The following is a 55,692-nucleotide window of genomic DNA, read 5'->3' on the forward strand; positions in this document are numbered from 1 at the left end:
GGAGGACGGTCCCACATGGCGTGCAGACCTCTCCTGCCGCCCGCTGCTCCCCTCAGCAGTGTACTTCGGTCCTTCTGCCTGCTCTGCTCCCCGCTCTGGCTCTGGTGAATTCTCTCACCCTCCCGCGCTTCTGACTGTACCCAGTGCATGTATAAACAAAACAAACAAAAACAAACCAGCAAACAAATAAATAAAGCATGCCTCTATAAAAAAAAAAAAAGTCCTTCAATGGCTTCACATTCTTCATAGAATAAAGTTAAAAACTTTACTTAAAATGCCCCATGTGATCTGGTCCATGTCTACCTCCCTAGACTTTTCTACTATTGTGCCTCTCTCCTCCCTCTCTGGATTCTAACCAGCTGGTGTTCTTTTGACTCCTCGCCACTATAAAGTTTGTACACACACTGTCTGGAGTTACACCAGCACTTCCTCACCGGCCTTCACTCTTCCTCCAGCTCTCAGCTTAAACTGCATTCTCAGAGAGGTCTTCGGGCATCAATTCCAGATCATTTCCGATCCTGTATTGTGTGTTGTTCATAACCATAGAGCAAATGTGATGAATCTTCACAGCTCAGTGCTGGATCCTGAGAAGTGGTGAACCTTTCCAAGAAAGCAAAGCTCAGGACAAAGCAGCCATTGACTTCTGGAACCTTCTTGCCTACCACAGTCATGGCTGAGAGGAAACACAGAAGACATGATGAGAGCTGACCCTAACTCTTTCTTGAATAGACAACTTTGAGAATATAATAAAATCTATGGGACTTCTCCCCAGAAAAAAGCACATAAGCAAAACTTTTGGTATTGTGTCCAAGGTTTCACAATTGTCCTAAAAATCTACTCACCTCAGGTTAAGAACTCAACTGACGGCCTACTGAGAGTCTCATCCACACAGTGTGCTGTTTCCCTGGCTTTGTGTTATCGGCCACTTCTCATTGAATAGCTGTAGGTATAATTTATAACAGCGCCTTGTAAATGAAATTTGACTTATGGTTTGCAAGAAAAGAAATATTTTCAAATAATTGTCTGATTTATTCTTCACAAAAACCCTATGTGGTAGCAAGCAATGCTCTGTCCATTTTATCGGAAACATAAGCACCCAGAGAACATAAGTGATTTGGCTAAGGCCACCCAACTTAAAAAGACTAGAAACCCAGGGGTTTTATTTTATTTAATTTATGCAACCTTTTAACCCTAGACCTTTCCCTCCATACTGATATCAACTCCAGGGGTTGGGGGGGGGAGCTAGGACTTGTGCCTATTGATGTAGCTGCTGCAGAACACCAGCTCATCCTGAGGATCACCCCAAGACCCCCCTTTCCAGTGATGTAACTGCAAATTGGGGTCCTGGCAGCAGGATTCCTCACATGTTTGGGGACATAGAACTCCCATCCCCTGGAGGGACACCCAGAGGACATTACAATGAATATCCCTGGGCTCTTAATATACGTGAGGCACCGGTCTAGGCTCTCTAGAAGTTAATTCATTAAATCCTCAAAACAGCCTCATAAAGTAGATACTACTGGTATCTCCATTTGTGGACAACTAGGGGAAGGCCAACAACTTGCCCAACGTTACACAAGTCATCATTTTGAGAGCCAAGATTTGAAGTCTACAGCCTGTGTTTAACTTCTGGGGGTCCTATAAGTGCAAAAGAATGTTAATTAAAACTCTGAGCCGTCTCCTAGGAATTTTACATAATAATTCGGAGACTTCAGGAGCCCCTAAGGTCCCATCATCTGCCCAACTCATGCACGCAGGAAAAAATTACTCAGAGGCCAAGTCGCTGGGCGCCAGCACCACAGGGCTTTGCAAGGGCGGGCGGAGAGCGGGTGGCGCCCGCGCCCGGGACGCCGCCTTCTCAGGAACCGCGAGCTCCGGGCGGAGGCGCCTGAGACGCGGCGGGTCGCTGCGCCTTCAGCGCGCGGTGGCCAGTGAGACGCGCACGGCCCAGCGGCTGGCCGGGAATCCTGCGTCCCTCCGCATTCTGGAGTCGGGGGGTTGTGGGGGGCCCGGGGTGCTGAGCCGCGGGGGCGCAGAGCTCGGGTCGCTGGCCCAGGTGCTGAACCGCGGGGCGCTGCCTGCGGGCCGGGGCGCGGGAGCTGTCCAGTGCTGAACCCGGGCGCCCGGCCCGCGGGCTCCGCACCCGCCCGCCGCGCCCAGGGGAGCCGGGACGGCTGACGCAGAGCGCAGGAGAGCAAGGAGCAGCGGCCTCCACGCTGGGCATGGACCTGCAGAGACTCGACTCCTATCAGGGGGGAGCTGGCCCCGACTTCTATGAGCACGTCCTGCACAAGGTAAGACTCTCCTCCTGTCCCTGCCCGGCCTCAAAGCAGCAAGAGGCGCCATTGCCAGGAGTTCTCTCCATCCCCCGACTTTGCTTTGGACTTAAAGAGAAACTAGCCGGATTCTGTGCGTCTGTGTGACCCTGTTTCCTGCTCAAAGCGGACCCGTGATGGGGGAGGGGCCGCCCACAGAGCCCCGGGGGTCCGGAGCCGCTCCTTCACTTAATCACCTGTGTCCTTTCCTCAGCCTCCCTCCTCCTGCGCCTTTGAACCCGAGCTCGCTGCGTCTCCATAGCCCTCCATCCTTGCTCACAAACTCCAGCCCTGTGAGGTTTGGTAATTGTAGTCAAAGTCCTGAATTCCTGCCAACTTGGCTGGAATCAGGCATAGAAATTATCTGCAGGAGAAATAAACGGTTGTTTTCAAACCAGACTCCCCCCTGGTGCCAGAAAGCTGGTCTCCAGCAGCGCCCTGCCCACAGCCTCTGGAAAGTGTTTGCTTATTCCAAAGATCTAACTCGGCCATTGCTTCCCTCATTCAAGTTTCTTATGCAACTCAAAATCTCAGAAATGTAGGTCTCCTCTTGAAATCGCCATTCAGAAAAAGTAGCAGCCTCTGTTTCTTGGCAATACTTTTCAAATCCAAAACCCCATCGCTTTGAAAGAATTAAAGCCTTGTAGTGGGCATTAAGAAGTCAGTGTTGTTCTTCATCCCTTTCTCTGCCCTCCTCAGTGAGTCCTTATATTTCCTGCTTTGCTAGTGTGGCTTTATCTGTTAGAACTCTGAAAGACTGCATAGGGTCCTTTACTTGGGGATTATTTAAATCAAAATACCACCCTGGAAATTCCATGAAGGCAAGCTTTGAAACCAGCTGATCTAAGAGACAGAGCTAGCACTCAAAGACAGAAATTATTATTCCAAATTAATATTCTCTTCTCTATGCAAATGTGATCCTTAGACCTCAGCATGGATGTTGCCTGGAAGCTTGTAGGAACTTGAAGTCTAAGTCCCCACCCAGACCAACTGAAACTGAATTTGTATTTTAGCAAGATCTCTTGGAAATAAATATTCACATTAAAATTTCAGATGTATGATTCTCTGCCATGCTATGTCTGACATAAAGGAAGGAAAATCGAATTCTGGAGGAAGTAGATCTATAAATTTGAATAGCCCATGGGATGTCTCCTTCCAGGTCCCTCAACCCCTAGAGTCTAGAGAAGAAAAATTTATAATTACCTCAGTCAGGAAGTTTTAAAAACCATTACAGTTTGAAGTTAACTATGATAAGGCCCGTGTTATCTGAGGCTGTGACTCTAACCGGAGCAGAAAGTGCAGGCAAACTAAGGCACATACTTGCACATCAATTGCAAAGTACCCTGCGATGACATGGATGGATCGCTCCAGGTCTAAATCATCAAATACAGATATAAATATTCATTTTGAAAGCTTTAAGATTTGGAAGTGAATGTTTATAAATTATTCATCGAGTATGGTGCTTCCCACCTCAATTACCTACACATGAAAGGTAGGATGTGGCCCGTGAGAACTTCTGCTTCCTTTGGGTTTATTGATCATCCAGCTGGAAGACAGCCTGTTCCTACAACTTCTGACCTATCTGAACACAAGCATCTGCTTACTATTAAGGCTCAGTCTCTTTGGCTGGGTTGTGAGCATCTTGAGAGCAGAAGCTCTGGGGGGTGAGGTGTACCCAGGGAGTGGCTCATGAGTGTTGAAAGTTCTTTCACATTGTGTCCATCACCCTTCCCTGATAGGATTTTATTATTGTGCATGACCTTTTATATATGATTCACGTAAAAATATTTTTGTAAAGGGCCAGAGTACCAACATAGCTGTATCACTTAAAAGACTGCTATGCAGGGCCTCCCCGGTGGCGCAGCGGTTGAGCGCTGGGTTGCGAAGCTGCCCGCGGCCTCTGCGGCGCCCGTTCGATCGCCGGCTGCTCCCCGGCCACTGGAGGAGGGTCCCACATGGCGCGCAGACCTCTCCTGCCGCCCGCTGCTCCCCTCAGCAGTGTACTTCGGTCCTTCTGCCTGCTCTGCTCCCCGCTCTGGCTCTGGTGAATTCTCTCACCCTCCCGTGCTTCTGACTGTACCCAGTGCTTGTATAAATAAATAAAAATAAATCTTAAAAAAAAAAAAAGACTGCTATGCAGCAGAGTCCAAGCTCACTAGCTTGTTGATTTGCTAGAATACATTGGCCACAGGAGGCAGAACTCCCCTCTCACATTAATTAATTAATTAATTCAACTTTATGTTGAATTATAATAAACAGAAAAAATCTTGACTCTTATGTGTACACCTGGATGCATTATCACTGAGCAAGGGCCCCTCCACCACTGCTACTAAGAGGAACAAACAGAACCTTGCTAGTGTCCCAGACACCCCTCCCCCTTCCCCTCCCCTCCTCCTGACAGAGGCACCTTTATAGAGGGTGCAGTTGGCTTTTGTGGCTTGACAGGGCTGCCAGATTTCAGGCAGTGTAGACCCAGAAATTAGTCAGAGCAGAGAAGTTGCTGTGTGGCGGAAGGAGCCCCAAGCTTGGAATCAGACAGACCATAATGCGATTTTAAACATTTGTGAACCTCACTTTTCTTATCTGTAAAGCACAAGTAATAATATGTGGCTTGTTTTGTTCTTGGGTTTTGGGTGGTTTTTTTTATTTTTTTAAATGAAGGTATTAGATAGTGTAATGTAAAATATTTATATATTCTCTGGCATTTAAGAAGAGTGTGCGTGTGTGTGTGTGTGTGTGTGTGTGTTCTGCCATATACGAAGCATTCCGTAAATGGTTGTAATGAGGACACATAACTTGAGAAAGAGCAACTTCAAATAGTTGTCACATCTGTTCTCTACTGAAACAATGAAGCTTTCTGGGAAGAGCAGCAACTCCCTGCATGGAAACACATACTTATTTCACAGGCACAATCCCATAAGGCTAACCTCACACAACCCACACACACAAAAGTCATGACTTTGTGTGAACACCCCAGCTCTGACTTGCTAAGTGGAATATCTTCTTTCTCGGGAGGTGAGGGTGGGGTGCAATGAAACCTCTTATGAAATTCACTGTTGTGAAAGTCATATGCCAGTTATCACAGCCTCAGATGCCCTTGTGCTAGAGCTGGCCATAGGAGTTGGAGGCTGACCTACATGAGCCAGAGGAACTCTTAGAATATTCCTGGAGTGTGGGCTGGGGGCTGGGAAGTGCTTGGAGGCATTTTTTTCATTCATCACACACTTGGAGTTTTGAAATAGAGTTGCTGTTGTTCTCACAAATCTGAATATTTGATGCAACAGACAACTGAAAACATGTGAACAGCCTCTCTGCTCTTTTGCTCAGAGAACCCCCAGCCCCTCTCACCGCCAGTTCAGTCTGGAGAACCCCACGGGCAAGGGTGTGCTTAGGGGCTCAGCACAAGGCCAGGCTTAGGGTCGTGCTGTGCCAGGACCTGACCATGGGCTCAGGGAAGTGAAGCCCAGAGCAGGGCAACTCCTGCCAGGACGCCAGGAAACCAGGACATGGGGCCTCAGTGCAGAGCCTATTCCTTATTCAGCATCACCACGCACTGGCACCGCCACGTGCCAGGCTTGCTCGCTGGGGTGGGGGGAGCGTAAAGGCGCCCGCTAAGGCAGAGCCAGTTCCTCTGTAGCATCTCAGACAGACCCGTGAGCAGCAGACAGACAGACACGACTGTCCATTCGTTCCCGTAGGGCTTGATCCTCTCTGGGGCAAATGAAAGTGTTGGAGGTTTCAGGGAGGTGCCGGCAGAAGATCCTTGTCACACAGGGATCTCCACTCCCTCTGCCTCTGCCCCACCTCCTCTTCCAGGTGAGAGGCCAGGGGGTGCTCTGCCCCCCTCCTCTTCTTCCCTGGCCTTGACTTCCCTCTTCTCTGCTCACCTTGTGATTCTGTTATAGAAGCAGCCCCAATAACTGTAACTGTAACAGGGTGGTTCCCAGGAAAGGGGGAGGTACCCTGCCCCACCCAAATGGAGGGTGGAGTGAGCTAAGAGAGAGAAGCTGCAGAAGAGACTGAGGAAGGAAGGAAGCAGGATGGAGCCAGGAGACCTGGAGGAGGCGCATGGAGCCTAGAAACACGTGAAGAAACTGTGCTTGTCTTTTGGTCGTGGACTGGGTGACACAGATGTGGGTGAGACTCATGGGGAGGTGACAATGGCAGCTTTTATCTTGATGTTGATTTTGCTCTTTTCCTTCCAGGCTTGTCTGGTTGTTTCTGACCCTTTTCTGTGGGTCCCCCCTGGAAGATGCTTTAGACTTGTGGCAGGCTTTGGGGCCTTGTTCTGGGCCGATCCCATATGGATGGAGTTTTACCCACGAGGGGGCGGGTCACTTTGGGTGCTTGATTTAGAAACTAGATTCTTTGCCTTTCCTGTATTGTTTCCTAATTGTATTAAAGTTCCTTCCCATTAAAGTCTCATGTTTTGTGTTGATGCGGCAGATGGCAGAACCTTACATAGAATAGGCAGTTTTGCGGGGTTTGGGCTTCCCCTCTCCCTGTCCTATAACAGATTTGGCGCCCCACGTTGGGCGCCAAGCTGTTATATAGCAGCCCCGATATTGAACGGTTTTCTGCCTGTGGGTCCTCACCCGTGCGCTTAAAAGGGACTTATGAATACTCCAATACAGACACACACAAAAGGTTAATAAAAGGTTTATTTAGAAGGGAAAATGAAATAAGGAAAATGTACAACTCAGGGAGAAAATAGGGAAATAAAGTCTTTAATGCGTCCTACCCGATCCAAAGACCTGGAAACCCAAAGTCACTCTCAGAGCTGGCCGGATGCTGCAGGCTGGCGGAGAGCCAAAATGGGGATCCCCAAAGCCCACGTGTCTGCCTTTTATATCCACCTGGCTGCTTAACCCCACCCTCAGGTCCCAGCCACCTTCCCTTTGGTGGTGATGGGATTTGGAGTTCCCACTGTCTTTGGCTTTGACCTGGGGTGGGGGTGGAGTCCACAAAGCCTATATGGAATTAGCTTTGGGACATCCTTTTCCCCCTAACAATTCCACAGCCTTAAAAAGGTATCTCAGCTAGTTATTCAACAAACACATCTGGGACATTTCCAAAGTGAAAGAAACTACACGGAGCATCACAGACACACACACAATTGTCCCCACCTTCGATAAGCCGCGTCCCGCACATGCACACAAGTCACCATGATGCTGTGTAGTCTCAGAGATGGCCTCAGACGAGAGCAGGAAGACACGGGTGCAACTAGAGGGGAGACCGTCACTTCTGACCTCAAGGACAGATTTTCTCTCACTTATGGCTTCTAATTTAAAGATAATATGTGAGAGACAGAGTCCCACACCAAACCCCCCTTCTCCTCGCCCCCGACAGGGGCTGTCACCCACTGACCCCAGAGAGAGTTTGCCACGTAACACAAATCGCTTGCGAAAGGCCCTGCCTGCTATCATGCTCCCTCCACCAGCCCTTGTTGTTCACCCCTCAGGGGCAGAGTCTTTGTCATTAGACAATGTTAATGGAACACAAATATGACCAAAGAATCAGATTCCACAGGAAAACTCAGACTCTGCAGGGGGAGAGATTTCACTTGCAAAGACAGTCTCAGACCTCAATACGGCAGGGTTTTGTTTTTTGTTTTTGTTTTTGTTTTTTCATTTAAAAATGGAACAAATCTATAAAATCCAAATAAAAACACTGGCTCCGGTGCTTGTCAGATTCACCCTGGGCTCGAGAACAAACAAGAAAGCCAAGGAAGGTGAGCCGTTCCCTGTAGAATCTCTGCATTTCCCTCTGGCCTGCTCGGAGGCTTTCAGATAAATACATGAAGCGTGTGTTGCGTCAGCCATGACCTCTGACCGCCCAGGACTCCTCTGGCTAATGGGCAGCCCCGCTGGGACCCCAGAGAAGGCAGCTGACTTGGGGAGCGGTGCTGGCTGGTTCTCCTGAATATCCTCAGCAGGATCTGATGGTGACTCAGGCCGAGGAGGAAGGTTCTCCAAAGCCGCCAGGCTTCCTCCCCAGCGCTCTTGCCTCCACTTCACAGTCTCCGGGGCCTTTTGTGAGAAAATATCTGCTCCCGAGTGCTGGTGCTCAAAGGTTTCCTCCTGAAAGCTGTTCTGGGAAGGACTTTGGCTGCCTTCATCCAGGGCAGGAAACCCCGCTTGGCTGGAGTCTACAGGCAGAGGCGGAAAACTGTTGAACAGGAAATTTGAAGTGACTCTAAACTTACCCCGACAAGCTCCTGGTCCCCAGCCTCTCCTCCCCAGGCAGGAGACGGGTCCCTGGAGATGGCAAGTGTGAGTGGAGACTCAGCCCTTCGCTAACTTGCACAGCACTCAAGTTAGTACAGAGGTTTTCCTAAAGAGCTGCAGGCCAGGGGCAAACTCCAGACCTGGAAATCTTAACCCTCCCTGACCGCCGCCGGGGCCTGTGGACCTTGTTCTGCAACTAAAGTACCCAAATCCCACTGGTGCTGTGAAAATAATGTAACTGGTGAAACCAACAAAGCTCAAGAATCCTCTCAGCAAATCATCCTGTTTCCCTGACCCTGATACCCTGATGCTGAAGTCTGCTCACTACGTTCTGCTTGAATTTGTGTTTCTGTTTATTAGCAGACAGTGTATCCATCAGCAGATTCACTCCACCATGCAGCCTCTGCAGATGCCGGGGGGGGGGGGGGGGGGGGGGGCGGGGGGGGGGGTGGCTTGAGGTGCCTACGCCCAAGTTGTGCTTGAGTCATATTTCCTTTCTGTTCCTCAGGCGGCTGCCACCAACACTCTCTCTCTCACACACACACACAGGTATAGGCAGCGTCGGTGACAATGAGGTATTTTGCTTTCTGTTCTCTGTTGTTGTGAAGGGCCTTGTAAAAACACAAACCTTTCCCCTCTCCCTCCTGCTGCCACTTGAATTTTGCATCCACTCTGCCTGCCCCCACTGCACCCCAGCCCCTCAGGAGAGCAACATCCCCAGGGAACATCCAGTCACTCAGCCCCGCCCCTCCCCCAATTTCTCACTGAGCAGCCTTTGCACAGTCAGGAGGGAATAAAGTTGCTGGTACAGACTTAGCCCAGAGGAGGAAGGACACCGCCCCCCCCCAGCCCCTCAGGAATGTCCCCCTCCTGGGGGTCAGTCTCAAACCTGCCTTTTCATTGGGTCTTTTTCCCTCCCCAGGTCTTCTTCCCAGGCTTCATTAGGTTGTGAACTGGGGATATAAAATCATCTCTGCGTGGGCCTCCCTGGTGGCACAGGGGTTAAAGTCTCAGCCCTATCAAGCTGTCACCAGCCACTGTGTCTTGAGGGCCTGAGTTCCAGTCCAGCCAGGGAGCTACCCACATGGCGCAGCAGACTCTCCTGTCTCCCCGCTGCTCCCCTCAGCCATGGATTTCAGTAGATAAGCCTGTTAGGCTCCCCTCTCTGTCTCTGGTGAATTCTCTCGCTTTTGGCACCTCTGGCCTGCACCCCAGCTTTTGTATGCATACATCAATAAAATAAATATTTTAATAAATCATCTCTGTGCTATAATCTAGAGACCAGTGAGACAAATAGTTGTTCATAATAAATGATAAAAAGAGATGCATGATTCCTGTGGAACATTTTACAGTTTACAGCAAACTTTAATATGTGCTAGGACACCTTCACTTATCACAGGCTTTATTAATAATTTCATATCATAAATAGAGAAACAGAGGCCAGATACAAAAAAAAAAATTTAAGTTACTCATTCAGGGTCACAACAGGCATTATGGGAATTCAGATAATAACAGCTGACCCCTGCCCCGAGCATCTGACTCCACACCCCGAACTCTTCCCATGGTCTCTCTGTAGCACCCCTGCCTGGATCCCTGGGGTCCTCGGGGAAAGGGAGGATTGAATTGGAGCTGCCCGGCACCCCTTCAGTGGCTGACCTCCTGAAGCTTGGCGCAGGCCTGGCAAAGCTGCCAGCCTGGTCCACCCCTGAGGGCACATCAATGGGCTTGGGAACATCCATTCATAAAGCATCCAAGATGCTGCCGCCAAGCGGCTCAGAAGCCTCTGGAAAGTGGGCCTGACACCGCAGGGCATGGATAACGAGGTCCCCAAGCAGAGAAGCCCAGCAACATCACCCCCTGCCCCACCCCAGGGACTTGTCTCCATCAAAACCCAACCGCGGGATAACAACCCGGGAAAGCAAAGCCAGGTTCACGCCCTGGGACGGCAGGCCCCTGCAGGAGGCGCTCCTTCCCTGGGCCGCTTTCCTCTGTCTCCTGTGCTTAAGACAAAATGCTTTACCTCGCGCTGGCTCTGCTTTCACTTGCCACCAGCCAGACAGGAGGAAGCACAGGAGTCTCTGGGGTTTAGTCCTTCTGCTTTTGCGGCTTATTCTTTATCTTGCCACGGTGGCACACATTTTTGAAATTACTGGACTTTGCAATTATTTCCAACCAGCCGAGGGCCGGCCCTGAATCGTGTGTCTGAGCCCAGGGGCTGGAGCCTGTTGCTGCTCTGTCACAGGAGCCCTCCCTGCCATCCTTGGCAGAGGGCAGCCTTCTGGGAAGATGCCAGCCACTCCATGAGACTGAGTGGCCAGCCAGCCGTCAGGCCCTAACACAAAGCACAAGTGGGTATTGGCTTATGGTTTTACTGAGGGAGAGAAATAATATTAAATACAAAGCAATATTAAAATATGTCATATGACGAGCTGCAGAGACTTCGCTTAGCACAGAGTATGGCCGATGCAGATCAGTTCATCTGGTGACTTTGTTAATTACCACGAAGGCCAGGAGAGTGGGCTGGGGGCTGGGATGGACCCCAAGAGCCAGGAGAGGCAAGTGTGTTGCTCCTTGGAAGGAAAAAAGGCAAAGAACAGACTGTGTGGCTTCCTTCCCTGCTTTTAGTGATGCTCCATTTCTTCCAAAGGGTGGCGGGCTCGTGGATGTTTGCTTCATTCTCCTTTATCATGTACACGTGCGTTCCCTAACCGTACAGCAGGCATCAAATATTTAGACTCGAGAATGAAAGTTCTAGTAAGCTAGTAACAACAGGATCGGAGTTATCTTGGTTCCAGAGACAGAAGACAAGAAGGTGATGGGGGAGGCTTCAGAAACCCTGCAGGATGGGATTTTTATTCTGGAACCCTGGAACCAGCAGTGAGCACAGAAGAGCAGGGTCCTCTCGGGGTAGATTTTCTACCACACGAGGGTTCAGAATGTCATTTCTCATTTCTGACCTCCAAGAACAGAGTCTTCCTCCTCCCTTTTTTAAAAGATTTATTTATTTATGCATACAAGAGCTGGGGTGCAGGCCAGAGGTGTGGGGGGTTGAGAGGAGTCACCAGAGACAGAACGGAGAGCAGAATAGGCAGATTGACTGAAATCCACTGCTGAGGGGAGCAGCCGGTAAGTCAGGAGAGGTCTGCTGCGCCATGTGGGTAGCTCCCTTGTCGGGGATGGAACTCCTGCTGCCGTGGCTGCGGAGAGCTTCATAGGGTTGTGCTTAACCCCTTGCACCACCAGGGAGGCCCTTCCTCCTTCCTTAATCCCAAGCCCATCCACAGAGAGACCTTCAGTGTACCAATGAGTCAGTTACCCTTTGTTGATGCAAGACCCCCAACCCTGGACTGGACCATGTGTTTGTGGGTGCGGTGGATGATTTTAGGAAGGACTTGTGCTGAAAGGGGAATCTGACCGATGACAAGGCCATTTTCACAATCAGTAGAGAACCACGAGGCCCTCGTGAGTGACAAAGTCAGCATCCAGACAGAGGAGCCGTAGAGGCCCTTGGGGGATGCTGTGGGCCAGCGGACTACAGCGGTGAGGGTCATGTCTCGAGAACAGGGGGCAAGATCTGTGGCTGCGGTCCTTAGTGCATGGGTGAGTACCCGCCTCGACAAGGTGTTCCTGTTTGTGGGAAATTACACACACACACACACACACACACACACATAACCACACGCACCACAAATCTGTATAACCATGCAGTCACCCACGGTCCTTCTTAGGACGCTACCTATTATTCAACATGGTGCTCGAACACAAAAATATGCTTTTTTTTGAAATGACAGTCATAATAAGTGGCTTGGAAGAAGCTTTCTTAAATTGATTCCTCTCTTAATCTATTTCCAAGATCAACCACCACGCTTCAGTCTCTTGCTGAAACACATTGACCAACGACTGTGACAACAGGCAGAGTCTTCTCTCGAAGGCTCCTTCTCATTGGTTCTGACCCACTGAGGTTCTTGTTTAACAGTCAACTAGATTTGGGCCCAAACTTGTCCAGGTGGGAGATCCACAAATGTTACAATTTTGCAATTTAATTACCTGAGTCACCAACTAATCAGTTAAGACTAGTTTGATAGAAAGACTGCCTGCAGACCAAAAAAAGAACTGTTATTTCTACAAAATCTAATGTGAATGCTTTGGAAAGAATTAGTAAAAGCATGCCCTTAAAAAATGCTGTCAAATTGAGTAAGAAAACTAATATATTCAGAGAAAAATACAAAAATGGGGCAGGATTTTGTAATCTGATTGCGCCATAAGAGTCTAGAATGTCTTGCTCCATGTGAAAGAAACAGCAACCAGGCCTTATGTCAACACACTGAGCGTGTGTGTACAGGGAAGGCAGGGGCCCCTCCTTCAGCAAAGCTATAAGCAAAGAAAAAGTCTTAAGTGTACCTCAAAATACTAGCAAATGAATGCACATTTAGATATTTCGATAAAACACTTAAAGATCACTTGTGTGATTCCTGGAGTTAACCTTTTTTTAAATTGTTTTTTTTTTTTTTTTACACTAATTAATTTTGGGACAGTATTTGGCTTCATCCCTCACGCGTAGTCCCCTAAGCTCTGTCCCCACCATGGCACCCGTGCTCCCTCACCGCAGTCCCCTGTGCTCTGCCCTCCCCTGTTTTGACCCCCCCTCCCCTGCTGATGCCTCAGATCTAGGGTCAGCTTGCAAGTTTTGCCTTTTTCCTGATTCTTTGTGTAGTGTCTCTATATTCCACATAAAGTGAGACCATCCAATATTTATCTTTTTCCTTCTGACTCAGCATAATCCCGTCCAGCTCTATCTGTGTTGTCACAAATGGCATAAGTTTTCTCTTTTTGATGGCTGAGTAGTATTCCATTGTGTATATATGTCACATATTGATTCATTCATCTGTTTTGGGACATTTAGGTTGTGTCCATGTCTTGGCTATTGTAAATAATGCTGCAATAAACAATAAACATAGGAGAGCAGGTTTCCTTTCAAATTAGCATTTTGTGTTCTTTGGATTGATTCCTAGGGGTGGAATCTCTGGGTCATATGGTAGCTCCATTTTTAGAATTTTGAGGGTCCTCCACACAGCTTTCCATGGTGACTGGACCAGTTTACAATCCCACCAGAGTGTAAGAGGTTTCCTTTTTCATCTTCTTCACATCCTCCTTGTGGTTTTGATTTGCATTTCCCTGATGTCAGACTTAAGCTTTTTTAATGCACTGACCAATCACTAACTCCAGTGACATAGGATAAAAATGCGCCTACCTTGAGCTAAATCCTGGTCTTCCCTGTATTGCTAGATTCCTGTCAAAAGCTTCATGGCAAAATCTTCCCTAGTATCTGTGATAGATTGCCAGAAAAGATGAATTCCCTATTTATAGTTTCTATTTGATGCTGGCTGCTAAAACCTCAGCAGTAAAGTCACTTTATGGCCAGGAGCTCATGGGGCCTGGGATGCGCTGGTCCAAGACTGTATGACTGCAAGTCTCGCTATTCGCCTTCAATGTGTCTAACATTGCCCTCTGCTTCGAGCCCTTCCACCGAAAGCTCCAGAAGCACTTCTCAATCTGTCGAGTTTATTTATCTATTTTTAAAGATTTGTTTATTTATGCATACAAGAGCTGGGGTTCAGGCCAGAGGTGTGGGGGTGAGAGGATTCACCAGAGACAGAGTGGGGAGCAGAACAGGCAGACTGACTGAAATACACTGCTGAGGGGAGCAGCGGGGAGACAGGAGAGGTCTGCTGCGCCATGTGGGTTGTTTATTGGTGCTGCAGAGGCTGCGGATTGCTTCATAGTAGTGTGCTTAATACATTGTGCCATTAGGGAGGCCCCTTTAAACCAGGCAGGATCAGGGCCTCCCCAGTGGCACAGCGGGTTGAGCACAGTGCTGTGAATCTGTCCACAGCCTCTGCAGCAAGGGTTGGATTCCTGGCCGGCCAGGGAGATTCCCACATGAACTGGAGAGCTGTGTACCTGCCACGCACACACATGATCCCTTCCTGTTGCTGCTGTAACAAATCACTGCAAGTTGAGTGGCTCCATGAAAACAACATAAATTTATTCACTACAATCTGGAGGCCGGAAGTAGGGAGTCAGTTTCCCTGGGCTGGAGTCAAGGTCTCAGCGGGGCTGGACATCTGGGGACACAGGGTACCCGCCTGCAGCATTCCTGGGCTCCCAGTGGCTTGGCTTCAACCTCAGCACAGTCACTGTGGCTCGGTCACCTTGGCACCTCTTCTCCTGCCACCCTCCTGCCCCCTTCTATAGGATGCGTACTGGGGGCCACCCGGGATCATCCAGGATGGTCCCCCATCTCTAAATCCTTGACTTCACCACACCTGCCACACCTCATGGATAATGCTCACAGGTTTCGGTGCTGGGGCACACATATCCTGGGGACACTATTGAGAACATCACCCAGACTAAGCAATAAATAAAGGTTCATGACATAATTGTCACCGTCGTTATTATCACAGCCTGGGCAGGACCACAGCTGGTCCCCAGCTCCTCCCAAGAGGGTGGGAAGGAAAGGAAGTGGAGACCACTGTCTCACTGCTAGAAACCCCTCAGACTAGGCCCTGAGCCCAAGCCAGAGCTGGGGTGATGCTGGCCACTAGCAAGGCCTTGGTTCCTGGGTCCCTCGAGAGGTCCTGGGTTAGAACAGGTGAGGCAGCCCGAGCTCCGGGCCGGGCTGGGGTCAGCAGGGGCTCAGCCAGCTCAGTGCCTCCTGACGGCGCTGTATTCCACGGGCTCCTCCTGGCTGCTGCGGGGGATGTGGGTGACGAGCTGCTCCATGTTGCCATAGGCTGGCTCCATGTTGCCGTAGGTGGGCTCCTGATCCAGGGCACCCAGAGACAGGGCTGCGTAGGTAATGTCCTCCTTCTGAGAAGGACCCTGAGATAAAGACGGCGGGTGTCAGCCGGCAGGAGGCGGCGCCGGGACAAGGGGGAAGCCTCCCGAGATGAGACTGACCCTACCGGGCTCTGAAGCCCACCCCAGGGCCCCCAGCTCCCCTGCCCTGCCCTCTGCCAAGGGCCCTGAGCTCCCCCCAAGAGAGGACACCCCTCAGCCCCACACAGTGGGCCCAGGTCACTCGGCCATGTGGGTGTCCCCTGCCAGGCACGGGGACCGTATTCTCCGGGTCTGAGTTCCCAGTGCTGAGCCCCGGGGTGGGGACATAGCCAAAGCCCAAAGCAGGAAGGGGTGAGGGGCGGGCTCCCCAGACAAGTCTTCAATGGCTGTAGCTTTGCTCCCCCTCCTCTGGGCCCACGTGGGTGAGATAAAGCCCATCCTCACAGGGGTGGCCCCAGCAGGCGGCTCCCAGCCCCCCAGCCCACAGCACACCCCGCAGTGATGTACTCCACCTGCACCTCCACCTGGGCGGAGGCCTCCCTCCCGGAGGCGCCCGTCTGATGCAAGGCCAAGTTGGCGTAGCAGAGTTCACTCTCTGGGGCCTGGACAGGAAGCATTTCTTCTGCAGGGACACCAGCCTCTCTGCCTCCCTGGTGCCTTCTGCAGGCTCCCTCCAGCACCCCCTTCCAGTTCCCACACCTGCCCCTGCCAGCCCTCCTGCCCCTGGCTGTTTCCAGGGCCCCTCCCAGCCCCCCACCCTGCCAGGCCCAGCACTGGGCCAGGGGTACAGGATGCCTAGGCCCTGGGGGGCGTCTGCTAGTTTGGGCCTAGGTGGTCAGGTGCTCTGGGGTGGGGCTGGCTGGTGTCCCGGGTCTGGCCTCGGGGCTTTCACCTGCCCTGGGCGAATCCCGGAAGCTGCAAGACAAAGACAGTAGGAATCAGAAAACCCATCTGAGACTCACAGGCCCGGGTTTGGGGAGACAAACAGGAGAAAAGGGTGAGCCGGGTCCTGCTCAGAGAGGCCCCGGCCCTGCTGACCCAGCACACGCGGCATCGTCACCTCCCCCGTGCAGCCCCCGCTTCTCCCCCTGGAGAGTGAGGACCCTCGGCCCAGCCTCGGCCACGTCACAGAACCCGCCTCAGTCTCAGGGGGCCCTGCCGGCCACCCGCAGCCCCAGGGCCTTCCCGTCCCCTCAGCCCAGGCTCAACCTGCCACCTTGGCCGGCAGCCTTGCCCGGAACCCCCAATCTCTCAATGTCCCCCAGTTCCCACTCGGAGCTCCAAGGACTCCTGAGCTGCCTGCGCTGCTACCGGCCCCCTCAGCCCTCCCCACCCACACCCCGGGCTGCCCTGGGTTTGTCTGTCCCGACACTGACGTCCCACAGATCCGGGGGGTCCCCGGGGTGGTGGCTGCAGGGAGGGCGCCCTGGTGTGGCTGTGCCAGCGCAGGAGACACGGGGGCCGGGGGCACAGCTGTTGGGACACAGGCAGCCCCACCTGCCCTGCGGGGGGACCTGCCAGCGGGGTCTCGGGGTCTGGACCAGCTTCCCGGTGCCCCGCGGGCTCCCGTGTCTTCCTGGCCCACCCCTGCCGCCTGCCCCAGCCTCCTGCTTCACGGTCCACAGAGAAGCCTCTTCCTGCTTCTCCACGGGGAAGTCTAGGGACCCCCGGGCTCAGGGGTGCTTAGATCCGGGGTCCCGGCCTGCGCGTCCGGGGGGACAGTGACGAGGAAGACCCGGCTCCTCCGCCCAGACCAGCAGAGCCCGGGGAGGGCGGCCGCGGGGTCCCGAGACAGCTCAGGCCCGGCCCGGAGGAGTCGGGGGGTGGGTGTGAGAATGTGGACGGAGCCCGCGGGAAAGGGTTGGCTGAGGCCAGAGCTCGTGCCCAGCGCCGGCCCCGAGGAGGATCCCTAAGGGGTCGCGGTCTCGGGACACCTCCGGGGCAGAAGGGGCCGGGCAGCGGGAGCAGCGTGGAGACGCCGTGTGCGCGCGTGTGGTGTGCGCAGTCGCATGTGCAGGGTCACGTGTGTACATGTGTCTGGGGGTTCTCCTCCTCCCTCCCTGCCCCCCAACCCCAGCGGGCTCAGCGCCTCCTGGGCAACCACGTCTGCTCCACCCACGAGTCCTGGCCCGCAGCTGGGCTCTGCCTAAGGCTCTCGCCGCCTCTGCCCCAGAGCCAAGCCAGGGACAGAGGAGTTGGGGCCGGGGGATATAGAGAGCAGAGCGAGCTGGGGGTGAGCAGCAGACAGGGGCGCCACCCCCCCGGGGCTCCCACAGGTCCACATCTCCCCCCAGCCCCGCAGCCCCCCTGCAGGTGGCCCGTGGGACACGTCCCTTCCAGGCCTGCGGGTCACCTGTTCGGCGGGTCCCGGAGGGCAGCGCGGCCTCGGCCCCATCCCTCAGCCCAGCCCGGCCTCTCACCTTTCCTCTGCCGCCTCACCAGCCTCCAGGCCAGGAGCGAGGCCGCCGTCAGGACCAGCAGCAGCCCGGCCGCCACCAGGGGGAGGAGGATCTCCGTGACGAAGTCCCTGGAAACACAGAGGGGACCCCATGCACCCCAACTCCCTCCTTGGGCCTCCCACCCACTGGCTGCAGGGAGGACACCCCCTTTTGACCTCCAGGCCTTTGGTGTCCAGCCTGGGACGCCACAGTCTTGGGTGCCCTCGGAGAGGGTTAAGAAAAGGCAGAGAGGAGAGAAGGACCCCATCCCCCCGCCCCAGGCAGTCCCAGGGGGTCTGGAACCCAAGACAAGTACAGCATCAGGCTCCACAAGCAGGTCCTGGCCCTGCCCAGTGCTGGTGGAATAGTGTCCCCCACAGTCCAGGCCACTCAGACCCGGCGTGACCTCCTGGACAGGAGACCCTTGCAGGTGTCATCAAGGTGAGGAGGTCCCTCTGGGCGGGCGCCCTGTCCAGTGACTGGTTCCTCATAAGAGGGAAAGAGGCCCAGGGACCCGCAGGGAGAGGCCCCGGGAGCAAGAGCAGGATGGAGGGATGCCAGGGATTCCGGCAACTCCAGAGCCAAGAGAGGGGCTGGGACACACCTGCCTCTGACCCCAACAGGAGCCACCCCGCCCTCACCTGGCTCAGGCTCTGGTCCCCTGAGCTGGGATGAAGGGGAAGCCCCTCAGGCTTCCTGTCAGAGGGTCCAGAGACAAGTGCTGGCCGGGACCTGGGGCTACGAGAGTCCCCCAGGAGGAGAGTGGGCGCAGCGGGCACAGGACACAGCAGCATCAGAGCTGGCTTACCTGTTACGGGTTTCATTCGAGGAGAGTTTGTCCTCTTCTGGGATGACTGGCGCTGTGGGTGTGGTGGTGGTGGTGGTGGACACTGTAGTGGCTGCTTGGCACAAAATCAGATGCATACATTCTGCCTGCCAGCCTGCCCCAGCCCTGTGTGTTCCTCTGAGTATGGGAGTCCCTGGGAGTTGGGGGCTTAGAGCTGAACCTCTCTTGTCTCCAGGCCTCAAGCAGACTCACGAGCCTGGAAGCAGGTGGGGCTGTGGAGCAGGAGGGCGTCCCGCAGGCCCTGGGAGCAGAGGGCCAGGCTGCTCAAGGCCAGGCAGCTGGAGTCCCGGAACCGTAAACAGCCCTGCTGCTCCTGAGTCCCCCCAGAGCCCCGTCTTTTCCTCCAGCGAGGACGGAGCAGAGCAGGGCTGCCCAACACTGACAGACCACTCAGGTCAGGACCACCTGAGCCCACCATGTCCAGGGAGACCCTCACATGGGGCAAGGGGTGACCTTCTGTGACGTCGGCCCTTCCCAGGACGAGGTCAGGACTCCACAGGGCGTGAACGGCTGCTCCTCACAGTGAGGTGCCTCCCAGGTCCCAGGTTTGGTGCTCCCCCCACTTTGCCACAGTGCCCCAGGGAGGTCACTGGATGGATCCCCAAGACAAGCTCCTTCACACCTAGGTAGTTGTCCCTGAGCTGCCTCTCCCAGGGTGTCTGCATTCTAGAAGGACTCAGGGAAAAACACCCACGAGCCCTGGTGCAGAAAGGGGTCAGGCGCATGTGAGGCCCCAGGAAAGCAGCCCTTGACTGTGGGGATGTTTTCAGGTCTCAGGAATTAGCCAATCCCCTGACTGAGCGGGCCCTGTCCCCCTGAGAGCAGATGTGGAAAATAAGGTGAAAATAGTCACTTGAGGTCCCAGCTTCATCTCCAGAAAGAGCAAGATGGTCCAAAGAAAGCACTGAAGGAGTTGGGGTCTCAGGCCCCATGGAAGGGGGTCCCTTTGGCCTGTGTGCTGACCAGGGCATCACCTGACCTCTGTGACCATGGACGGAGGGGCTGAGCCGCGCAGAGGGGGACAGTGAGCCACAAGGATCTTCCCATCCAGGAGGGGCCTGGAGCCTTGAGCATCCGGGAGAAGCCCCCCTCCCAGCACCCCCGGGTGAGGCTCCCCCCCTCTGGGACAGTCACCCTGAGTGACTGTGACCCCTGGGGAGGACCTGAGGGACCAGGACAGAGCAGGTGCCGCAAAGACACAGCCACACGCACAGGCTCTCACCTGGGTCAACGGTCACTTCAACTTGGGCCCCAAGGTCAGCTCCGGTTCTCTCAACCCCACACCAGTAAGTGTCCGCATCGCTCAGTGTGAGCGCCTCCATGGTCACGGTGATCGTGCGGTTCTTCTGATGGTCCCTGATGGACACGCGGCCCGTCTTCACCTCCTGCTCCGAGCCGGTGGTTTGAACTAGGATGTTGCAGCTGCCCCAGGCAGCCCCTCGACACCACCACTTCTTGTGGGTCTCGTAGCCTGGGTCATAGTCACACCACACGGTCAGCGAGCCCCGCTCCCAGCCCTTCACTGCGCCTGGAGCCGTGACAGCAGAGGAGCCTGGAAAACACACGTCCATGCCCCTGTGACCCCATCTGCGCAGAAGCCCAGGCCCCCTGCCCTGTGCCTGCCCCCTCAGCCCCAGGGAGGGGAGGTGGATGCAGCCATGGAGGGAATGACCCCCAGGAGAGAGGCCTGTGTCCTTCTACATCCCACTGGGCAAAGCCCCGGGAACAGCACCTGAGACACAGCTCAGAGTCAGAGACACAGAGAGGCTGGCCCTGATCAATGACAGCCCCCAGATTCACACACACACACCCCATCGTCAATGAATCTATGTCCCCAGCGAGGCCCCTTTGCACCAACCCTGGGTTGTTCCTGCTGGTGGGGAGCAAATCCCAGAGAACCCATGTCCCCAGAAGAGGCCTGTGCCCGCCCCACACCAGGGCCCGGTGGGTGCAGCTGATGCCCCTGCATCCCTGGAGTGGGGGTGCCCCTGTGCCTCTGAGCTCCTAGGGATTCCCTGGGAACCCATCACCTTAGATGACACCAAATTGTGGTGCTCAGTGGCCACACGAGCTGTGGGTCCATGTCACACAGAGGTGTGTTCCCACTGAATTGTTTTGATTCCTTTATCAAAAAATAAATATGTAAGTTACTTATGGTTTTTAGGAATCTGTTGCATTTGTCTATCCTTATGCCAACCCCTTCTGTCTTTTTTTTTAAGATGTATTTATTTATGCACACAAGAGCTGGGGTACAGGTCAGAGGCGCGGGAAGGTGAGGGGATTCACCAGAGACAGAGTGGGGAACAGAACATGCAAATGTACTGAAATACACTGCTGAGGGGAGCAGCCAGCAAGACAGGAGAGGTCTGCTGCGACAGGTGGGTCAGCTCCCTGGCTGGGGATAGTACTTGTGTTGTAGTGGTTGCCTGTAACTTGATAGTGCTCTCTTTAACCCCTGCACTACCAGGAAGGACCTGCCAACCCCTTCTGTCTTGAACACTATAGATTTATAGCAAGGCAGATGTTACAGAATGTAGCAACATTTTTTTTATATCTTCTTGTTCTTCCTTTAATTTTCTTGCCTTTGAAAGATTCAGGATAGAGGATATTGTCTCTTTACTGTAAGATAAACACTTCAAAATTGATGATAAGTGGTGACTGACTTCTAGGCCTCTTGTAAGACCCGGGGAGAGACCCCCCCAGCAGAGGCAGGGCCCCCATCCCACCTCGGCACTGTCCTCAGACAAGAGCCTGGCTCCATGGTTTCAGATCTTTTAACTTCTCTGGAGTAGCCAGGAATCTGGATTTTGTATGGAATCTTTCAATTTTAAAATGTGGGCTTAATTAGAAATAATAATGATATCCTGTTTGCAGCTGAACTTGGACATCAGGGCTCAACTCCAGACCTATATTCATAAAAAAGTTTCTTTTAAAAAAAAAAAAAGATTTATTTATTATTTATACAAGCACTGGGCACAATGAGAAGCGCGGGAGGGTGAGAGAATTCACCAGAGCCAGAGCGGAGAGCAGAGCAGGCAGACTGACGAGGTACACTTCTGCAGAGAGCAGCAGGCAGCAGGAGAGGTCTGACGCCATGTGGGACCCTCACCCGGCGGCCGGGGATCGAGCCAGCGCTGCAGAGGCTGCAGGCAGCTTCCCAACCCAGAGCTCAACCGCTGCGTCACCGGGGAGGCCCCATAATCAAGGTTCTTGTCATAAATTCCTGTCCTGTCCTTGTCAACATTTGATATTAGAGATACGCTCATTTCACCTAATTAATCTGGCAAATTTCTACCTTTTATGCTCTGATATCAGAAAATAAATAGAGGGGCCTCCCCTGGTGGAGCAGCAGGTTGAGCGCCGCACTGTGAAGCTGTCTGCAATCCATACAGCGCAGGTTCAACCCTGGCCGGCCAGCAAGAATCCTACATGGCTCAGCAGACCTCTCCTGTCTCGCCCGCTGCTCCCCTCAGCAGTGTATTTCATCAGTCTGCCTGTTCTGTTCCCTCTCTGTCTCTGGTGAATCCTCTCACCCTCCCGCACATCAGGCTTATACCCCGGTTCTTGTATGCATAAATAAATAATTTTTTAATTAAAAAAAAAGAAAAGAAATAGAGGGAAGGAATTTTTGTTTTTCTAGAATCTTAAAAAACTATAACTTTGTATGGCAAGTTCATTGTTGGGGAAAATTCTTTATTTACTTAAAAATTTTTCTCCATGAATATGGACTATTCATATTTTTTATTGCTCTTGAATCAATTCAATTGCTTTGTTTTATTTTTCCCAGGTGCTCTCTATTTTGTGGAGTATTAACATAAAGTTTGTGATTATAGTCACCATTTATAATTAAAGTTTTTTTCTATTAAAGTTACACATCTGGATCATAGGCACAGTTATGATTTTTGGGTTGTTTTGTTTCTATAAAGGGGTTCATCATCCCACAGCAGCCCTCCTGGGTGAGCCCCTCTATGGACGCTGAGTGGCCAATGGTGCCACGCCAGGTGGGGGGGGGTCCTGCCAGCCGTGTGTCTGCAGGGCGCTGGTGAAGAGATCCCACGAGAAGGTGGGTGGGTGGCCAGGCCTGAGCACAGGGCATGGTCCTGGGGCAGGGCAAGAGGTCTGCGTGGAAGACCCCCCCGCTCAAGGGAGCAGGCTCCAAGCCTGGGGTCCAGAGCCCACGCACTATGGAGCAAGGCGTGTTGGGGAGCCCAGAGTGTAGGGCTCAGTCTCCAGTGGTCTCCCTGCTGTCACCATCTAGGTCAGACTGGTGAGGGTGAGCTGGCGGTCCTTGGTGTGAACAAGCTCTTGGCCAATGGGACTTTTAGGTGACACTCCTTCCTGTCCATGCCCCAAAGGTCGTCAGAAGCTGCTAACCACCGGCTGTGGGCCTCATGTGAAAGAGGGGCTGTTTCCACTCCTCCCCATAATGGTGATTTTCCAGTCCTCACATTTTTTTAAAGATTTTTTTTTATTTCATTTATTTATACAAGCACTGGGTACAGTCAGAAGCACGGGAGGGTGAGAGGATTCACCAGAGGCAGAGCAGAGAGCAGAGCAGAGCAGGTAGACTAACGAAGTACACTGCTGAGGGGAGCAGCGGGCGGCAGGAGAGGTCTGCGCGCCATGTGGGACCCTTGCCCGGTGACCGGGGAGCAGCCGGGGATCGAACCGGCACTGCAGAGGCTGCGGGCAGCTTCGCAACCCAGCGCTCAACCGCTGCACCACCGTGGAGGCCCTCCAGTCCTCACATTTTGTTGGTTTAGAAGACAGTTTTTCCATTTTCAACTGTTTGGTCAAATGATCTAAGTGGCCTGTAGTTCCTCACACAGCAACTCTAGCTCCTTAATATATTCCAGAAGCATCTTTTCTGCATTTTGATGAGAAACTGGGCTGCTACTCTGTCATTCTTGCTTGTCTTAACTCAAAAACTGATTTTAAGATTGGTCATATTATTTGCAGTAGCAAAGTGCATCAGTGAGGGTTTCTCACTTCAGGGTTAAATTACACAATTGGCTGCACTGCCCTTACCAGTTAAGGGCAGTGGCGGATAAGGTCACTTTCTTGGGCATCACGCTGTCAAGGGTCTTTGCTGAAATGCAACATAAACTGGACAAATAAAAGTCGTAGATGCAGAAGTTTGGATGGATGCGCAAGTCCCTTCCACGCAGCTTGCCTGCACAATTTTTTTTTAAAGATTTTTATTTATGCATTCAAGAACTGGGGCACAGGCCAGAGGTGTGGGGGAGGTGGGTGGTGAGAGGATTCACCAGAGACAGAGTGGGGAGCAGAACAGGCAGATCTACTGAAATACACTGCTGAGGGGAGCAGCAGTGGCTGGCGACAGTTGGATAGCACTGAGACTTTAACCCCTGTGCCACCAGGGAGCCCCACTTTTAACGTTTTAAAGTCAAGTAATGAGGAAGGATTTCCCTTGACAGGTATTAAAACAGCATCAAACCCTAATAAGGAAAACGTGGTGATCTAGCAAGGTGAGATAAACACACAATAGAACAGTCACCAGCCTCAGAGCAAACCTGGTCTATTTCATTATCCCACAGAGACCAGAGATTTAATTAGATAAGAAGGAAGAAGGAAGGGTCAGGCGTAGATACTGTGGGTGCTGAACCCCTCAGCTGTTCCGTTTCCATGAGTCCAGGGAGATTCAGAGAGCCCCATAAAATAGCAAGTCATTTTTTAAACTGGAAGAAAATAGAAGTGAATCTTTATAAAATCCCTGGATGAAAGAAAGAATTTTCTAAACTTAATAATAACAGACAACATATTTTAAACACATGATGCAAAAACAAATGAACATCCTTTCTCTTGCTCTGACCCCATTAGGAAAACTGGGGAGGCCAAGCCAAGTGGACAACAAAATTCAGTGCTACATCCAAATAATTTAGCAAGTAAAGTCGGTTGGCAGTGATGTGATGGTCACATATCGAGCCAACGGTTTTTGTAGCTGACGTCGCGCTGACAGGATGCGGGGAAGGGCGCAGTGAGAAGGGCGGTGGGATCGTGCCCGCCTCACCCGTTACAGGAAGGGTAACAGCCTGGCAGGTGCCCAGCCGTCGTGCCCTCTGCTCCAGTGATTATATTTCTAAGGTTGGGTCCTCGGGCAACAATCTGAGAGGTTAATGAAAATGCGTGCACAGAGACTCGCCACACAAGTGTCCATATTCACAAGCTCAGAGGAAGCATGGGAGAGTCTGCCCGAGCGGGGCACTAGCACACGATGAAATGTAGTGCAGGCAGCGGGAGTGTCATCACACTCAGAAATGAGTTTCACCACGTGGGAGGTCTTCAGACCAAGGGAAAAGAGAAAATCTCATGCACAGGCTGCTCTTCACTAACTTGTAAAATATTCATGGGGGGAAGAAAGTAAAAGGAAATCAGTCAAATGTCAACAACTGGTGGCCTTGGGCAGTGAGAGGGTGGATGGAACCACCACCCCCCCACCCCGACCCCCAACCCCCCTCCCCCTCTCCCCCCTCCCCCACTCATCTCTGCTTTCTCCAGCCTTGTGGTCTGGACAAGTCACTTTCCTTCCCTTAAACCTTTTCCCCAAAAAGAGGACACCATCGTCCCAGCCGGAGGGAAGCCACACAGCCTTTCTCTTCTCCAGACGCGCTTCAGCCAAGTTTGTTTCCACAACCGAGTCTGGACACGTGCCTCCCGGGCCCGGAAAGCCATTCCCAATCTCACAGTCTCTCAGCTTGGGGACCCAGCCCGGTGCCTCCTCCCTCAGAGAGCTCCTCTCATTGCCCTCTCTTAAGTGCTCCCAATGCCCTCAAGTCTCACTGGACCAAGCTCAGCTTCCCTCGCAGCACATACCACGCCTTAGCAGTAGCTTCCATTTCTGTGGCCGCTGGATCGAGTCAGACCATGTTAAAGAGTCACAGACCATCAAGGGTTTTGGGTGGCTGCAAATACCCCTTTCCAGAGCCTGCAAGTCACCCACCTGCCAAATGCTACCTCGGAACTCTTCTGCTCCCCGTTCTCTCAGCTTCTCAATTGTTTTCCTATTGAGACGCCATCCACATTCCATTACAATTCACCCTTTTAGGGCCTCCCCCGGTGGCACACAGCGGTTGAGTGCTGGGCTGTGAAGCTACCCACAGCCTCTGCAGCGCCGGTTCGATCCCCGGCCACCAGCAAGGATCCCACATGGCACTCAGACGTCTCCTGTCTCGCCCGCTGCTCCCCTCGGCAGTGTATTTCGTCAGTCTGCCTGTTCTGTTCCCCACTCTGTCTCTGGTGAATACTCTCACCCTCCTGCCCTTCTGATTGTACCTAGTGCTTGTATAAATGAATAAATAAATATTAAAAAAATTACAGAAAAAAACAATTCACCCTTTTAAAGTGTACAACTCAGGGTATTCAGTACATTCAAAAACCATGCAATTATAGGAGCAACATGGCGGCGAGGAGACGCTGCGAGTAAGATCTCCCATTAAAAAAAAAGTTAATAGGGAGGAAAAGCGGCAGGTCCCAGTGAGAACTGGGACACAGAAGATAAATGGGTGACTCCAGCAAACTGCCCGAAGAAGAAAGTTGCCGTAAAGAGGACCAGAAGGGAGGAAAGCGCAGAACCCTGCTCCCCTCCCCCGCCCACAGAGGCGGCACTCTCCGACCGGCAGAGAGGAGGGAAACAACAAACCAAAACGGCCAACAAGAACAAAGGACGCAGCAAGGGGGACTGTGAGTGGAAAGGAACTATTTCAGCCACCACACCCCGTGAACGGGAGCTGTGGAGAACCCTGCAGGATCCGCCGTGGAGGTGAGCTCCAGGCGCCATTAAAGAGAGACCCCGAGACCCCGCCCCCCAGGAGGAGACCAGCACCAGCACGCAGCCACGGGGCCGCCAGGTAAGCTTGCCAGAAAAGCGGCGCGCTGGAAAAGCAGACGCGGATCGGGATCGGGATTGCGGGGAAAAGCGGCGCGCTGGAAAACCAAGTGTGGATCGGAATCGGGATCGCGCGGAAAAGCAGTGCGGTTGAAAAGCAAACGCGGATCCGGATCGCAGCTGCCCAGGTCCCCGCGCCTGCGACCTAGGCTTGCGGGGAGACGCACGGAGGCCCTCACTGAGTGAGCAGGAACCAGGCGCCCAGGCACGGGTGTGGGATTCAAAAGGCGCCATTCCCGCGCCACTGAACTGGGCTACAGCCCGCGTCCTGGAACTGAGGGCTTTGGAACTGAGACCCGGGGCACGAAATTAGGGGCGTGGGTTCCCCACGACGGTGGGGCACAAGGCAGACACAGCACCCCAAAGCCGTTGAGGTTTACCCTACCATTCTCGCTCTGCTCCCTGTCCCACGGGGTGGAAAATCAGCTCCCCAAGGGCTCTAGGAGAGATCTCTGGTGCCACCTACCGACTTGAAACCAGCAGAGGCTCCTGGAGGAGCCAGTGGCCAGCTGGAGAGGTAGCCCACGCCGGGCCCCTTCCGGCCAGTAGTCTGAGCCCACAGGGGGAGCGAGCACCCACAGCCAGGGCAGACCAGGCGCGCAGAAGAGTGTGCCTGAGACCGGACACGCAGGGAGTGTGTCCCACATCACCATTTTAGAACAGGGACATTTCTTCAGTAAAGACGACCTGCAGAAGGCTTCCTCAGGAGCCAGAGGTGAGCGGGGGAAGTTCGCCCGCGCCAGACCCCCTCTGGCCTGCAGTCCAAGCCCAGAGGGGAGCAGGAACCCACCGCCGGGGCAGACCAGGCGCACAGGGGAGTGTGTCCCCACATCGGCATTTTAGAACAGGGACCTTTCTCCAGTAAAGACTGCTTGAAACTGACAGATGACTCCTGGAGGAACCAGAGGGGAACAGAGAAGCCCACCCAAGATGCCGGCCAGTCCCAACAACACAGTGTCCCAACGCATACGGCAAATTAGAAAACAGACAGTAGGGAGGAGAAGAACCACACGCAACCTAGCAACTCCCCAGGGAAAAAGCACACCACAAAAAGAAAACCAGCCCCCAGATTGCAACGACAGTAACTTGGAAGAACTTCTGAGCCTTCCAGAAAGAGAATTTAAAATTGCCGTGATTAAAAAACTGACAGAAGTCATAAAGGAAAACAATGATAAGGGAAAAATAATCAATGATCAGAAGAATGAAATTGAGCCCCTAAAGAGGGAAAACAATGGTCAGAAGAATGAAATTGAGTCCCTAAAGAGGGAATTAAAAGAAATGCAGGAGATCAAAGAATTAATGGGAAGACTAAAGAATTCTGGGAAAAGCAATGAAAGCAGAATAGATGAAATGGAAGAACGAATAAGTACTCTTGAAGACACAGAAATAAAAAGAACCAAAACAGAAAAGGAAAGAGAAGTACTAAGGAAAAAGAACAAAGAAAGACTTCGGGAACTATCTGACTCCATGAGGAAAGGAAATATAAGAGTTATAGGAATACCAGAAGGAGAGGAGAGAGATGTAGGAACAGAGAAAATATTCAAAGAGATAATTGAAGAGAACTTCCCAAATGTGAAGAAGGAGCTGAAAATTGATATACAAGAAGCAAGAAGAACACCAAACTTCCACGACGAAAGGAAAAATACAGCAAGACACATAATAGTAAAGCTCCCAAGAATCCAGGACAAGGAAAAAATAATGAAGCTGGCAAGAGGGAAGAAACAGATAACATTCAAAGGAAAGCCAATCAGGCTGACATCAGACTTCTCCGAAAAACACTACGGGCAAGGAGAGAGTGGAGGGACATAGTCAACAGACTCCAAGAAAACAGATGCCAACCAAGAATACTCTATCCCGCAAAGCTCTCCTTCCTCTTTGAAGAAAGAATATGGACCTTCCCAAACAAACAGAAACTCCAGAATTTCATTACAACTAAACCCCCACTCAAAAAAATACTACAAGGAGTCCTAAAGCCAGAACCTCAGAGGGACGAATAACAATGAAAGAAGGCCAAAAAAAAAAAGTTATTAAAAGAATAAATAAATAAAATCAAAGGAAAGACAAACACAATGGCAAATACAGATGCTAACATATCAATATTAACTCTAAATGTAAATGGACTAAACTCTTCAATAAAAAGACACAGAGTTGCAGCCTGGATTAAGAAACAAAACCCAACCTTTTGCTGTCTCCAGGAAACACATTTAGCTACAAAAGATAAAAATAGGCTCAAAGTTAAAGGATGGAAAACAATCCTACAAGCAAATGGACCAAAAAAGAAAGCAGGAACAGCTATACTTATATCAGATAAAACAGATTTCAAACTCAAAAAGATAAAAAGAGACCCCAATGGTCACTACATTATGATCAAGGGGACAATACTTCAAGAAGAAATAACACTCATTAACATATACTCACCAAACGAAGGAGCACCAAAATATATCAGACAACTGTTGTCCTCTCTGAAAACAGACATCAGAGAAAACACATACGTAGTGGGAGACTTCAACACACCACTATCAACAATGGATAGATCAACAAGACAAAAAATAAGTAAAGAAACCAAAGCTCTAAATAAGGACCTAGAGCAATTGGGCTTAACAGACATCTATAGAACACTAAACCCCAAAAAAACGGAGTACACATTTTTCTCAAGCGCACACGGATCATTCTCCAGGATCGATCACATACTGGGGCACAAGACAAACATCAACAGATACACCAAGATTGAAATCATATCAACCATCTTTTCTGACCATGAAGGCATCAAACTAGAAATAAACCATAAAAAGAAGGCAAGGAACTTTCCTACCTCATGGAGATTAAAAACCACACTACTGGAAGACCACTGGACTAATGAGGAGATCAAAGAAGAAATTAAAAAATTCTTTGAATTGAACGACAAGGAGGACACCAATATCCTAAATGTATGGGATGCAGCAAAAGCAGTAATAAGAGGAAAATATAGAGCAATAGAAGCTCACATCAAGAAACAAGAAAGAACTCAAAGAAACAACCTAATCTCGAAGCTCAAAGATCTAGAAAAAGAACAACAAAAAAACCCCAAAACCAGTAGAAGAAAAGAAATAATAAAAACCAAAGCAGAAAAAAATGAAATTGAAACTAAAAAAACAATCCAAAAGATCAATGAAACCAAGAGCTGGTTCTTTGAAAAAATTAATAAAATAGAAAAACCCCTAGCCAGGCTCCCAAAGGTAAAAAGGGAGAAAGCACAAATAAACAGGATCATCAATGAAAGAGGAGAAATCACAACGGACACAGCAGAAATCAAAAGAATAATCAGTAACTACTATGAACAGTTATATGGAAACAAGTTTAACAATCTAGAGGAGATGGACAAATTCCTACAACTCTACAATCACCCAAAGCTAGATAAAGAAGAAATAGAACACCTAAACAGACCAATTACAAGCAGCGAAATTGAAATGGTAATCAAAAACCTCCCCAAAAACAAAAGCCCAGGACCTGATGGATTTACAAATGAATTCTACCAAACATTCAGAGATGAATTAGTGCCTATCCTTCATAAACTCTTCCAAAAAAATTGAGAAGGAAGGGACAATACCAAACACGTTCTATGAAGCCAACATTACACTAATACCAAAACCGAACAAGGACAATACAAAAAAGGAAAACTACAGGCCAATCTCCCTAATGAACACTGATGCAAAAATCCTCAATAAAATTTTAGCTATCAGAATCCAACAATGTATCCATAAGATAATTCACCACGACCAAGTAGGATTCATTCCAGGGACACAAGGATGGTTTAACATCCGAAAATCAATCAACGTTATCCAACACATCAACAAAAAGAAATATAAAAACCATATGATAATATCAATAGATGCTGAGAAAGCTTTCGACAAAGTGCAACACCCATTCATGATAAAAGCCCTTGAAATTCTTGGGATACAAGGAACATACCTCAACATCATAAAGGCCATCTATGACAAGCCAACAGCCAGTATCATTCTCAATGGTGAAAAGCTGAAAGCAATTCCATTAAGATCTGGAACAAGACAAGGATGTCCACTCTCACCACTGCTTTTCAATATAATACTGGAAGTCCTAGCCAGGGCAATAAGACAAGAGAAAGACATCCAAGGAATCCAAATAGGAAAAGAAGAAGTCAAACTATCACTATTTGCAGATGATATGATAATATACATAGAGAACCCCAAAAACTCCACAGAAAAGCTAATTCAACTCATCAATCAGTTCAGTAAAGTGGCAGGATACAAAATCAACACGCAAAAGTCAGTAGCCTTCCTATACACAAACAATAAATCTGAAGAAGAAGAAATCAAAAAAACCATCCCTTTTATTATTGAAACAAAAAAATCAAATATTTGGAAATAAATCTAACAAAAGAGGTAAAGGACCTATACAAAGAAAACTATAAAACACTGTTAAAAGAAATAGAAGAAGACACAAAGAAATGGAAAGACATCCCCTGCTCATGGATTGGAAGAATAAACATTATTAAAATGACCATCCTTCCAAAAGCAATATACAGATTCAATGCTATTCCAATCAAAATTTCAATGTCATTCTTCAAAGAAATAGAACAATTATTGATGAAATTCATATGGAATCACAAAAAACCCCGAATAGCCAAAGCTCTCCTGAAAAAAAAAGAAGGGAATGGAGGCATCACACTCCCAGACTTCAAACTATACTACAAAGCCATAATCATCAAAACTGCATGGTATTGGAACAAGAACAGACATACAGACCAATGGAATCGAATAGAAAATCCAGAAATAAACCCACAGATTTATGGTCAACTAATCTTTGACAAAGGAGCAAAGAATATGCATTGGAGCAAAGAAAGTTTGTTCAATAAATGGTGCTGGGAAAACTGGGTCGCTACATGCAAAAGAATGAAGCTTGACCACTACCTCACACCATACACAAAAATCAACTCAAAATGGATTAAAGAACTCGACATAAGACCTGAAACCATAAAATACATAGAAGGAAATATAGGCGAAACACTACATGATTTGCACATCAAAGACATCTTTACAGACACATCACCCAAAGCAGTGATAGTGAAGGCAAAGATAAACAGCTGGGACTACATCAAATTGAAGAGCTTCTGCACAGCAAAAGAGACAATAACAAAAACAAAGAGAAACCCCACCAACTGGGAGAACATTTTTGCACCCAACACTAATGATAAAGGACTGATCACAAAAATCTGCAAAGAGCTGATGAGACTCAACAACAACAAAGAAAATAATCCAGTCAAAAAATGGGCAGAAGAGCTAAAAAGAAGCTTCTCTGAAGAGGAAATGCAAATGGCCAACAGGCATATGAAAAAATGTTCAACATCACTTGTCATCAGGAAAATGCAAATCAAAACTACCATGAGATACCATCTTACACCAGTGAGAATGGCACATATTAAAAAAACGAGCAACAACAAATGTCAGCGAGGTTGTGGAGAAAAAGGAACTCTCCTGCACTGTTGGTGGGAGTGCAAACTGGTCCAACCACTATGGAGAGCTGTGTGGAGATTTCTGGACCTACTAAACATAGAGCTTCCATATGATCCAGCAATTCCACTCCTAGGTATTTACCCAAAGGACACAGAAACATCAATTCCAAAGAGCACCTGCACCCCTATGTTTATAGCAGCACTGTTTACAATAGCTAAGCTTTGGAAACAACCCAAATGCCCGAAAATAGATGACTGGATCAAGAAGATGTGGTACATATATACCATGGAATATTACTCAGCATTCAAAAAAGATAAACACATGCAATTTGCAGCAACATGGATGGCGCTGGAAGGGATCATGCTCAGCGAAATAAGCCAAAAAGAAAAAGAAAAATACCGGATGGTCTCACTCATAGCAGGAATCTAGAAAACTTAAATACGGGACCAGGAAAATGAATAACTATAAGAAAGTGAAAATCAAAATCAACAAAAAACTATGAACCAGAGACACTTTTAGGGGGGCGGGGGCGGGATGGGAGGGATTGGGGTCAGAATGGGGGGGCTGCAATTGTATGGGGAATATAAAAATAAAATTTATTATTTAAAAAAAAAAAACCATGCAAACATCACTACTAGCTAATTCCAGAACATTTTCATAACCCTGAAAAGAAACCCCACACCCATCACCATCACTCTTCTCCCTGGCCCTTGCAAACACCAACCTATTTTCTATTTCTATGGACTCACATCTCCTGAACCGTACAACCCATGACCTTTTGTGTCTGGATTCTCTCCCTTTGCACAGTGTCCTCAAGGTTCATCCCATTTTATGGCTGGGTAATATTCCATGGCATGGATATGCCACATTCGATTTCTCCATATTTAGGGTGTCTCTACTTTTTAGCTATAGTAAATAACGTGGGCTGAGAAAATCATGACCATTGCAAACATCAAAGGGGAACATTTCAGTACAAGGTCTTACATGAACTTACAGTTTTCCTTGGGCACATGCCTGGGAGTGGAACTGCTGGGCCGGTAGTGACCACGCTGATTGTGTTGAAGAGCGTCTGTTGCCCAAAGTACCGGCGCCAGTGTATGCCCTCTCCAGTGTCTGCTAAGTCTCGATTGTCCAGTTCTATGAAAGTAGACAGTGTGGGGCTCTCCCAGAGAGTGGGTTAGAGAATCACCTTGTCCCCTCTCTGTTGGATACAGCCACTCATTTAGCTAATACTGTCTCATCTGGATCTGGGTGTGTTGGCAGTTGCAAAAGTCCCTTCTCTGCAGAAGCTGACATTCTGTCAAAGCGGGGAAAGGAAGGAGACGGACAATAGAGAAAAATAACGCATGGGAATTGCTGTTCTAATCAGGGTCACCAATGAAAGGCCTCAGTGATATGCAAAAACACCAAGGAGGGACTGGAGCCTGTGGCTGTCTGGGAAAGAGCATTCAGGGCAGAGAGAGCAGCAAGTACAAAGGCCTTGAGGCAGGTGTATGTTTCCAGGATATTTAAGGGGCCAGTGCAGCTGGAGTGGTTTGAGTTAAGGGGGGCAGAGATCTGGGGTGGTGGGAGGTCCAGAAGGTGAACACCTGGTAACCTTGACTTTGGATTTCTACTCTGAGTAGGATGAGAGGTCGCTGGAGGTTTCTGATGAGTGGAGAGATGGGATCTGCCTTTTATTTTCAGAGGATCATGAGGGGGTATGAGAGAAGAGATGGCTGCCCCTAGGTTTTGCCTGAGCACAGAAAAAAATGAGGAAAAAAATTTGGAGGGGAAAGAGGTGATCTGGTTCCATTGCAAATGTCAATCTGGGGCCTCACTGGTGGCGTAGGCAGTTGAGCGCTGCACTGTGAAGCTGTCCGCAGCCTCTGAGGCGCAGGTCCATCCCAGCCAGCCAGTGAGAATCCCACATGGCACAGCAGACCTCTCCTGTCTCGCCCACTGCTCCTCTCAGCAGTGTATTTCGTCAGTCTGCCTGTTCTGCTGTCCACTCTGTCTCTGGTGAATCCTCACACTCTCCCACGCATCTGGCCTGTACCCCAGTTCTTGCATAAAAGTAAATAAAATCTTTTTTAAAAAAAAAAAGTCAATCTGGGGCTTCCCTGGTGGCATAAGGGGTTATGCACAGCACTATGTAGCTATCCACAGCCACTACAGCACAAGTTCGATCCCCAGCCAGAGAGGTTACCCACATGGCGCAGCAGACCTCTCTTGTCTCTCTGCTGCTCCCCTCAGCAGTGTGTTTCAGTACATCTGCCTGTTCTGCTCCCCACTCTGTCTCTGGTGAATCCTCTCACCCCCACACCTCTGGCCTGTACCCCAGTTCCTGTATGCATAAATAAATATTTTTTTAAAAAAAGAAAAGAAAAGAAAATGTCGATCTGTGTACCCAAGTAGAATGAATCGAAAATTCTGGAGTGCAGGGGAATGTCCAAGCTAGGAAACAAAATTGGGAGTCAGCTGTCTAGAGATGGTTTTTAAAGTCAAGAAAGCAGGTGAGATCAAGGAGGGAGGGACACTAGAGAGAGAAGAAACCCAAACACTGAGCCAAACCCAACTCTCCAATACCCCAAAGTCCAGGAAATCCCCTTATTTTTTAACCAGAATGGTGCCATCAGCTTCAAGGCGACTTCAGCTGTCTCTGCCCATGTCTCCCCGCTCCTGTCCCTGTGTCTGGAGCAAGCTTCCCGCCTTTGATTTTTCCCATCCCTCAGCAACTCCTACTTTCCTTTCCGAAATGCCTTGAATCACCTCTCCCTCTATGTCTGGCAAACTCCCTGCTCCCCTTCCTCCACCCTTTTCCCAAAGTCTCCCCTGTCTTACAACACACACTGAGGACAACGGGACAAGAAGAGGTGGGCCAGCTCTCCTGGGCCTCAGGCCCCCTGCGCCTGCCTGCCTGGAGGCCTGCCTGCCTGGCCAGGGGCCCTGTCTGCCTTCCCTGGGGGCCCTGTCTGCCTCCCCAGGGGCCCTGTCTGCCTGCCCAGGGGCCCTGCCTACCTGCCCAGGGGCCCTGTCTGCCTGCCCAGGAGCCTTGTCTGCCTACCCAGGGGCCCTGTCTGCCTGCCTATTTTGAATTACCAGCCCCTGGGCATTCGGGAGCTGCCCTTGCACTGGGCTCATTATTGCACATGGCTGCCTTGGCCCTGGGGGGCGCCGAAACACAGGTGAGGGGTGGACTGGGTGAAGCTCAGGGGCTCACTCTTTGGAGGACCCTCTTAGAAATGGGGTCGGCTTCTCAGCAGGACACCTGGTTGGGTCCCTCCCTTTCCACCTCCTCTTGCCCAACAAGTTTTTTCCCTCCAATTCAGACCCAGGCCCCTGCTCACCTGAGATCCCAAAAAGGAGGGGGAAGAGCCACAGCAGGTGCATCTTCTGCCCACCGGTGCCCCTGGGTCAGCCTGTCATCAAGAGCAAACTACAGAGCAGGCAACCTCATGCCCCAGCCCTCTGCTCTTGCTCGCTCACTATCACTCTCGCACTTCCTCCTTCGGCCACTTCCCATCGTGAATAAGACTAAAAGAGGAAGGAGGTGGAATGGGCAAAATTTCAAAACAGCCCGAGATGCCCAGACTGGCAGCGAGACTTGATGAGCTTCTGCGAAACAGCTGCCAGTCTGGAGCCTCTCCGAGTTTCAGAAAAGAGAACTCTATGCTTCCTTTGTGGAAATTTGCAAACACAATTCCCTGGGCCTGGCCAACTCTATTCAGTCTCTCTCCCCTGGTGGGGAGACTGTCGAGAGGCTTTGGAGAGGGCCCTACACCTGGACGTTGAGGTGCAGCCAGATTCTTGAGCATCTGGGTCAGGAGGTCAACTCTAACGAGGGTGGCTGGGGGCCAAAGTCAAATAGCTGAGGGGAAGATTCTACCCGACACTGAAATGAAGAGGCTGAGAGGATCTCCAAACCCAGGCCACTAAGAAAGAGGTTCAAAGTTGTGGCGATGCCAGCCGGGACACCTGGCTCCGTGAGCAAGAGACACCTGTCCCGAGAACATGCTGGAAACTCTTATTGGCCTGTCCCAGCTCACTAGAGAGAGGCCGAGGCCATAGCCACCAGCCAGAATCCTCCGGAAACATCGATTCCATCAGGGGCTTCTTCCTGAAGAAACCATGGCTCCTCACTTCCCACCTCATAATAACTGTTCAAATAAAGATGAGAGGAGACACCAGCAAGAGGAGACACCAGCACACCGGCTTAGCTGTGGCCACTCCCCTCTAGCCTAGCCTTGGGCCCTTCTCCAGTGTCCCCCCGCCACCGCCAAGGTCCCAGCAAGCCCCTGGGTAGAACAGAGGGGTCAAAAACTGGGTCTCTTATTTTTCTCCTAAGCCACTTTCACTGTGCCATACGTACCAGGTAAGGTCCTGAGCAGGGAGCCCAGGAGAGACAGTCCTGAGGAGGGAGCCCGGGAGAGACAGCCCCCCACTCCCGCAGCGGGAAGGAACAGTGGGCAGGAGGTCGTTGGCCTGGAAAAGCCCAGCTCCGCCAGCCTGGGATTTTCCATGATGTGGCCAGCGAGGGCCCTTCCTTTACATAGCTCCAGCCCTAGTCAAATCAAGTGTCTAGGGTGAGAACCTGGTCAGCTCTGCAGCTCCCGCTGCCCCACAAGGCCTCGGGCCTCAGCAAACAGGGCCAGGAATACCACGGCTTCTGGGGAAAGTGACCAAGGAAATTAAGCAGGATCCAGCAGCCCTGAAAAACGAGGGGACAGCTATTTTGTGGGTTGTGGGGATTAAGTGGCCCTGAGCTGCTCACATTTCTGCCTGTGGCCTGACTCTCGGGGTGGGGGGGGTCTCCTGGACACCCCTTTGAATCAAGAACAGAGAATTAACCAAGTGGCCGTGTGTGGTGGCCAGACGGCTCCTCTAAGCAAGGGCCTGGGGGTGGGGAGTGCAGGAGAGCCAGGCTCTTGGGGGACCTGGGTTTCCACAGACCTACTGGACTCTCAACCCAGTTTGGCCACTGACTTCTGCATGGGGCTGCCAGGTCCCGCTCTGTGACGGAAGGGAGAGGAGGCGCCCCGCGAGGGCCCTGCACACAGGGGTGTGTGCTGCACGAGTGTGAGCACGTGTGTGGTGTGTTCCTGTGAGCGTGTGGACACATGTGGGCACATGTGTGCACTGCACATGGATTGCAGTGTGTGTGCTGGTGCCGTGTACACGCCTGTGCACATTGCGAGTTTCGCTACGTCCCTCAGTTCCCGTGGTTATGAGGAACAGAGATTTGCTGGAGCCACTTCTCTTGGCCACTTGAAACTGGAAAACCACAATTTTTCAGAAGCTGGTGGGTTCATGGGCAGAAATTCGCCTGCCTCGGAGGCGCTGGTTTTGATGGTCTCTCCTGCTCAGGAGGCGCCGGTCCCTGCGACCTTTGCCCTGAGGCACTGAAATTACAGACTGGGGTGCAAACCAGGTGGAGTTGAAGAGAATGAGGCACTAAGTCTCTCAGGAAGGAAGCAACAGGAACTGCTTCTGGCCAGACTTGATCTGCACCAGAGCAGACCATTACCCAGACCCGGGCCCCTCCCGGCCGGGCTACCCTTCTCAGGCCCGCTCAGGGGGGCTTCTTAAAGTCCCTCTTCTTGGTGAAAGTGAGGAAGAGGAGGGGCTTTAGTGCTAGCTCCCCAGAGAGCCCCTTATCAGATATTGTGTTTATAAGTTTGGGGTCCTTTTTCTTGAAAGGGGTTCCCAATGCTGCCAAGCACCAGCCCTGTGGGGGATGGTCCCACCTGGAGACCAACTTTGGACTCAAGGGGTGAACGCAAGTTGCTCTCAGTCAAGGAGTAGAGTGTGTCCCCGCCCGCTCCCCAGACTTCCCTACCCCCTCACGTCTCCCCCGCAGTCTGGAGCAGATGTCTGACCTGCGTTGCCCAAGACAGTGCACGGAAGTGACGGTGGGCCAGCCCCTAGCCCCAGGCTACACCGGCTTCTGCTTCCCTTGCACGCTGGCACCTATGCTGCTGCCTGAGAACAGGGGGGCACGCCCGTGCATTGACAGACACGTGGAGCACAGCCTGCCCCACCAACGGCTAGCTGGCCCCCGACACGCAAGGGCACCCTCCTGAGACCCCAGGCCCCGCGGGATTCGACATTTAGACTTGGGAGCCACGGAGCCGGGACAGCTCGCCCACAAAGCCTAGAGAGAAGCTGCCTCACTCTGCAGCGTCAGCCCCATGGCTCTGCTCACTCGGATCCCCCCAGTGACTTCCCCTCCTGGCCCACCTGCCACCACATCCACTCCCCCAACCCCCACCCCCCTCAATCCATGTTGTTCAGATCAAAACAGACCCAGGACCAGTAGAGCCATCTGCGGCTGTGACTGTGAACTATGAGTCGGTGTAAACGACAAAAGCCATACATGTTCCTTCTAGGAGAACAAAGTGTGAAATACAGATGAAGCAAACAACTGAAAGTTCTCTAATCTCACCACGCTGAGACAATCACTTTTAACACCAAGGTGCTTCGCCCTGAAGAAAGGCCATTCCAGAAATAAGCCAGTCACCCCGTGCTGCGTGAGCACATGTTGCTCTCGCTCAACTGACTTTCATGGCAAACAACACTGTCCACTTGGGAGAAGATGACCTGGAAGCCCAGTATCCTCAAGGAGGATGGTGTCAGGCTTCGGAGAGCCAGCTCACAATTTATTGGTGGAAATGCCTCCAGGGACGTTGGACTCACAAGCTGTATACAGTCTTTCCAGAACCCTACTTGTGGCTGGATGGAGGCATGCCCTCTGGATGGAGGCAGATTCCCTCTTTCTTTTTTTAGGATTTATGTATTTATGCATACAAGAACTGGGGTGTAGGCCAGAGGTACGGGGGGGGTGAGAGGATTTACCAGAGACAGAGTGGGGAGCAGAACAGGCAGATGTACTGAAATACGCTGCTGAGGGGAGCAGCGGGTGAGCCAGGAGAGGTCTGCCACGCCATGTGGGTAGCTCCCTGGTGGAGGGGGATCCAACTTGTGCTGCAGTGGCTGGTGATAGCTTGATAGTGCTGTCTTTAACCCCTGCGCCACCAGGGAGGCAAAGGGCGGGTTTCTTCCGGGTTAGAAGGTTCTTGAAGGCTTCATCCCCAGTGGCTAAAACTTCACATGGCACATAGTAGATGCTCCATAAATAATTGATGGAAAAAGGGGCCTCCCTGGTGGCGCAAGGGGTTAAGCACAGCACTGAAGCTATCTGCAGCCACTGCATAAGTTCCATCTCTGGCCGGTCAGGAAGCTACCCACAGGGAGCAGTAGACCTCTCCTGTCTCACCCACTGCTCCCCTCAGCAGCGTATTTCAGTCAGTCTGCCTGTTCTGTTCCCCACTCTGTCTCTGGTCTCCTCTCACCTCCCGCACCTCTGGCCTGTACCCCAGCTCTTGTATGCATAAATAAATAAATCTTAAACATAACATAAATAAATCTTAAAACATAATTGATGGAAAAGGAAAAAACAAATGAACTAGGGCCTCCCCGGTGGCGCAGAGGTTGAGCGCTGGGTTGCGAAGTGGCCCGCAGCCTCTGCCACGCCAGTTCAATCCCTGGCTGCTCCCCGGCCACCGGAGGAGGGTCCCGCATGGCGCGCAGACCTCTCCTGCCGCCCGCTGCTCCCCTCAGCAGTGTACTTCGGTCCTTCTGCCTGCTCTGCTCCCCGCTCTGGCTCTGGTGAATTCTCTCACCCTCCCGCGCTTCTGACTGTACCCAGTGCTTGTATAAATAAATAAATAAATCTTAAAAAAAAAAAAAGAACTATGTTTACCACACTGTCAGTCTCCCCCAGCCCCATAAGCTCTACAAAGAGAGTCTTCTTCTCAGCCCAAAAACCAATCATAAATCACAAGTGTCCCTAAGCCCTTTCAATTCCCCTTCGACCCGTGTGTCGTCCCTTCTACCCACAGCGTGCTGTGCTTCGTGGTTTATACAATCACCGTGTTGAACGCTCACTACCCATCTAGTGGGAAAGCCATGTTATCCCCATCCTTTGGATAAAGAAATCAAGGTCCAGAGAACTGGTGACTCGTCCCAGGAGACACAGCTGGTAGGTGGCTCGAGGAGCTTCCCATTGTGCCTCCTGCCGGCAAGGCCAGGAGAGAAGATGTTGCCCCCTGATCCTGCTCATCTGACATGAAAAAGCTAATAGGGGGCCTCCCCGGTGGCGCAGCAGGTTGAGCAAACTCTGTGAAGCTGTCCGCAGCCTCTACAGCTCGGGTTTGATTCCCACTGGCCAGGGAGATTCCCACACGGCGTGGCAGACCTCTCCTGTCGCACCCGCTGCTCCCCTCAGCAGTGTCTTCGGTCCGTCTGCCTGTTCTGTTCCCCACTCTATGTCTGGTGAATCCTCTCACCCTCCCATGCCTCTGGCCTGTACCCCAGTTCTTGTATAAATAAAAATAAACCTTTAAGAAAAAAAAAAAGCCAATAGGCAGAGGGTCCTTCAGCAGTTTGTAAAGAAGCCCCCGCCCCCCATGCCAACCCTCCCTCAGTCACCACCTTGCAGTCCCATGAAAGAGTGCAGGATCCTGAGCTGGAAACTGAGTTAACGAAGCAAGAAACTGCTGCCTCCCCGCCCCTCCCCATGGTCCAGACCCAAGGCCCCTGCCTGCAGTTTCACAGGATGGAGGCGGGACTAGACGACAAATAGTCCCCTTGTCTAAACCCCTTTGGTGGCGAGCAAGAATGTTCCCAAACTCTCCTAATGACCTAAATCAGGCTAGAAATGACCCAACCAAACGCTTCTGATTCTGCTATCCTGACAAGCAGCTTCTTACCACCCGGAAGCCCAGTTTGCACCCGGGGTTCTCAGAAGTTCCAAACCAAAATGTGGCAACCCAGGGACAGCCACCCTGACCTGGGCCCCCAACCACAGCTGCTTCCCTATTTTCCCTCCTGCAAGCTCCACACCCTGCTGAGTTCCACTGGCCTGGGCCTCCTGCTGAGGCCACCCAGCCTTCACTTCCCAGCTCCGCCCACACCCTACTAGCCACAGCCCCTGGCTGTGCCCCCAGACAGGGCCACGGCTCGGTGGGGAGCCTGGGGAGAACACAGCCCACAGAGACTCATGGGCATTTGGCCCTGGGCCCCCCATTTCAGGGAGGAATACAGATAGAGTTGGGTCAGGTCTAAGAAAAGTTCCAGATTTAGGGGGAAATTCAGTAGCGTTTGTGAACTGGTCGCAAACGGATCTGAGGTCTGGTCAGGCCAGGAAAGCGTGTGGACTCAGCACTCACTGCCCTAAGGCTAGTATGAGGGCATGGCTCCGCCCCCGCCCAGAGGCCGGAGGGACCTGGACCCGAAAAGCTGAGTCCTGTCACTCCAGACCCAGTCCCCATGTAACAGGGTGGTCCCCAGGAAAGGGGGAGGTTCCCTGCCCCACCCAAGGGAGGGTGGAGCTGAGCAGGAAGAAGAGAAGCTGAAGAAGAGACTGAGGAAGGAAGGAAGCAGGATGGAGCCAGAAGGAGACCTGGAGGAGGCGCATGGAGCCTAGAGACACGTGAAGAAACTGCGCTTGTCTTTTGGTCGTGGACTGGGTGACACAGATGTGGGTGAGACCCGTGGGGAGGTGACCATGGCAGCTTTTATCTTGATGTTGATTTTGCTCTTTTCCTTCCGGGCTTGTCCAGTTGTTTGTGACCCTTTTCTGTGGGTCCCCACTGGAAGATGCTTTAGACTTGTAGCAGGCTTTGGGGCCTTGCTCTGGGCCGATCCCATATGGATGGAGTTTTACCCACAAGGGGACGGGTAACTTTGGGTGCTTCATTTAGAAACTAGACTCTTTGCCTTACCTGTATTGTTTCCTAGTTTTATTAAAGTTCCTTCCCATTAAAGTCCCATGTGTTTTGTGTTGATGCGGCGGATGGCAGAACCCATTTAGAATAGGCAGGTTTGCGGGGTTTGGGCTGCCCCTCTCCCTGTCCTATAACACCCACAGCACCAGAAAATGTCCCAAGATGGAAAAGTTTTCGTAGGAAGAGAGAAGAGATGGGAACACCTAGGAAGGAAAAGGATAAAAGAAGAAGGAATTAGAATCTGTTTGACCCTCTAAAATGAATGAGGTGGACATGAATGGCGGGACCCCTCACCTTCTGGAATATTCTCTCTTGAGAAAGCACTTGTTCATGCCTGAAGAAGTTGAAGTAGCTTTTGAGATGTAAATCATCAAAGCTACTGCATACAGCAGATAAATGGAACCACTGAACACAGGAGGAAATGAAAACAATGGAGTAGAATTTGGTTCAAGAAGAGGCATAGGGGGCGTGGACAACCTCACCCCCCACCTAAAGCCAGTGCTGTGGTCACAGACAAATGTGCAGGGTGGGGGAGGAGAGAGGGGTGTCATGGGCCTGATCCAAGGAGGTCCTGTCAGTGTTCGTGCTTTTACATTTTCATGTCTGCACGTTTTGTTAAATCCAGCTAAAGTCAGCGCCTCCTAAGCCTTCCGGGAGACCTCAGACACCTGCCTTTGGAAAGTGGCTACTGTCCACCTTGAAACAAGGCCTGTACCCGCTCATTCATTCATTCACTCTTTCATCGAGGGCCTGCGGGGTGCCAACCTTTGGCACCTGTGTGTTTCTTCCCTGTTGCTTCTAATTCTCTTTCAAATAAGCACCTGAACTTCCAGCTAATTCTCGCTCTTCATCCCCCCAGCACGGAGGTGACCTCTTCCAAGCCTGCTTCTCTTGGAATTCTGGGCTCGAGTGCAACTCTTCCCAAGGCTGACATGCAGACACCTGTGCTTTGGAGGGGGTTGCTGTGGTTACTGTTATTATTGTTATTATCACCATTCAGACTGTTTTCAGACTCACGGTGCTCGGCGAGTCTTCCCAGAAGCAGACGCCGAAAGGAAATGGATGTTCAGGGATTTGATTCAACGCCAGTGAGAGGAAGGGCGTGGGAGAGGTGGGAGACCTGGCAGGCCAGGATGCAGGCGGGACCCCAACTGAAGGAGACGAGCAGGAAGATCGTGTGGGGGGACCCCAGACTGCTGGGTCACAGGCGGGCTCCACATTTCATTTTTTAAGCTGGGTCCGGACGCTTTCCGGGATGGCCCCACCGTGCTACCCCCGCCAGCAGCGCCTCCGCCCCATCACCCCGCGTCCTCAGGCGTGTTTAGAAGGACCCGCTCCTGCGGCCCCGGGACTCCCGGAAGCAGGAGCCACACCACAGCCCTCACCTGTCTCTGTCGCTCCCTTTCAGACCATCCTGGTGGGCGACAGCGGCGTGGGGAAGACGTCTCTGCTGGTGCAGTTCGACCAGGGCAAGTTCATCCCGGGCTCCTTCTCGGCCACCGTGGGCATCGGCTTCACAGTAAGCACCGGCCGGCACCGCGGCCCTGGGCTGGGCTCGGGACCCTGGTGCGGCTCTGCCGGGGCCCCAGCAGGAACAGGTGGACAGTCCTGTGGGGTCATTCGGGGAGACCTCTCAGGAGTGGGCGGGGGGTTAGGATAGTGGGAGGGATGGAGCAGGTCCCTGGGTAGTTCCGGGGCCTCCATCCCACCCCAGGCTGAAAAGGTGAGAGGAGGAACAAGCCCCAGAGCCAGGGGCAAAGCAGGCTGTGTAGAGGGGGCTGCTGCCAGGGGCTGGACCTCGGGTGGAGGAAGGAGCCACCTAGGCTGGCCCTCCTGGGAGGAGCCAAGGCAGTTAGCTGGACCCCTCTCAAGTGCTCTCCTCCTGCTCCCCCATCTCCTTCTGGGGCGCCCACTGGCTTAATAAACTAGAAGCTAGAGAGCAAGGAAATATCTTGACTCAGAAGTCTTACCCCCACCTCCCAGGGCGAGAAGAATCCAGAGAGGCAAAGGGACCGCTGCAAAGTCTATGCACAGTCCCAACTCAGTGTGTCACCTGGACTTTGGGCGCTGGTAGGGCAAGAGTTCAGGTTCAGTTTCTAGCCCCCCGGCTGCCCCTGGACCCAGCCCAGAGGGGCTACGCAGATTAAGGAGAGGTTCTCAGGCTTTCTCTACTCAATGGCCCTCGACTCACCTGGCAGAAAAGTCCTCCCTCCTCCCCAGCTTCATGTAGCAACTTGTTCCTCAGGCCCAAGGGGTGTGCTCTGGGACCCGGGACTCCAGAAGAGCCTTGGAGAGGGGGAGCTTCCCCCCAACTGTGGCAGGCAGGAGGCACTGGGCTCCCTCCAGCCCCACTGCAGCCTCCTAGCATCCAGGACAGGGAAGAGCAGAAGGCGCTCCTTAGGCTGTGGGGGCGTTTCACAGACCAGCTCTGGGATGGAGCAGGACACAGGGCCTGAGAGGCCACGCCCAGGGCTGGACACCATGCCAGGTGGCTGAGAAGAGAGAGGGGAACCCCAGAAACTGGGCTTGCCATGGGGTCACGCTCACAGTGAGGGCGTCAGGGCCCCAGATGGACAGAGCTTCAGAGGAGCAGACGAGCACCTGCGAGGGAACACCCAGACCTGGGGTCCAAGCCGGAGGGCAGCCCCCGGGCTGCCCAGAGCAGGGAGTGGCTGGGCTTGGTGCTGCAGGGCGGGGCTGGGCAGAGGCCTAGTAACCAAGCCCCCATCAAGCCGGCTGCCAAGGCCTGCAGATGGATTTATAGGGGTGCTGACCTCAACGGGGTCACCCAGCCACCCCACTCCTACCCCAGTTCAGCTCTTCCTAGCTACATCTTGCCTCTATGTCCCCTGAATCCTCCAGTCTTGCCTAAATACCTCTGCTAAGTTCACCCTCCAGAAGCCTCGCCCTGTTCATACCTTCAGTGGCTCCTGGTCTCCCCACGTCTAAGCCCCTGGTCGGCAGGCCATCGCAACTGAAACCAGTCAGGGCAAGTGCTCCTTTTGGGCCCATGAAACCTCCTGGGGGAGGTCAGCCCCAAATGCAGATTCTGTGGGACCCGGAATCTACATTGAACAGGCACCCGCAGCTTCTGACGCAGAGAAACCTGAGTTTAGGGCCTCGCCCCTCCAGCCTCCACCCTGGCCACCCCTCCATATCCTGACCCCACACCCCTTGGGATCTGCGCCGTTCCCCTCACTCTGGGGTTTTCTTCCAGCCTCCTGGAAGGCCCCCCTGCTTGCTAGAGGTCAGGCGGCCCCTTCTTGTTCTCTCAACAGCACTAGGAGGGGTGTCGAATGTGGGGGGGGTGACTTGTGGTGCAGGGCAGGGGTGTCCGAGTAGGTGGGCTGTGTGTGCATTCTGGATTTGGGGGTGATGAGAGGTACTAGGGTGTGCTCTGGGACCCGGGACTCCAGAAGAGCCTTGGAGAGGGGGAGCTTCCCCCCAACTGTGGCAGGCAGGAGGCACTGGGCTCCCTCCAGCCCCACTGCAGCCTCCTAGCATCCAGGACAGGGAAGAGCAGAAGGCGCTCCTTAGGCTGTGGGGGCATTTCACAGACCAGCTCTGGGATGGAGCAGGACACAGGGCCTAAGGGGGGGCATGCACATTTGGGGGTTTGGGGAGGTGTGTGTTTGAGATGTGTTCATGTTGATGGGGTGTGAGCTGCGTCTGTAACTGCAATGTGGTCAGAAGGGTCTGGGGTGAAGTGTCCGAAGTGGGTGTGGTCACGGAAGGCACTGTGTCTGTGGTGTGTGTGGTTATGGTGGGCCATAGGGCACATAGGGCACATGGCATAACACAAGGTGTGGTGTGGTGTGAGGACTGTGTGAGGTGTGTGTGGAGTGAGGTATGTGTCTGGTGTGAGATATATGTGATATGAACTGTGTGGATCAAGGTGTGTATGTGATGTAGGGTGTATGTCTGGTGGGGAGAGATGGGGCAGCCGCCGCGTGTGTACCCCAGTGGAGAAGATACCAGGAGGCCTGGACTCCAGGAGGGGGTTCTCCATTGGTTTCACATCTGAGGAGCCCCCTCCGTCAGTAAGTTGTGCTTCCTTCCTCTGGGGACCCTCCTGCACCCCCCAACTCTGAGCTTCCCTGGCCCCGTTCCACGTCTGACTCACGGGAGGCAGCTCATGAGGTTCATTAACCCGTAACAGACCCACAGGGCTGAGGGCCCACACAGAGGAGAGCCAGGCACCGCCCTCTCCCTGGCTCCTGAGCTCCTCCCCTCAGCCGGTCCCAGCAGCGGCACCACAGGCCATGCTTTTATTTCTCTGTGACTTCTGGAATGTTCACACTTTCCAAACCTACCACGAGGCAAACAGGGTCTTGGAGCCAACAGCACAAGCATCAGCCAGAGGTCAGAAGCCCAAACTGCAGGAGCCCAGGGGCCACGCTCCCTCTGGGGAAGGGTCCTTCCTCGTGCTCCAGCCTGTCCTGGCGGGGGCTGCCCGGCTCCCACCTGGCCAGTCTCCCTGGGGCCAGGGCCTCCTGCTTGTCTCTCCCTCTTCTCACAGGGCATGGCATTAATGCCCCCCCACCCCGACTGCACCTTACACCGTCACATCTGCAAGGACCCTCCTTACAAAATGAGGTCCCATTCGGGCTGCCTGTGGACTGCGGGTTACCTGCAGCAAAACCTCTGGCAGCCGAAGAGCAGCAACAAGGCACATCTGCAGGTGCTGTGCCGTCGGGGCTCCCCGTGTGAGTGCCCCGTGGAGAGGTGAGGAGGGCCCGCACCTCCCGGACACAGCTCCAGCGGATGCCAAAACTCACAAGATGGAGGCAGCAGACAGTTCCCGCTAGGCCACGCCTGGCCCTGAACCCCATCCCCTAGGGAAAGAGGTGCAGGAGTCCCTCTCCCAACTTACCCCTCAATAATCCTGTCCTAAGACTCCACCCTGTCCCGGGGGCTCCTGAATGTGCTTGTATAGAATTTGGGGACAGGGTCATTCAAGAGTTGGCCCAGGCAGTGGGGCCCCTGAACTCTGCTGGGTCAACCCAACACTCTCACCTCCCATCACCGGGAGCTCCAGGGTTCCTGGGATGTCCCGGACACGCTGCTCAAAATGACCCCCGGCTTCACGAGTCCATCTGATGCCCAACATTCAAGGCCACCTGGGTGCTAGGGGCGGGGGCCACGCGTGAGTAAGGCCAGCCCTGCTGCCCCAAGCGCCCAGTTTAGATGGTCAGGTCCGGGGGGTGGGGGGACCCCCTGGGCCTGGCGTTGCCTCTCCCTCGGCAGGACATTTGGGGAGCAGCCCAAGAGATCCAAGAGAAAGAGGGGGTCAAAGTCCAAGCCCGCAGAGTCGCCATGCAAATGTGCAGCGAGCTGCGTGGCCGGAGAACAAAATTATGCTCAGATGACTTCGGGGCGGGGTGCATTAGCAAAGGCAATGCCTCCCTGTGCGGTCCTGCTCCCCCAGACCGCGCCCCTGGGGCACCTGTCCTGGCGAGGGCCGGGCTCGGGCGCCCCCTGCTGGCCGCACTGCGCAGCGGCGGGTCGAGCGCGGTCGGCGCATCCCGGCGAGGCCGGAGCCTGCGCGGCGGGCGGGGGCCCCGGGGCGCCCCGGGGGAAGCCAAGCCCCAGGCTGGGTGGGGTACGCGAGGGGTCCCGGCGCTGGATGGGGCCCAGGCTTTCAAGCCCGTGGCCGGCCAGGGTTCCTCAAGGGCCCCAAGGGCCCCTCGGGCGCTGTCCTGGGCCCCGCGCGCCCTGGAGGGACGGCGGCTCCGCTGGGCGCCGTCGGGGCGGCCGGCGGGAGGGAGGGGCCTGTCGGGGCTCGGCCCCCGCGGGGCCGGGAAAGGGGGGGTGGAGCCGGGGGCGGGGCCGTCTCTGCGCGGTACCCCGCTCTCTCGCCGGGGCCCCAGCTCACCTCCAGCCCGGGGACATGACCGGCACGCCCGGCGCCGCGGCCACGCGGGATGGCGAGGCCCCGGAGCGCTCCCCGCCCTGCAGTCCGAGCTACGACCTCACGGGCAAGGTTGGTGGGCGCTGCGCCCTGCGCTGGGGGCTCCCGGGCCGCTCCCAAGGCCACTCCCCCCCCCGCCCCCCACCTTTGGCGGGAGACCCGGGTCAGAGCCCTTTTCTGCCGGCGTCTGCGCTGGGCTCAGCCCTTTCTGGACAGCCCGGACTCCGGAGCAGGGAGGGGGGTCGCGACAGCCCCGGGCCCCCCCACCTTCTAGGGAGGGGGCTGCCTCAGGGGCGGGGGAGGCGAGTGGGACAACAGAGGGGCTCCCCCACCCGGTGTCCCGCGCGCTTGGCGGAGATGAGCCCTCGCGCCCCGGGCTGCTCCGTGGGGAAGCGCCCACCCTCCTGGACGCCCCCTGGCTGCGGGGCAACTTGCCCTTCCGGGACTTGGCATCCAGTTTCTTAGGAAGAAAACTCTCGTTCCTCAGCCGCCCCCCAAGTCCTGCTCCTTCCCGTTCTACCCCCGCAGCCTCTGCCTGGCACCTTCTCCCAGGAAGATGTTCCTAGCCAGATGCAGACCCACCTGGGAATTTTTAGAACCTGAGAAAGATCTCGGGTTCATCACAACCTCCCTGCCCCGCCGCCCCCAGAGCGCAAGTCAGCTCTGGAGCCTAGTCCCGCTGCAGGGTGTCCTGGGGGACGCAGGAGGCGGTGGCAGTGAGCACTGCCCTCCATCCCTGCCCTTGGAGCAGGCAGGTGCCAGGAGTCGGGAGGAAGTGCCCAGGGGCCCTGGAGCTTCCGCTCTTGCTCTGTAGGCTCAGGGGTACATGAGTGAGGGGGTTGTCCTGGCTTAGGCTGCATGACCTTGAGGGAGCCCCGCCTCTTTCTGTTCAGGGGCTCACTCTTGATAGAATTTGGGGCCTCCACCCCCACCCCTTGTTTCAGGGGAAGCCACTTTGCAAGTCACCCCGAGAGAGCCGTTGAGATAGGAGGGCTGTGTGGGCTGGAGACAGGAAATGGGCCCCCTCCTACCCCCACCTTGGGGGTGGGGGAGGAGGGAGGGCTGGAGGCCAGCCCCCAGCTGGTAGAGAGCCTGACCTCCTCGCCTGACAAGCCAGCCGGGTGTTTGTCTAGGAGGCGGTGAGGCTGGGCAGTTGTTTGTGTTTGGTGGGATTGTGTGGCTGGGTGGGTGACTGGCATGGTTTGCTCAAGGCAGCTGTGATCTGTAAAGTACACAGTGCTTACCCTTCCTCTCTCCTGCCCCCTGGGGTGCTGGGCCCCAAGAGCCAGGGAGCGGTGCAGAGACACCCCCAAGCCCTGGTCCTCCATCTGTCCCCTGGACCAGGCAGCATCTGCAGACAGTGGGCTCCTGGCGTCCAGCAGCCTGAGTGCCCCCCACGCCCCTGACCAGGGCAGACTGGGCGGAGCCTGCTGAGAGCTCTTCCTTCGGCTGGAGTAGTGGGAACGGGCCACAGGCAGGCAGTGCACACCCCTGAGTCTTAGGTGGCTCACACAACACTGCTGGTTCCAGTCAGTAACAGACTCCAGAAAGGCCTGCAAGAAATTATTGCTCCCCCCTTCTGGTCACCATGGAAACCAAGCCACTAAAAGCTGTGGGAGTCTCCCCAGGGTCCCCAGTAGGCTGCTCACGAGTCAGGACCCCTACTGCATACACCTTTGCTCAGCGCCCCATCCCCGCACCCCACACCACAGCTGGATTATCAAGGTCAGTGCCTCAAAATTGACTCCAACCCAGTCTCTGCTCAACCCATTAAGTATCTAGCCAGCCGGTGGGGAAGTCCAGCGTTAGGTCTAGACCTCTGTTCTCCAAGATTGAGAAATGACTAGACAGAGTTCCCCCCCACCGCACCCCACAGGTCCCCCAAGAAAGAGGAGCAGAGACTGGCAGACAGTAAGGGGGGGGACCACACCCTCCCCTCCACCCCAGCGCCTGCATTCCTGGCCTGCATTGACCCAAGGATGCAGCCATTTGTCCCACACGGGGGTTTCTGCTGCAAGAACTTCAGACAAAACTGCTCCCCACTCTAGTATCAATTTCAGGCAACCCTCTGGTGAACTTAGAAACTTCCAAATAACTGTTGTGACTTCCCCTCAAAAATGAATAACTAATTTGAGACGATGCCTTGGCAAATGCCCCTCCCCTCCCCCAAATACACGCCCCTCCCCACCTCCTTGCCCCCCACCCCCCCGGCCTGGTTCCTCCAGCTGGGGAGCCCCACTTTATTTCTGTTCCTTTTCTCCCTAATAAACTTTCTTTCTCTAAACAAAAACAAAACAACAAACAAGTCCACGCCCCGGCGGAAGCCCTGCCCGGGTATTGACATGTCCCCTTCAGCTCACCCACCGCAGGTGCAAACTTGTGAGATAAACACAGAGCGAGAGGGCAAATGTGGCCACAGTGTTGGCCACACAAAAGTGGTGGTTCCCTGGGGCCACCAAGCACATTTGGGGACCTACTGGGGGGAGTTCTCCGTGCAGGCTTCCAGGAAGCTGGGTGAGGACCAGGGTCAGAGGGGCAGCTTGCGAGGTAAGCTGAGCCGGGGGCGCAGAGAGGCAGGGTGCAGGCAACACCCTGGCCCCCGGCCCTCTGCCCCTCTTTCCAGATCCTCCCTCCCGGGAACCCCAGCATCTCAGCCCAACTCCCCATTAACTGCCTCTGCCCCCATCTCCTAGGTGATGCTTCTGGGAGACTCAGACGTCGGCAAAACCTGTTTCCTGATCCAATTCAAAGACGGGGCCTTCCTGTCCGGAACCTTCATAGCCACGGTCGGCATAGACTTCAGGGTGAGGTGGCTGCAGGCTCCTCCTCCCAGCGGCGAGCCGGGCCAGGGCTCGGGCACAGGAGAGCTGCCCTCTCCTTGGCCACCCGGCTCACGGCGCTGCTGAGACTTACTGCCGCGGGGTACCAGGGTGCTCCCCTGGGGACCCCAGAGGGGGCGGGTTAGGAGTCTGGACACAGAGGACTCCTTGCCCAGCCGTGGCACAAGCGAAACAAGATCCCGGGTCTTCCTTTGCTCCACTCCTGGGGCAGCAGCTGCCCCTGAGCTAGGCAGACACACGCCCTGGTCCACTGCCCCCTGGGCCAGCCCCTGTGACGAGGCTGCCAGGTCACCCGGCCCCCTGGAGTCCCGGCGGCACAGCTCCGCACTAGGTTTAAGACCTGGGCTGGCTGTTTGGGAGTGAGCAGCCTGCCAGGGTCCCTCCCCCGCACCTGGATGAGGCCCCCCCTTACAAATCTGTACCAGGGAGGCTGCGCCCCACCCACCCCAGAGGGCCAGGAAAGAAGGATGAGCCTTGCAGGTGGACTGGGCAGAGGCGGCTGCCCCCCTCCAGGTGGACAAGGAAAGTGACGGCGCAGGTGCCACCTGTGAGCTCCCCGGACTCTGGTGGAATTTCATGTCCAAGGGCTCCGGAGTCACTGACGGGGCTGGGTTCTGAGAGAGGCCGAGGGAAGTGGGAAAGGAGCAGATCCGCCCAGTGATGTGCCACCCTGAGCCCTGGGGAGAGCCAGGCAGGGTCTTACCCTCCCCCCCACCCCCCAGATGCTGTGAGAAGATGAGCGGAATCCCGAGGAGAGAGGGCTCCACAGCGGGGTCTCTGCGCACGGGGTCTCGGCTGGGCGAGCTGGCTGGAGACATCTCTGGGGCTCCCCACACCCCCTTTAGCCCTGGGGAATGGCCAGGTCAGGACGTTGACTGCTGGGTAGGATGTCAGCAGAGCACAGGAGCCCTGCGCCTCCCAACCTTCCACACCCATCTCTCCCTCTGCCCTTTTCTCTTCCAGAACAAGGTGGTGACTGTGGATGGAGTAAGGGTGAAGCTGCAGGTGAGCCCCAAGGCCGCAGGGGAGGAGGGGAGGACGGAGGAGCCTGCCCCTGCTTCACCTGAACCACAGGAGGCTGGGCCCTGCCCCCCCCACCCCTGCCTGGGGTGATTTCCTGTGGGCCCCCCCCCCCAGAGGAAATGGCTTTTGATTGTTTGATAATTACAGAAAAAAAATAACAGTTCCCAGGCACCCTCTCCTCTACTCAAGGCAGCTCAACTTAGGCCCCTTCATCTCCTCCCTGGCTTCCCCGGCTTCCTCTGCTCCTGGGGGCCGGACACCCCAACCCCTGGGCTGCAGGAGAGGTGGCAGCACTGGAGGAGCTTGAGAACTCAGTAACTACCGCCCCCAAGTGCTGAACAGGCGGGCAGAAGCCCGTGAGAACCTGGCCGAAGGAAAGAGCCCCACCTCCCCACGCCTCTCCCACACCACATGGTTTCCTCTGCCCAGCGCCTCATGTTTGTCTGTGTTTGTCTGTCTCTTCCCAGATCTGGGACACCGCCGGGCAGGAGCGCTTCCGTAGCGTCACCCATGCTTATTATCGCGATGCCCAGGGTAAGTCTCTCATGTACCCAGCCCCCTTGCAGACCCACCTCCTCCCCAAGCCCCCCTCTCACCTCTCTCTCTCTCCCCCCTCCAGCCCTGCTCCTGCTGTACGACATCACCAACAGGTCTTCCTTTGACAACATCAGGGTAGGGGCTCCCTCCCCACGACCTTTGAGGGGCCAGGCAGGGTCTCTGCAGGGTCTCTGCAGGAGCTGCCTCCTGGGAAGGGGTGGGGCATGAACACTGCTGATTTCCACAAAACTCTCCCAAGTTGTGACTCAGAAGTAATCAACCCCTACTGGGTATTTGATTGGCACAGAGGTCAAGGAGACTGTTTTGTGCCCAGGCCACCTGCTTAACCCTGATTATGATTCATGAGTATGTTTCATGACACAATGTTCAGAAAGTCCCCAGCTCCACCCTGGACAATTACCCACAGAGTCCCAGGGAGAGCCCAGGCTGAAAAGTCCAAGCTGGAAAAACAGTGACTCAGGCAGGCAGACAAGAGTGAGTGACTCTGTCCTCACCACCGAAGTCTTAGAGAGCAGAGATAAGAATTCACCAAACGCCAGCACTGACTGTGCATGGCAATATAAAGGTCTCACGTGCTCCATGACCTCAAGGAATTGACAAGCAAGCTGGGAGAACAAGATATATAGCTATTAAACAGCTCATAAAGTGGATATAAACATGGCTCTCATACTCTCCCCTCCTACCCCATGCTCAGAGCAGACATCACTAATCAATCACAGGGGTTTGGATCATGGAGCTCCCATAAAGTCACTGGCAACCAGCTGATTTATGAGATAAAGGCTCTGCCAACTAAATTTCCCTGGACCTGAGAGTTGCACTGGGGTTGGGGAGAAGGCCACTCATTATTGGGGAGACCAGAACAAAGATGCCGATGAGAGGATGCACGGGGTATCATGTCTGGGGGCAGTGAGTAGTCCAGATAATTTTATAGGCAGAAGGAGGAGGGCCAAGAGGGAGCTGGAGAAGCCTGGTCCCCAGCCTTGGCCCACTCACCATCCCTCTCCCACAGGCCTGGCTCACCGAGATTCACGAGTATGCTCAGAGGGACGTGGTGATCATGCTGCTGGGCAACAAGGTGAGTGGCTCCCTGGCAGGGTCACCCCTGCATACCCCTCCTCTCCCACTGGCACAGCCTCAGCTCCACCCAGCTAGCTGGACATCCTTCTAGCAAAGGACACTCTCCAGTCTCCAGTTCAAGGTCGGAGACCTCAAACCCATCTCATCTGCCCTCTTACAGCTGTGCGATTAACTCCTCCAGGGGAAGCTGCAGCGCTCCCTGAGCCAGGGATGCCCAGCCCCTGTGCCCCCCACCAGATCATAGTGAGGAGGGTCACAGACAAAGAGATAAGGCTGGAAAGGATTAGCCCAACTGCTGTCACCCCTCTGAGGGTAGGCCCCAACACCCTTGCCAGGGAGAGGTACCCACCTTCTCCCTTCAGGCTGGGAGCTGGCTAGCTCGGCCTGAACAAAGCAGAAACCCCGGGCCTTGTCCATCACTCCCTTCAGTCCTACAGTCCACCAGCAGGGGGCAGACGGTGCCTGTTCCTGGGGCAAAAGACATCTGTGGGGGCAGGAAAGGGGCCGGCTGGGGTCCAGGCTTCCTTCCCCAGAGTGACCCACCTGGGCTTGACAGGCGGATATCAGCAGTGAAAGGGTGATCCGTTCGGAGGATGGAGAGACACTGGCCAGGGTAAGTGACCGCCCATGGGCAGGACAAGGGGTGGAAGCAGCCAGAGGTCGGTCCTGAGGACACTCTCTCCCTGGCAGGAGTACGGAGTGCCCTTCATGGAGACCAGCGCCAAGACGGGCATGAATGTGGAGTTGGCGTTTCTGGCCATTGCCAAGTGAGACTTGAGTGGGGCAGGGAATGATGTAGGCTAGGGTGGCCCCGGGGCACAGTAGGGTCCAGCCCCTGGGCCCAGCTCCTCATGCGTTCTGAGGGCTGTTTGCTCCGAGTCGTGGGGGTAGGCAGATGCTCAGGCCCTCCTGCTCAGCCCCTGCTTCTTTCTCTTCAAGGGAGCTGAGGTACAGGGCCAGCCGGCAGGCCGACGAGCCCAGCTTCCAGATCCGAGACTACGTGGAGTCCCAGAAGAAGCGGCCCAGCTGCTGCTCCTTCGCGTGAACCACAAGGGGCTGAGAGGAGACTCCAGAGGCCTCGAAGATGCCGCCTCCTCCCGCAGATCTGGTTTATTCTGAGCAGCTGAGGGAGAGAGTCGGGGGACCCCAGAGCCCAGGGCACGCTCCCATCTCTACTTTAGTCCCTGTAGCTTCCCTGCCTCCTGGGGGGAGGGTAAAATATTTATATTTCATTTTAATTAATTTAATACCCAAGGAAAAGCACTAGATAGCCAAGGTATTCAGCAGTTGACCTGGTGGCCTTTTTGCTTCCAGAACTAGGTTTTAGGGGGCTGGGCCTCCCTCCAAGCCTTGACCAGGGTGGCATCCGCCAGTTCAGTGCCGGGGGCTTTAATGCACTTCTGGGGCCTGAGGGCAGGCAGCCACCTCGTTCCTTCAGCAGGAGAGAGGCTGAGCCCACCCAGCCTGCCGCACCTCCAGCTCCCAGGGGTCAGTCTTCCCCAGTGAGAGGGCCGGTGTGCAGGAGCTGGAACAAAGCCTCAGGGAAGTTGGTAAGAGGAGCAGATCGGGCGGCCCAGGTGCCTGGGAGAGAGGGAGAAGAGTCGCAGAGTCTACCGCTGGTCTGTCAGCTTGGCTCCCTCTGGCCTTTCTACCCCCCCTCCAGGAAGCGAACCCCTTTTCCTCCAGCAACAGAGCACACTGGGTTACCTGGGAACTCGTGGTTCCTGTTTTCTGGACCTCAGATCCCAGGGGAGCCCCTCCTCCCTGAATCCTTGGTCTTATTTACCTTTCTGCCTGTGTCCCTGGATACCTGAGGTCACAGCTAATCTGTCCCACCTTGGGCAGGTATGCAGCCCCACAGGCTACTTCAAAGCAGTGGTTTTTCTGCAGGGTGGAGGTCCAAAGCGAGAGGAGTCCCTGAGTCCTGGAGCAGGTGGAGGCAGGGCCCACCCCATTCAGCTCCACTCCCCTGGGGCCAGGCTAGGGAGAGGGAGGGCATCGGTTTCTGGTAAACCACTGGATGTGTGGAAAACAAGGTCATATGCCTGAGACCGGGGTGGGGAGTGGGGCAGCGAGTTTATGTGGAGCGAAGGTCACGAGTCTCCCAAAAGCCTGACCCCTCAGCAGCTGGAGGTAGATTGGAGACAGGCAGGTGGCCACCACCTAGAGGCACCTTTACTCCAGCTCTCCAGGCTGGGGCAGGAGAGGCGTGAGGTATGCGCTGCACATTTCGGTGGCTACTGCATTTGCTTTCAAGGCAGAAATCTTGCACTCAGAGCAGAGTCAGCAGCTCCAACTTAAGTCCGATAAGGAAGCTCTCCGGCCTCTCCCCGCCAGAGCTGGGAGGAGCCTGACCTTGCCTGGTTCTTCTGGGCCTTAGGCAGGCTGCGGGTGACCCAGTCTCGGAGGCTGCTAGGGACTCTAGGGCGTGTGTTTTGCAGAATTAAATTGCAGTATTTTGGAAAGTACACCCTG

The 55,692-nt window shown here is 53.6% G+C and overlaps 1 protein-coding gene across 1 annotated transcript; it reads left to right on the top strand.

Annotated features, from left to right (window-relative positions):
- Window positions 1–2,222: 2,222 nt before the first annotated feature.
- Window positions 2,223–54,262, top strand: RAB37 (RAB37, member RAS oncogene family; the record flags this gene model as incomplete). The annotated part of the gene is made up of 9 exons (XM_084238068.1): window positions 2,223–2,294; window positions 43,217–43,327; window positions 51,523–51,564; window positions 52,050–52,116; window positions 52,202–52,254; window positions 53,150–53,215; window positions 53,774–53,830; window positions 53,908–53,984; window positions 54,157–54,262. 9 exons carry the CDS (start codon window positions 2,223–2,225, stop codon window positions 54,260–54,262), a joined length of 651 nt encoding a protein of 216 aa, XP_084094194.1.
- Window positions 54,263–55,692: the final 1,430 nt, after the last annotated feature.

This window comes from Talpa europaea (genome assembly GCF_964194135.1).
Source record: "Talpa europaea genome assembly, chromosome: 7".
Classification (NCBI taxonomy): domain Eukaryota; kingdom Metazoa; phylum Chordata; class Mammalia; order Eulipotyphla; family Talpidae; genus Talpa; species Talpa europaea.